Source organism: Olea europaea, chromosome 7 (genome assembly GCF_002742605.1).
Source record: "Olea europaea var. sylvestris chromosome 7, O_europaea_v1, whole genome shotgun sequence".
In the NCBI taxonomy this organism is placed as follows: Eukaryota; Viridiplantae; Streptophyta; class Magnoliopsida; order Lamiales; family Oleaceae; genus Olea; species Olea europaea.
The window spans coordinates 20,705,964-20,778,052 of record NC_036243.1 but is presented as its reverse complement, the minus strand read 5'-3'; the positions used below and the strand labels follow the sequence as shown (position 1 = coordinate 20,778,052).

At 34.6% G+C, this 72,089-nt stretch overlaps 5 protein-coding genes and 2 long non-coding RNA genes across 7 annotated transcripts in view; 6 read left to right on the top strand and 1 right to left on the bottom strand.

Moving 5' to 3' along the window:
- LOC111398053 (protein FAR1-RELATED SEQUENCE 5-like) overlaps nucleotides 1–1,888 on the top strand; it is a 2,701-nt gene extending 813 nt beyond the window's left edge. The window contains exons 2-4 of the mRNA XM_023025008.1: nucleotides 62–1,150; nucleotides 1,226–1,473; nucleotides 1,826–1,888. Of these exons, the coding sequence (XP_022880776.1) occupies nucleotides 62–1,150; nucleotides 1,226–1,473; nucleotides 1,826–1,888 (1,400 nt within the window). The remainder of the gene's footprint in view (nucleotides 1–61; nucleotides 1,151–1,225; nucleotides 1,474–1,825) is intronic.
- Nucleotides 1,889–11,399: 9,511 nt separating this feature from the next.
- LOC111397719 lies at nucleotides 11,400–11,846 on the top strand. The gene is made up of 3 exons (XR_002703316.1): nucleotides 11,400–11,528; nucleotides 11,624–11,696; nucleotides 11,787–11,846. It is a non-coding gene; the product is annotated as an uncharacterized LOC111397719 (long non-coding RNA).
- A 695-nt stretch (nucleotides 11,847–12,541) lies between these two features.
- Nucleotides 12,542–13,486, top strand: LOC111398052. Its single transcript, XM_023025007.1, has 3 exons — nucleotides 12,542–12,955; nucleotides 13,043–13,175; nucleotides 13,260–13,486. The coding sequence occupies exons 1-3, from the start codon at nucleotides 12,542–12,544 to the stop codon at nucleotides 13,484–13,486; spliced, it is 774 nt and encodes a 257-aa protein (XP_022880775.1).
- A 10,936-nt stretch (nucleotides 13,487–24,422) lies between these two features.
- On the top strand, nucleotides 24,423–26,370 carry LOC111397378 (thaumatin-like protein 1b). The gene is made up of 2 exons (XM_023024275.1): nucleotides 24,423–25,333; nucleotides 25,869–26,370. The coding sequence occupies exons 1-2, from the start codon at nucleotides 24,579–24,581 to the stop codon at nucleotides 26,026–26,028; spliced, it is 915 nt and encodes a 304-aa protein (XP_022880043.1). The 5' UTR covers nucleotides 24,423–24,578; the 3' UTR covers nucleotides 26,029–26,370.
- Nucleotides 26,371–32,464: 6,094 nt separating this feature from the next.
- On the top strand, nucleotides 32,465–33,214 carry LOC111397377. Its single transcript, XM_023024274.1, has one exon. It carries the CDS (start codon nucleotides 32,677–32,679, stop codon nucleotides 32,986–32,988), a length of 312 nt encoding a protein of 103 aa, XP_022880042.1. The 5' UTR covers nucleotides 32,465–32,676; the 3' UTR covers nucleotides 32,989–33,214.
- A 1,101-nt stretch (nucleotides 33,215–34,315) lies between these two features.
- Nucleotides 34,316–37,155, bottom strand: LOC111398051. The gene is made up of 2 exons (XM_023025006.1): nucleotides 36,683–37,155; nucleotides 34,316–36,611 (listed from the first exon to the last, which is right to left on the bottom strand). The coding sequence occupies exons 1-2, from the start codon at nucleotides 37,153–37,155 to the stop codon at nucleotides 34,703–34,705; spliced, it is 2,382 nt and encodes a 793-aa protein (XP_022880774.1). The 3' UTR covers nucleotides 34,316–34,702.
- Nucleotides 37,156–50,190: 13,035 nt separating this feature from the next.
- LOC111397376 lies at nucleotides 50,191–53,523 on the top strand. The gene is made up of 2 exons (XR_002703235.1): nucleotides 50,191–50,410; nucleotides 52,856–53,523. It is a non-coding gene; the product is annotated as an uncharacterized LOC111397376 (long non-coding RNA).
- The last annotated feature ends 18,566 nt before the right edge of the window (nucleotides 53,524–72,089 follow it).

Here is a 72,089-nt window from a genome sequence, read left to right as displayed (position 1 = left end):
ACATATATATTTTTGATTATCTCTGTACATATAAATCTCTCATTTTTTTTACTCTATTCAGGAAAAGAAATTATGGAAGATGAGAATCATGATGTGTTGGCTGACTATGACAGCGAGAATATCCAGCATAATTTGAACATATTGGACAATGAAAATGTAGCAGGAGATGTTGCCTCTGAGCCTGAGGTAGGCATGATGTTTAATGATGAGAATGAAATGTTGGCGTTCTACAAAAGATATGCTTACGCTGTAGGCTTTCTAGTTCGAAAAAGGAATTCGAAAAAAGGTGATGATGGAGTTATGAGATACGTGACTTTCACATGTAGTCGCAAAGGGCGAAGGAATTATGCTACAGGCGGTTCATTGAAGCCGCTACCAACAATTCAGACTGATTGCAAAGCAAGAATATCTATGTCCTTAGATAATCTTGGAGTTTGGAGAATTAACAAAGTGTACCTTGATCATAATCATAAGACAAGTCCTTCAAAGTCTAGATTGTACCGATGCAGCCGAATTTTGAGTGCGAGTGTGAAGCGAAAACTCCAAGTGAATGATATGGCAGGAATTCCCTTACACAAGAGCTACAACTCCGCAGTTGGGGAAGCAGGTGGGTATGAGAATACGACTTTTCTGGAGAGAGATTGTCGGAACTATGTTGACCAAGAGAGACGATTACGCCTTGGAGAAGGAGATGCCATTGCATTACAGGCGTACTTTTCAAAGATGCAGGCAAGGTGGTCAGGATTTTTTTTTAGTATGGATTTAGATGGTGAGTCACGACTAAAGAATGTTTCCTGGGCAGATAACAAATGCAGGCAAGCTTACAAAGAATTTGGTGATGTGGTCACTTTCGATACCACGTATATAACAAATAAGTATGCCATACCCTTCGCCCCTTTTGTTGGGGTGAATCATCATGGACAAAGTACACTACTCGGTTGTGGGTTGTTATCAAATGAAGAAACAGGGACTTTTGTGTGGTTATTCAGGACGTGGCTTGAGTGCATGCATGGTGAAGCACCCAGAGGGATCATTACTGATCAAGATCGGGCAATGCAAAATGCCATTGAAATAGTTTTTCTGAAAACGAAGCACAGATGGTGTCTTTGGCACATTATGAAGAAATTGCCAGAAAAGTTTGGCTACCACAGTTAGAAGAGCTCAATTTTTGCTGCTATACATGGGTTGGTGTATGACTCAAATATTGTTGACGAATTCGAAGAAGGTTGGAGATCGATGCTTGATACATATGACTTACATGATAATGATTGGTTATCGAGATTGTATGAGAATAGGAATCGATGGGTTCCATGTTATTTGAAGACTACATTCTTGGCAGGGATGTCAACAACCCAACGATCTGAGAGTATGAATACATTTTTTGATGGGTACGTGCATTTAAAGACTTCGTTGAAGCAGTTCGTGGAACAATATGAAAGAGCACTGAGAAGTAAAGTTGAGAAAGAGTTCCAGGTCGATTTCAGGTCATTTTCCCAAATGGTGCCCTGTGCAACGACATTTGAAATGGAAAAACAATTTCAAACAGTATACACCATTTCGAAGTTCAAGGAAGTTCAACAAGAGTTCATTGGGAAAGTATATTGTGACATCGTATCTGAAAATACCAATGATCATTTTTGGACGACCTACGATGTGCGGTAACATGTTGTATATCAGGAGCATAGGAAGAAGAAAACTTTTCACGTGTCACTTCGGAGGGAGTCATGCGAGTTGATTTGTAGTTGTCATCTATTTGAGTTTCGAGGAATCATTTGCAAGCATGTGATCGCAATATTGATTCGTAATGACATTATGACGATGCCAGATAGGTATATACTCAGGAGGTGGAGAAGAGATGTCAGTAGAGCACACACAAGGGTTGCAGTAAATTACGATGGATTGGTGAGTACCCCCGAACAGTTGAGGTATGGCTTTTTCAGAGGTTGCAGACCTTGCAGCAAATGATGACAGTTGGACCCGTAGTATAATGGATTGGATAAAATCTCAAGCATCAGCTTTGCGGATGTCGATATCGAGTATCCGAAACGCTGGCTGTTTGCAAAATATGACAAACATGGGCTCGACTTGTAACGATTTACTGAATACTAGCACCACCAGCATATTAGACCCTATATCATCAAGCAGAAAGGGTGCGCCTACGAAACGTCGGCGGAAGGGTCCATTGGAAAAGGTAATTTTCGAAATTATTTTTATGGAAATTTGCGTGCACAAAATGATTATTTTTATTGCTAAACATCCAGGTCACTTCATTGTCAAACAAGGGGAAAAAATCGAGAGCTAGGCCTTGTTGTACACAAGAGGCAACACCAACTGTCCAGGCATCTCAACCTTCTCAGAGTTCTAGGCCGTCACCCTTATCATCGTCACAAAACCTATTGGTGAGTAAATTGTTTTAGGTCCGCTACACGGTCAAAGTTGCTTAAAATTGTGTTTTTCCATGTAGGCCTACAATGCTAGTCAGACGTTGCCACCAACAAATGTCATAATCAATGCTCAAGGTAATATATTGCTCGGGTTTCATACGTATTTATGTCTGATAATTTCGTATATTGCGACATTGTAACTATTTATCTTTTCACTTAGGTGATGTCATGCCAAACTACTCTCAACATTTGCCCAGTGAAGGTTCCACAGGCTTCTTTTGACTGGTGGCCGTGGAGGGGAGAAAAAGATTATTGCAACTTTTTGATCGAACGGAATTTTGGTCTCGAGTTTTGATCGAATGAAGAAAAATATTGGCACTAGAATTAATTCATTTTGGTGATCTATAGCTTGGTTTATGTTAAAAGTCACACTACTTTATAGAATTTTGATGTTGCAAGTTTTTGACAGTTCATAAGCCTATTGATAGTTCTTCCAATTACGCTTTGTTTATGTTAAAAGTCACACTAAATTCATTTATTGCTTGTCGGATTCAATGTTCTTTATCTGTTGTGTTGTGTCTTTTACTAGACTTTTGCAATGCTTTTATGCTTCAAGTTTTTTTTGAATTTATGCATTTGTAGGCTTCTAATGGCACAGATTATTTAACACAAATTGTGTTGTTGAACAACTGGTCACTGCCATTTTTTGCATTCTTGCTACCCTAAATTTTTATTTATCTATCACATAATCCAGGCAAGGTCACTGCCATCTTTTTGGACAAATATTGATCCCAGGATTGCTTACTTCAGTGGCTAAATGACAGTAATGCCCACCAATGCGAGGTCTGTTTATTGATGTCCACTTAGTTTTTTTTGGTGTTGTTAGACATCGGTTGTGAATTGGGATAATTTTGTGAAAACTTCTTGTGTGGTTCACCTGTGGCTAACTTAATTTATGGTGTTTTTTGATTAGTTGAAATCCTTTAAAGCCGTTCACTGAATTTTGTGTTGTTAGACACCAGAAAACTTGTTTTTTGATTAATTTTTTGGTGTTGTTAGACATCAGAGTGTTTTTTATATTTCTTTCATATAAGTCATGAATTTTGTGTTAGTGCTTTGTGGAAAGCTTATAGCATTACTCTAAAGGTACGGATTTTTATGGAATTATGACAGCAGTTCTTAATCATTTTTACGTTGCTCACTCTGGTTTTGCCATGTTATAAAAAATATGCAGACACACCCATCATTTGTTGAATACCATGATTTGCTTGAAGAGTTGGAAGGAAAGTTTTCAAGCTTTCTTGTAGCCGGAGCTACTCGAGAATCTTGAAGGATGTTTGAAATCCAAGGTTTAGCTACTCCTCTCATTAATATATTCGTGATTCTGAAAGTTTTGGCTCTCCATCTGGGGCAGACGGGAGATTTTAGAGTTCTATTCGCATCATGAGCTGCATGTGGCATGAGCAACGTGATTATAGTCCTACACAAATTATTGCAAGCATTCTGTGTTTATAAACACCACACCATGTTTGCTGCCTATTTTAATTTTTTCACTTATAGAATGTGTTATTTTCTTTGCTAAATTGAGAGGAAGAGAGATGAACGGTTGTTGTAGGATTTAGTTATAAAGAATTTGTTTGAACAATGCATAGATGGTTAAATTTTGCTGCTGAAATACAATTGTTGAAAATAATATTTTTCTAAATTTGTTCAGATTGTAATCATACCATGAATTATATGCTACAAATTCATGATTCTATTTCTAACGGATATGGCTGTCGATTGTGAATTTAGCATCATCTGTGATATCCTGTCGCCCTTCTTCCTTTGCAGAGCTCCAGTAGTCCCTTCCCACATTTCCTCGCAAGCTCTCTCTGAAAATCTCGAAAGATTAAAAAAATTCATTGGATGAAAAATTAACTCTATTTTATGCATACAAAGCGCGAGGGAGTTGCAGGTGTTTCTGTGATTTGTCTCAGCTATCCTAATATTAATGTATGACTCTTCAGAAGGTTGAATGCTCACACTAGCCTATCATAAAGTTAAACAATTCAACCAACATGTTTGCAAACAAAAACGAGAAGAAGTCTATCATAAAGTTGTAGCAACCATGACATATATTACAACAAACCTAATACGAATCATGTAAAACGATCGAACAATTTTGATAAGATTATCCATACATCTTACAGCCTACAGCAACCAAGTTCAACTACAGCCTGCAGCTTACATATACATCCATAAAGCAACTTCAAATAAACCGTTCAACTTGAACCCTTCCCTTTCCCATCGCACTTTAGTGTGCCTTTTCCCTTGCTAAAACTCAAGTGCATTGATATGTCCAAGGCTCGTTTCTCGCTAATTCGAGCTAGACTGTCAAAGAGTCTTGGCAACTCTTCATCTTCAACATTGGACTCATGATTCACCGCTTCATTAATGGAACTTGACTCCCCGCTTGGAAGATCTTCGTTCACCCAGTCAAAATATCCACAATCGTTACTACAAGTGAAGAACAATCGGCCTTTGTTATGAGTATCCCGTTCGACCTCAAAACACTTTCGATATCCGTGTTTACATGAAGGACATCGGCACTTTGTTTGGCATTCTCCAAAGTAGTGAGTATTGCTTCTACAACTATGACATACTCCTAAATTCTTCCTCTCATTGTAGTCAATCTAGGCTGCAAAAACAAGTAAAGAAAGATGAATTCATCTCAATTACAAAATCCCACATCAACTAATAAACTGTATTCAATCTCAATTGCTAACATTAACACAATATCAATGTAAAAATTAAGCACTATAGGGAGGAGTAACGAGAAAGCTTAGGAAAGATATTCGAAAGGAAAGCATCGAGTTAATATTACCATATTTCCATATTTATCATCCCTCATCAGTCTTCACTCTAGCTATCCAAGAACTCGCTCTTTCTTGTATTCTCCTTTTTCCTTTTTTTACTAGATTCATTTCAACATTTGATGAAACACTTAATGCCGCGTTCCCATTACACATAAATAAACTACCGACAAAATCTCATATGCAAGGCATTACCACAAGATTCACATCAATAATAGAAGGGGGAAAGAAATACAGTTTAGGCATTACCAGCCACATGAGCTTACGAGCATTTTCATAATACGAAACTTTCAGAACCAAAACGAAGGCGTACTAAAAAAATTTATGTCGAAATCCATGTAGCATTTTCATAATTGAAACTTTCAGAACCAAAACGAAGGCGTACTAAAATTTTTTATGTCGAAATCCATGTACAATACCAGAAACAAAACTTCTTAGCGTGGCAATGGCGGGGGGCGACTGCGGCTTAGAAGATTCTCGCTGAATGCGGCGTCGATTTTCCTGTTTGCTGCCAGACTACGCTTCACGTAGCGATAGGAAAAGTGTTCTAGGTGAATAGAGAGGAAATTTCGTGGGTGATTTGGAAGAAATGAGGAAGAAATTTCCTTGGATGATTTGAGGGAAATGGAAGAGACGCCGGATTTGGGGGAAATGGGAAAACGCTTCAAACCATCTGGATAATGTTATTGCGGGTTTTGTTGCTCGGTTTTGTTTTTCTTTTTTCTTTTTTTTTTTCATTTCAAATATTGATGACGTCATTCCATTTTCGAAATTATGTACGCATTCTGTGATAACTTGCCTGTACTTGTATCATTTTTGCTACAACTTACTCTCTCATCAATAGTAAAGCCAGTGATTCTGTATCTGAAAAATCGAAGCCATTAAATCCCCTAATAAAGTGGGTTGGTTGGACTACTTAGTTTTACATTGCCTTCTTCAAAAGCACCAGCTTGAAGTCATGGACGCACCTTGAGTTGGCGAATAGTGTGACTTGTCCGATAAATTGGGTCACATAGATTTCCCGTGCTCTTCTTTTTCGTGGAAGCTGCTCTTCCAGCCTTGTCTATCTTTAAGGTTTGAGATTCCTATTTCATTCTGGAGTTGCTATTTCTAGGCATCAATATACCCATGGACAAGTTCTTATGGAAGTGTTAGTCCATTTTGAATGTTGAATACGGCATCTTGTACCGTGTAGGATGTATAATGAATAAGACTTCGGTTTCAAATCTTTCAAGACAATGTTTATTAGAAACCTAGAATGACTTGAGTCTTCTTTATATGCTGTCAATATTAATGTTATCTGGAAAGTTAGAGCCAGAAATAAAGATCTTCAACTTCTCATCCTTGATGCATGATGATCCCACTTGATGGAAACCATTAGTTTTCCACTAAAAGTCTCCTTTTTAAAGGATAAATTTGTCAAATTTTGGGGATTCAGATCTCAAAAAGAACAATCATTGGAGACTGCACCATATTTGTCAAAGGTTGGAGACAGCAGCCATAATTTCCCTCTTTCCTTAGTCCTTATGTAATCTATTGAGTATGATCCTCTTAAAAGTGGATTCATTTTTTAGCCATGTATGCATATTATTATTATTATTATTATTATTTTTTCAAGCATCAAAGCATATATTCTGCAAAATTTCTCCTTGTAAATGGTTTCTGCTGATTAGTTCTAGTTTCTTCTGCTTTGCAACAACAGGAACTGTGACGATGGTATTGAAAATACTTTCTATACAAGAGTGTCAGTTCAGTTCACCATAAAAAGAAAATTAGATGCTGCAGTGTGTGTGACAGAAAATCTCTAGCTCGATTTCATAGGCGTGTGAAGCCACTTCAAGGTGAACTGCTAGTCAACTCACTTGTTTATCATTATTTTGGCAATTGAGACTCGCTAATAAAATCTACAGAATAGAAAAGTGTTGAAAATTTGTTAGCCCCTGTTGTGTAGACATCCTGGCCCTTTTGTCTTCCATTTCTTTATTTTCTACAATTATTCAGCAAACACAACTGTTTTGTACATGTTCTCAAACCCTAACATTACTGTGTTATTTCAAGAAAATTAATCAGCAGTTTTGAGTCCCAGGAGCGGACCAGACTTTTACAACTGTGGGATCAAAAATTAAAATATAATTTTTTTAAAAAAATAATATTAATGAAAATAAGTTAATATGTATTTTGATACTTTAAAAATGTTGTATAATTATATCTTTATCAATATTATTAAATAGATTTTGCTACTTGCATAGCTTGATTTAGAGGGTGTTTGACACGTATTTTTAAGGAAAAATGAATTTTAGAATAGTAGATTGAAGGATAATGTGTGGATGAAAAGTTTTAAATTTGCGTGTAATATAATTTTAATGAAAAATGTGTGGTTGAAAAGAAAAGAGAGAAAAATACATTTTGAGAAAAATGGGAACCAAACGGGGTTTTGCCAGTTCGTTGATGAATGTTGAGCCGACAGTGAGTAAATCAAATTGAATGTGGAACGTAAATGAATTGAAATAAAATCCAAGTTTAATTAAGAAAGTAAATGAAAAATTTAAAGCAAATGCAATTCGAAAGTAATTTAAATTACATTTAATCCGTAAAGATCCTGAAATTTTTGATATCATATTCCATATAAAATTTTCTAATAAAATGATATAAATTATATTGAAAAATTTATCTTGCAAAAATAACAAACGTTAATGAAATAATTGAATTTTTTAAAAGAAAATAAGAGTTAGACGTCATTTTTGAGATGTACATTTAACGCATATTTAACTATTTTCAATATTCGTTTGGACCATTCAGTATGAAAACGATGAAATTTTTGAAATGAGTTTTTAGATGACATAGACTATTTGTGGATTCGGATAGTATACGATTGTTGAGGAATTTTGAAAGTTAGCATGTTATTGAAATTCTCGAAATACTAATTTCAAATGGTCTATTTTGACGTGTCGTAACTTTTACTATGATTGACCATTTCGAACGCCTTTAGTGAGCGAAAAATCAGGCCATAAACACTTTGAAGTGGTATTAAGAATGCAATATTTTGACATTCTGTGATGAGTGCATCAAGATAGATTGTAAAGGGATCAACTATTTTTTGAAAAAAAAAATAATAAAAAAGAAGGTCAAAGGCCAAAAAATTGTTAGGTCATTTGACCCCATGTGGGTCCGCCCATAGTTTTGACGTAAAACAAGGAGATTTCCTTCTCGGTGTTTCTCCGGATGTTAGAATTTCTGAGTATAATATATCATATAAAGGACATTGACAACACCCTGTCAACCTTAGGTTAGTTCAAGATGGACAAGGGCTTCATTTTGTGTTCTTCAAATCACCCTTTTCTTCGTCTCCTATCTTATCCCACCAGATTTTTGTCCCAGAATAGTTAGGGTGCGTTTGATTGTACACATTTTCCATGGAAAATGAGTTTTTTCCACATAATTTCCTACTTTTGTCTTGTTTGATTGATTATTTATTCCAAGGAAAATATTTTCCTTGTTTTGGTCACGTGACCACATTTTCCTTGAAAACAAGGAAAATATTTTCCTTGGGGGAAAGTGAATTTTATTTTCCATGGAATTTAATCCTTCCAAAAAATCTAGTTGGTAACCAACCACGTAAATATCTCTCTCTCTCATCTCTACCCACCCACACGTACAAATCGCTACCTACCCACCCATACGTACAAATCGCTACCTCTCTCTCTCACATCGATTCTCAGCCAGCAAGCCGTCTCTCGTCCATTCAACCGAGCCAACCAGCGTCTCTCACATTCATTCAACCGAAACACGAAGAAGAAATCGACCGACCAGGAAGGCGTCTCTCAACGATTCAACCGACCGTGTTTGAAGAAATCGACGAGATGGTAACTGCATAGATTCAGGTTACTCTCACAATATTTGATTTCTATATGTGTAATTCTTAATTAAACTGAGTACAAAGCGAACACGGATTTTTTGGAATTTGTTTTTGTTTTTTGATTTTGAGATTCCACATGATTGTATGCGAACTCGGATTCCAGAATTTTTCTCTTCTTTAATGACCCCCAATTCTGTTTCTGTGATGGGCTTTGCAAGGTGGAGGTGGAGGTGGAGGTGGAGCTGGAAAGAAATTGGGTTCGGGTTCTATAAGGTGGAGGTGGAGGTGGAATCTTGCAATTTTGTTGGCATATGTATCATTTAAGATTTCCCAGAGTTATGAAATCTTTGTCTTTATCTATACTTGCATTGGAAGACCTTGAATGAATTATGCTTTCAATGGTTGAGTTTCTTGATTAATTTAAATGTAGTATGAATGATGGGGGCTGTGGAAGTGGAGGCAGTTTGGGAATATCAAAAGAAGACATCCCTGGTATGAAGTTATGAGGAAGGAAATTCACATGATTGTTAACACTAAATAAGCTTTGATGAGGATTTACCTATCAAATAACCAACGCATTGCAAAATGGTAGATCAAATCAAAGGATAGATCCCTATTAACTCATTGATCGCATTGGGTCTGCTGGGTTTGTATGGTAGGTTGCTGCTTACTCATTAAGAAAGTAGCACAATTTAGAAAACTTAGTTTATGCTGATTAAGTTGTTAAACATGTAGGTTTAGGATACGGGAAGCGAAGATGAACCATTATTAAATAGTGATGCAGAAAGTGATGATAGTGAGTTATAAGAATATATAGTTAATTCTATTGGAGATATATCATTTTTGGTGGTTTTTACTATATCATTTTTGCTTTTTTAATATATGATTTTTGCTGGTTTTTACTGTATTACATTCAAAGAGTAATTGGAATCCAGTGGTATTTATATCGATGGTTTTGAGGGTAACATCAATTGAATAGTTCCTCACACATGTTAGTAGAATCTCAGAAATTGGTTGAGTCACTAATTTGTTCTTTAGTCTAGTAATGCTGGAATTTGTTCTTTAGTCTAGTAAAACATGTCTGTTGCACAACGATTAGATAAGATTTACATCAGTAGGACAAAAGTATAAACTAGTTATGGAATTTTATTTATTCCAATCTATCTCTATGAAAAATTTTCCTTTCTATATCGTATCTACAAGTGACATTGTGATTAATTAGTTTCAGAATGTGTTAATCGTTTATTTGAAATACCAGAAAGTTTTTTATTTTTATTTTTGACTGTAATATGTTTAACTGATTTCTGATCTTGCATTAATATGATTGTATTACAAAACCATGTGTTTCTAAATAGTTATAACACTTTGAACAAGGCTCGACATGATTAATTCCGATGGAGATCGACCAAGTAATTGATGTTTAAATGTTGCTATTTAAGTTCTTTATTTTTTGAATAACTTATCATATTTGTATCTTGAGCACTCGTCATTGAGATTGAAATCTCAAATTTCAATGACAGTGGGAATGGTTTGATTTACAATAATTTGGTTTACTGTCCAGGAAGTAAAAACAAATTCAAGAAACTAAACCCAGCTGGCGTTTTGATTGGCTTGGGTGCGTGTATTTATGGATCTATTACCAATATAATGCACAATAAATTAACCGTTGTCCATTGTGCATATTTTCCTGTAGCTACAGTTAACTTTTTATTCTGTAATGATGTTATGTTATTCTTTATAAACAAATTTTTATTGGATTTTTGTTTACGGTGGTAGTTTATAACATGGCTTCAACAACGAATCAACGTCGATGCCGATGACAACATTTATGTTTATTTTGGACAATGGTCATACAAGCGATTGTGATATATAACGAACTTAGGCGTCGTGCACGACATCTTCCAAGAGCTCCTCATAGAAATTGGAATTCTAAAAGAGAAATAACACTTACACGAATGTTTGGCACGAGTGATACAATATGTCGTGATCTCCTTAGGATGAAAATAGGTCCATTTCAAAGATTATGTGCTCGTTTGCGAACTTATGGATTGGTTGACAGTAAATACGTTCGAATTGAGGAACAAGTCGAAATTTTTCTGAATACAGTCAGGCATGACCAACGTAATCGAGCTGGATGTTTTACTTTCTTTCGCTCAGGTCAAACAATGAGTTTTTACTTTCACAGAGTCTTACACGCCTGTCTTGGACTGTATAGAGATGTTGTGATTAATGTCACTCCTCATAACTCACCATACAAAAAAAAATGTGCAGCCATGGTACTCCTTTTTTCAGTTAGTGGTTTGTAGATATTTCATCATATTTTTTAAAACTTCAATATTCACATTTATTTTGAAAAGTATTGTTTTTTAAAGGATGCCGTAGGAGCAATCGATGATACACATATAGCTGCGTATGTGCCTTTAGAGGAGCAAGGTAAATATTGCAATAGAAAGCAAGTGATTTCCCAAAATATTTTAATAGCTTGCACATTTGATATGAAATTTACGTTCGTGCTTGTTGGTTGGGAGGGATCTGCACATGATGGTCGATTGTTACGGAGTGCAATATTACGCCAAGGACATAAGCTAACAATTCCTGTTGGTAAGTTGTGTCACTATTTTGAAAACATTTCTTCCACACATAAGTTATAATAATTACCTAACTACCATCATATGAACAACTCTTTCCTAGGTAAATATTACCTTGTTGACGCTGGCTTCCCATCGGTTTCGGGTTTTCTTGCACCATACCATAGGACTCGTTATCATTGTAGAGATACCGAAGGTCAACGTCCTGAAAATAGTAAGGAGTTGTTCAATTTTCGACATTCATCTCTACGTAATGTTATTGAGCGTACAATTGGGTTGCTAAAAAAAAGATTTGCATATTTGAGATATCAACCCTATCACGACATTGACACACAAGCAAAGATAGTCCTTGCCTGTTCTGCCATCCACAACTTCTTAAGGATTGATGACGTTGAAAATGTTTGTGAGGAGGACGACTTAGATAGTAGTGATGATGAGGTTAACCCTACGCATGTTGATGTACCCGAAGATGAAACTCCAAATGCTCATATATCTTTCACAAATCAGGAAGTGTGGTCTAATAAGAGGAATGCGATTGCTGATTTAATGTGGGCTGATTATCTTCCCAATCAGAATGCGGGAATTGATTTCGATTGAAATCTTGTTTTTTTTTCTATGTAATGGATATAAACTTACTAGACTTTCATATGTAGTAATTGCTTGAATTGAAGACGTATTGGCATTAAGCATATTTTTTGTTTTTTTTCCCATGTCCTGTAATAGTTGACATAAGATTGCTAGAATTTTAAATATTGTAATTGAAATTGTTGTTATTGGAGACATTGTTGACATGCAATTTTCTTAAATGTTCTTATTTATTGGTTGACCGTAAACAATTAATCTTGCACTATACAATTCATGGCAAATACTCGACAAAGCTCTGCGGCACCTTTTCTAGTTCCTAGACCAACCCTTCATTCAGATGTGGAGGAAATAAGCTCAACCCAAGCGGATCCTAATTCTAGGAATCGTCAAATATGTTGGAGTGATGCAATGGACGGTTATATGATAACTGCACTACTACATCAAGTGTTGTCTAGTCACAAAAGAAGTGACAATGGCTTTTCATCATTTCATGTGTCCAAAGCAATCGAGAGAGTGCACAATGGATACAGAGTGATGGTGTCTGATAAGAATGTGAGGGCGCAATTGAAAACTCTGAAAAAAGAATATGTTGAAATTCGTCAGTTGTTAAGCATGAGTGGTTTTGGGTTAGATTCTCACACTGGACGTGTCATAGCCGATGTACTAGCTTGGGAGGAGTTGTTGAAGGTACAGAATTTCATTGACCAATATTACTAATATAATTTATTGTGCCCCCTAACTAGCGTAAAACATATTTCACTCTTTTTCTTGTAGGGCAAACCAGAATTTGGAAAGTGGAGGACCAAACTTTGTTCTCATTATGATGATTTGGAGGCTATTTTTGGAAATGATTCTGCTACAGGAGATCGTGCTGTAACCGGCAATGACATTTTATCCCCCGATCATGGTACGTACTAGATCAGACATAAAAATTTATATAATTCGTATTATATTAGAGATTCTAACAATTTCTTATTTTACTATTTTTTAGATGAAACTGTGCATGAAGTTGATGGTCAAAATGAGGATACAGATCCAAGCCCCATTTGCACTCCTAAGCGTAATGCCGAAGGAGGAACTAACAAAGTTCGCCGTCGACGTACCCAACCTAATGATGAGAGTCTCGTTGCCCTATCAAGCATTGCCGAATCATCCAAAAAAATTGCTATTGCTATGGAGAGTCAAGCAACATTAGATATGCTAAACCACACCAATTGACAGTTGGTTCTAGAAAAATTACAAGGCATGCGTATAGAAAAGCGTGACATAATGCAAGTAATGAAAATATTTCGATCGGATGAGAGTTTGGCTAGAGTATTTATGAGTTTGACTGATGAAGAATTCATGCGTGATTTAGTATTTGAGAATCTGGACCGTGATCCGCCTCCACTATTTTAAGATGACTTGGTTGGATAATTTAACAAACATGCGAAAGTATGACATCTATGTTGATTTTATTTGCTATTTTCTTATGATACAGATTTTTTTGGGTTTTTTCATTTTCGTTTTATGTAATACATTGGACGAAATTTCATCATTATTTATTGAATAGATTATCTGATTATTATTTATGACTGCAAAGACGAATATGTAAGTGGTAGAAATCTTAATTGTTAGGGATAATTATTTCATCTCGACCTTGTTTCTGCATCTTCCGTACTGATTCTTGGCATATTTTTATCCATAAATTAACTTTTAAATTAATTATGATTGATTAAGAATTGGCTGCATTTATGTCTAAAATTTGGATCACTCACATTGACAAATTTTCATGGGAAAAAACTACTATTTTCCATGGAAAAAGTGACAATTTTCATGGAAAATAGTGGTTGTCAAACAGACAAAGTTGGAAAAATGATTATTTTCATGGAAAATAATGGCTATCAAACACCAAAATTTGGAAAATTGCAACATTTTCTAGGTTGAAATTTAAGGCAATCAAACACGTGTAATTAACTTTTTCCATGTAAATAATTTCCAGGCAATTGAATTACCTGGAAAATATTTTCTTTCCATACAATTTTCCTACTTGCAATCAAATGCGCCCTTATAGATTAAACAAATAATTTGTATTATTTAGAACAATTAATAGTGCGAGGTAAGAAAAATGAAAACAAGAACAACATTCGATTCAATGTGATTCACCCTCAATGTGAGAGCTACTGCACTAAGTACTACTACTGAGTTGTATCATATTATATATAACACTTAAATTTTTTGCCTGGGGCTCGCATTCATCAAAGGTCCTACTACCCCTCCAACCCCATCAACCTTTCCACGAAGGTCAAATCGCGAGTGAGGGAAAAAAAATATGTACAGTAGCATCTGTGGTGGCCATGGGTGGATTTGACAGTGGGCTGCACCTACTATTGTCCAAGCCCAAATACACTAAAAATAAAAAAAATAAAAAAATAGCAAAAAAGTCAAAGTTATAGTTTACACCAATTCAAAAATTAGGTGTATAGTTTTAAAATTCAAAATACAAGTATATATATAATTAATTAAAAATATTTATTAAATAAATAGAATAAAATCATAGTTATACAATTAGACCCTGTCTGTCGTTGATTATTGAATGGATTAACAGCCAAAATGCAGTTGTTACATTTGAATATAGATCCCACATGTGAGTTTGCTAGTAAAAAAATAAGGCTGATAACAGGCAAAAAATCAATTTCTTGGCCTAAAAAATCAATCTCAGATATGCCCTTAATGGTCGCAGATCCATAATTATAGGTCATAATTTATTTATTTGTAATATATTATCAAATTAATTAGCCACTGATTATTTCAAGGTCACGAATAAAATTTTTTATAGATCACAATTTATTTCTCGGTCACATATTTTCAAATTTTTTAGTCTCAAATTATCAAATTTTAAGATCATTGTTTAACAGTTAGTCACATAAAACTAAATAGTTGATCACATACACCAAACACTCAACCCCCGATCCCGATCCATCGCCAATACTTGATCACAAATCAACCAAATAGTTGGCCACAAACATTCTTCATCCCAACTCGTTGTCGTCGTCAACTTTGCCAACAATAACACAACATCACCACCTCACCACTATATCACCACCACTCTGACCAGATCTGAATCTACCAACCCACCACGATCGCTACCACCAAACATACCAAAATACCCAACCCACAACCTCACCAACACTACCTCTATCACCATTGCCAACACCTCCGGCAGCTACAGAAAGATAGACAGAAAAATGGCCACCATTCCATCCCTTAATTACAAATAACCATCACTCACAGTTTCGAGCCCTGCTATAACGGCACCACAACCACAACCACCTCCAACAACAACAAAAACGACCAACACCATGCAATTGCCGCCTGCACCACACCACCGTACATAGATCCGTCCCCGGCACCATCACCAACAACAACAAAATGACCACCAACACAAAACCGCTACCTACACAACACCACCATACAACTGCAGCCTACACCACACCACACCACCACACACTGATTCGCTCCTGACACAAACCATAACCACCGCCAACAACAACCCACCACCAGCACCCAATCGCCACCTACAATCCTTCTTCTCTCAACCAACCTTCAATCGCACCTTCCCCATGGCGACTCCAGTTCTGCAGGCTGAGTTTTGAAGATTTATGGGAAACATGGTCAAGATATGCTTAACTGGAGGCTATGGTTTTGACGCACTTGATGTGGCAGCAAAGGCGCCTTTAACATATATGTGTCCACTGGTTAAGCTCCACCTTCCATTTCCCTCGGTCTAATTTGATCGTGTCTCTTTTTGGCTGAGCTCTACTTTCCATTCCTCTGAGTCTTCTTTGGTCATGTCTCTCTTTAGACTAGTTCACAGAGAGAGAGGGGGGAGCCGGCCCCGGGGGGGTAGGGAGAGAAAAGAGTAAATTTAACCAATGCTCACTGAACTTTAGACTTGATTACTACTTGCTCACTCATCTTTTACGGGTTACTGAATACTCACTCATCTTTCCATATAGTTACTCATCCACCACTCGTCTCTTCAAATAATTGGGCAACTTTTGCGGCAACTTTTCAACAACTTTCGACCACCAAAAATGTCAAATTTTGATACTGTTGGAAAGCCCATGACGTCCTCTTCAATTACCGCCCAAAATCTCCCTATAATTCCAAGGGATTCGATTGGAAAATTTTCTTAAAATTGCCTAAAAATTCTGAAAATCAGCCCAGATTTTCAGATTTTTTGGGCAACTTTTAAGATAATTTTTCGGCAACTTCCGACCATCAAAACTGCCTAATTTTGATACCGTTGGAAAACTCACAATGCCCTCTTCAATAACCACCCAAAATTTCTCCATAGCTCCAAAGAATTTGATTGGAATAACCCTACAAAGTCAGCATCCCGAAAAGGCAAAAATGCTGACAGAGTTCAGGATGCTGACTTTGTGGGTTTATTCCGATCGAATCCTTTGGAGCTATGGAGAAATTTTGGATCATAATTGAAGAGAACATTGTGGGCTTTCAAACGGTATCAAAATTTGGCAATTTTGATGGTCGGAAGTTGCCGAAAAACTATCTTAAAAGTCACCCAAAAAATCTGAAAATCTGGGCAGATTTTAAAAATTTTTGGGCGACTTTTAAGGCAATTTTCCAATCGAATCCCTTGGAGTTATAGGGAGATTTTGGGTGGTAATTGAAGAGGATATTGTGGGCTTTCCAACGGTATCAAAATTTAACATTTTTGGTGGTCGGAAGTTGTCGAAAAGTTGCCGTAAAAATCGCCCAATTATTTGAAGAGACGAGTGGTGGATGAGTAACTTTATGGAAAGATGAGTTAGTATTCAGTAACCCGTGAAAGATGAATGAGCAAGTAGTAACCAAGTCTAAAGTTTAGTGAACATTGGTTAAATTTACTCGGAGAGAAAATAATTAGGGTTTTAATTGGATAGATGGGATAGAGTGAGAGTATACATTTGAAATTTATTATTATTATTATTATTATTATTATTATTATTATTATTATTATTATTATTATATAAAATTGTTACCTTATTTTTGCATAAATAAATTTTGAACCTTATTTTTTAAATTCAATTTTTAAACACGATGTAATTTTCTAAAAAATTTAGGTTTTAATTGTAATCTATTAGCCCACCAAAATCTTTGGCCCACTTATTTATTTAATTTTAGGCCCAAATTTTTTTTTACCACAAACTTTTTTAATTTGTATCTATACCCAATTATTCTATCTTTCTTCACTTCATTTGCAAAATCACAATTGAAATAATTTCCAAAATCAATCTTTAAACCCTATCTTTTTCACCCACCCGAGCCATCAACGGTCGACCAACTGCCATCGACCGCATTAAGTATTTTCATGTTTAGATAGTGGAATGCAAGAAAATCAGGGAGGCATATGTGAAGGCAATATAGACCGACTTGGGTAATTTTTCTCCAACAGAAAATTCTTTCAACTTGACGGTTTATTTTTGTTATTCAGAAAATGAGTTCTTAGTTTTTTGAGATTTTTTTCGTTTGTAGGTGAAGCATTTTGATTGACAGTAAAGAAGAAGGTCCATCAATCCAGAGGCTGTTGAGTGTTGAACTAGTTGAGGAGGTTGGTTCTCTGACTTTAGATGAAAAGTCACATTTCATAGCAAATAGTAAATTGGTTTAAAGATTTTAACTTACTATTTACTGTCTTAGCCTACAACCTCTTGTAATTGTGCATTCATGTGTATTATTTTGGTGTTTAAGAAATAATTATATTGTGCAAAACAAACCATGGACCTTAGAAAGTGATACTGCCTACTGGGAAACCGCCAAACCCAAAAAAAAAAAAAAAAAAAAAACATGTTAGCTTTGCCAATTGCTTGCCTTTCCTTCCACAATTTCATTGTGCAATTAATTAATTAAATTCGCCCGACCGCCCTTGTTAGGCTAGTATCTACTCTTGGATTCTTGAAAGTTGGAATTGGAAATTTGGAAAGCTATCTATTATAGATGAATTTTATGTTGTAAAACATCACCGGGTACAACTACAATAGATAACTTATATTATGAATTTTTCTTGTTATATATAAATTTTATTCATACATTAATTTTTTAAAATTATTTGCGCTCCCGTAATATTAATTCTTGACTCCGCCCCTGGTGATGGCATTGCTAAGATCAGAGGCGGACCCAACCTTTTTGGATTGTGGGGTAAAAAATTAATGTGTAATTTTTGAAAACAATATAATATTAATGAAAATAAGTTAATACGCATTTTGACACATTAAAAACGTCTTATAATTATATCATTATCAATATTGTTAAATAAATTTTGCTACACGTATGTTTTGTTTACCATGTCATTTATGGATGTTGGGCTAACGGCGAATAAATTAAATTAGTTGTAGAAGGTAAATGAATTGAAATAAAATTCACATTTAATTTACGAAATAAATGAAATTTAATTATAACGAAAAAATAATTTGAAAGTAATTCAAATTACATTTAATCCATAACGATTTTAGAATTATTGACGTCATTTTTCATATAAATATGTAAATTATATTGAAAAATTTATCGTACAAAAATAACAAACGTTAATGAACTAATTAATTTTTTTTAAAAGAAAAACGAGTTAAATGCTTGATGTATATTTAACTATTTTCAATATATGTTTGGACTATTCGATATGATTACAATGTAATTCTCGAAACGAGCTTCTAGATGATGTAGGCGATTTGAGGATTCAGATAGTATACGATCATTGGAAAATTTTAAAAGTTAGCATATTATCGAAATTTTCGAAATACTAATTTGGACGGCCTATTTTGACACATCGTAACTTTTGCTATGGTCGATCATTTCACACGCCATTAAGAAGCGAAAAACTAGGTCATGAGCGTTTCAAAATGATAGTAAGAATGTAATGTTTCGACTTCATTTGACATGTATTAAAGTAGGTCGTAAAACGGTTAAAACAACTATTTTCTGGGGGAAAATAATTGTGGGATCATTTGACCCCCACATGAACCATGTGGGTCCGCCTCCGGCTAAGATCATAGGTTATGAGCTGATTGATGACGGGAACCAGAATTTACTTGTCTTCACTGAAAAATGCAGAAAATGTAGAAAAATTCAACACCTTATCACAAAAACGACGTTTTCAATTTTGATGGCCGGCTGCTTCATGGAGCACGCAAATGTTGAAGCAAGAATAATGCCACTTCTGATTTTGATAGAAAAATGGCTTATTGCATTTGTTTTTCGCATTTTATTTGGGCAGATGTCTTCTGTTGAGAAAGTCAAAGAAGCTGACATCTCCTCGTGAATTATTGAACCAGGTTGCAAAACTGCATTACGATGGAACAGATGAATATACTTCCGTTTTATTAATGTCGAATATTTCATTTTCACCCACATTAGAACGCAATTATGAATTTTCGTTTGGTGCTTTCAAGTTTCATATTTAGGGCAAAGGACATTGAATCTGGAAAATATCACTTCCCACTTGTCTTCATTTATTGTGCAAAACATGAGGGATTATATCTCACATCTCTTGAGTGAATTGAAAAGTATATTCAAATAAAATTTGAGCCCTAGTCGAAGTTTGTGAACTTTGAATAACCCACCAAAATACAATTGCCATATTTATAGGAAGTTTTTCAAAGATAAAATGATTAGCCATTTATTTGTGAAAACAAGGTTTTGAATAGTGATTTTTTAGAGAATATATGGTTAAGAAGTGGGGAAATGTTTTGATTTTACTTGCAAAATATTTTATTGTGTAAATGTATGGTTGAAAATGAGTATATGAAATTAAAGAGTTTTGGAATAATAGTTATGAAATAGAAATTAAGTTGTTTGAGGATATTTTGTAGAAAAACTTCCAATAATTTGTCTTCATAAAGTTAGAAAATTACTGTCGAGCTCGACTCATACCGCTCTATCGAACTAATTCAATTCACCGTACAAGCTCGCTCTTTGATGGGATGGCCCGATCGACTCTATAATATCTCCCAATTTGGCCACCATTTTGTAGGAATGAAAATTGGTAGAATAGTGTTTTTTTTTTTTTTAAATGAATGATTGAAAAAGAAAAAAAAGTTTTTGATTTAATTTTAATATTATTTTATAAAATATTGTATGATTAAAAATAAAAGAGTTGAAAATGAAATGTAGTGGAATAGAAATTAATCCGGACCAAACGGAGGCTATATATCTATTTTTATCCTCATTCTACGAAAAATCCGCCGCTCATCCCATTAACGCTAATTTTCTATAACGAGTCGAGTCATAGGCATAACATTCAACTGGACAAAACATTGTCTCATAAGAGTTGCCTTTTGAAATTCTCAACCTGTCATCAGAGAATTTGGCCCACGTACGACTCTTTATGCGCAGCTAAAGCCGCCAGCGGCTTCTATCACGGCCTATAGGTCAAGTGGGACGTTCGTACTATAGCGTTGGGTGAAAATATTATTATTTTATTACCCGTGTGATAGATTTGTACACAAACTTTATGTTATTGGCGTTTTACATTTTAAAATATTATAAGCTAAGTCCTGTTTGTTTTTCATTTTTTTTAATTAAAATGAAAAATATAACCGTTATCCATCATATCAAATCATCAAATTTGAATTTCTATCTCTTGTGTGGAGTTCATGACAGCTATATTTTTCATTCTCATTTTAATTGTTGCCAATGGCTAGTTATTATATTTAAAAAAGATTTTGTAATTATACAGTGAAAATTAATTTTTTTTTTTTAAAAATAAGAATGGACAAAACGACCAAATAAAACTAGACCAAATCAGATCAAATCAAATCAAGCTGTTCGATTTGGTTCTACAAAATAAATAAAAAATTAATAGTTCTAGAATCAAGAATCAAACTCAATAATTAAATTTTATTATTTTTATTTATATTTAGTTTTTACAGGTTAGTAAATCACAGTTCGAGCCAAAAATTTCAAAACTCAATTGAAAATTAGAACAAAAATGTCATGTACTTTCAGTTTCTCATTTCTCAATATGGAAACTAAAGACTCAACCCCTAATTCATTTCTCATTTCGTCTCTTTTTTTAATTTATACATTCCTCGCCCTGCAAAAAAAAATCAAAAAGTCGGTCAAATCGGTCAAATCAAATCGAGTTGGATTAGTTTGGGTTGGTTGGAACCAAAAAATTGGTTTGGTTAGGCTAATTTTAACCATTAAAAAGTCGGGTTGTGTTGATTTTGGTTTAAGCAACCAACCCTTTAATTAAGCGACCCAACCCGCAAATACAATTTTTTTATTTTTTTATTTTCATATTTTAAAATTTATCTTTTTAAATGTGAAAAATGAAATAATAAAAACACAAATATAATTTTGTCTCAAATAATTTGTTTACCGTTTATATTTTTTTTACAAAAACTCTAAATATAAAAAGAAAAGAAAGTAAGAAGAAGAAGTGTTTGATATAAATTTCGATTTTAGATTGTACCACCATTGCTTTCATTTTAGTATAATTGGTTGTTGATAAATATCGGATCTATATATATGATGATTTTGGAAAAAGTAATTCTTTACCATTTGCATTATATATATTATTGATATGCATTACGTTACAAAAAATGTATATGAATATAAATTTTTTTAACTCAATATAGGTAGACAATATTTTTTACTTGCACAAATTCCAAATCGATTAACAAAACCAAACTGACCCAAGCTAATTTGATTTGGTTTGGTTCGATTTCAACGACTGGATTGAGTCTATTTGGGTTGGAATTTATCCAAACCGATCAAGTCGATTTTGGTTTCCATTTCCAGTTGGACTCAAAATCAATTCAAACCAAACCATACCCAGTCCTATGCTCAACCATCATCGTCACATGGATTTTTTAAATTGAAGTCTCAACATTCAATTCTTCTTTCTCAATATTCTCTCTTTTTTTTTTCTTATTCAGTGATGAAATTAGGACCGAACCAAACCAAACCAAAATCGAATGGTTCGATTCCGTTTTAGTTTCATATCTTTTTAAAAATAATAATAAAATCATTTGATTTCATTATGAAAAAAAAATCTTTGGTTTATTGTTCGATTCAGCTATCTTGGAACAAGAATACAGAAATCGATAATTCAAATTTATCAACAATTTCAGAAAGGGGAAATAAAAATGAAAGATTGAACTTTTATTCTTCTCGTAAAGTATTATCAGAATACTTGTTTTTCTTTCCACGCGAAGATTTATTCGAAAAGATTCCAAGTTGGGACCAGAGAGATTTTTTCCTGCATAGTCGTGTTCGGAGCGTAATTATCCCTTAGCTGTGATTTACGAAAGTAAAAGCCAAAAGAGAAAAAGCAAGATTGATATGCAAGCAAACAATCAAAATCGTGGATTCAGGAAATGATGCGGGCAATCATAGTAAATTTCATTTCACGTAGATGTCAATAAAAAAGGAATATGGAGAATAAGATTCTCAAGAAGTTTCTTCGGCCTGCTTAGCCATCATACTGAGGAGGTGGCACAGTAAAACATGATGTCAAAGTCAAGCAATCTTAAGAATTTCATTTCCTTTAAAACGATTATGGCCCCGTTTAGTACTCATTTTTTTCAAAATATATTTTTCTCTCTCTTCTTTTTAATCATATATCCTTCATTAAAATAATATTATACGTAAATAAAATTTTTATTTTTATTTTTCAACCACATATTTCTCATTAATTTACTATTTCAAAATGTATTTTTACATAAAAATGACTCCCAAACACTCTCTATGTATATCAAGAATTAAGCTCCTTTGTCAGAAAGAATTTGACATTCTTGTTGACAGATACTTGCATGGATTACATGAAGTGGGACCCATGTGAATAAAAAAGCCCAAAGAATTTTTACTCGGCCCCCTCCCTAGCAGCATAGCGAGGTTGGTCGATTAATGTCTTAGTTTGTAGTCATTGATATTATTCTTAGTTCACAGAATGACAATTATGAAAGTCATTCGAGACCTCTTTGTAAAAAAAGCAAAAAAAATATTTATACTCATTTAACCTCTATTTATGTAAGATAAAAATCAGACTTTTAGTAGACTTCAATAAAAAATAGAATGTGCTGTTGAAAATTTGTAGAGCTCATAAAACGTTTAATTGAAATTAATTGTTAACTTTGCTTAAATTTTAATCAATTTTTTAGTTGACCAAAAGAGGGACTTAAATATTTTACCGAAAATGCTTCTTGTTCATATCTATTACAAAATAATAAGGTGTCAAAATGTAAGTGGTGAATTTTTATATTCTTTTGATGAGATTTTGATCTAATTAAATCTCGTCACATTATCTGTTGATGACTCATTATGTAAATTGTTATGTATACGTAGGACGACTGTTATTTTAAGCTCAATTTAGCATTAATTGAATATGAGTGGCAGCTTGCAACAGTTGCTATCTTTATGAGTTTACACTGGGCTGTAAAAGCCAATTTGCATGAATGAAATTCCATGTAAGAGTAAGGGACATCGTTGATGTAACCATCAATACAATTGAATATCTTATCATGACAACCTTGCCTTTCACTGAAAGAATCTCATTGGCCTAATCATCCCATTAATTTACTAAACCATTAATAATCAAATATAATAAGGAGAAGTAAGCTCTCCTATTCACTAAGATGAATCGCGTTTGAGGGACTTGGCCGAAGGACTTGAATGGAATTCATGTTTTTATCTAAAAAATGAAGAAATCGCTATTGAACGTGAGCGAGTAAAGTTCGATTTTGAGTCTTCATCGAACCGATGGATCCATATGCTTTGAGACGAGGAGACCAAGTGTAGCAGCGTAGCTGTTTTTAATATAGAGGGTTGCATTACATTTTATCTTTATTTTTCAGTTTAAAATGAAAAACGATTATAATTAATTATTGATTTAGATTCTTACAAATTTATTGAAATAAAATTAAGTGATTGTTTGGTATGGATTTTGATAATTGATTTTTTGACTGTTAGAGATAAAGTGGAGAGAAGAATTAAAAAATGACGATTGAAATAGTAAAATAATGGTAAAAAAATTAATTTTAATTGAATTAATAGCTGTACCAAATAAGCTCTAAGACTAATCGAGCTGCAAAAAAAGCCGGCATTTTGACGAACCCATGCCCGGAGGCCCCATAACCTCTATAAATAACTCCGCCACCCCCGCTAACCAGAAACCTCTCTCTCTCTCTCTCTCTCTCTCCTAATTTACAATAAGGCGGCGGCTTGGGCACCTCCCTCCACCGCCTCTCACCACCTCCTCCTTTTGTTTACCCCAGCTCTCTACATATACATACAGTCACATACGTACGTATACTGTATTACACCTTCAATGGCGCAATTCTACTTGCACGTTCTCCTTCTGACGCTCTCAAGTTTCCTTCTATCAAGTAAAATTTATTCAGCGTCAACATTTACAATTGTAAACAAGTGTGAGTTCACAGTTTGGCCAGGCATTTTATCAAACGCCGGAATTGCGCCACTTCCCACCACAGGTTTTGCTCTGCAAAAGGGTGAGACGAGGACAATTGACGCGCCTTCTTCATGGGGCGGCCGATTATGGGGTAGGACTCTATGCAGAGAGGACTCCACCGGAAAATTCTCCTGCGTCACAGGTGATTGTGGCTCAGGAAAAATGGAATGCGCCGGTGGTGGTGCCGCTCCACCTGCAACTCTTGCGGAGTTCACGCTCGACGGTTCAGGCGGAATGGACTTCTACGACGTCAGCCTGGTCGACGGGTACAACGTTCCGATGCTGGTGGTACCACAGGGTGGCTCCGGAGCTAATTGTACTACTACTGGATGCGTGGTGGATTTGAACGGCGCATGTCCGTCAGAGCTCAGAGTTACAAGCAGCGACGGCGACCACGTCGCTTGCAAAAGCGCTTGTGAGGCATTCGGACAAGAGCAATACTGTTGCAGCGGCGCCTACGGCACACCCGACACCTGTAAACCCTCGTCATACTCGCAAGTTTTCAAAAGCGCGTGTCCACGCGCATACAGTTATGCGTATGATGATAAGACAAGTACGTTCACATGTGCCGGGGCCGATTATATCGTAACGTTCTGTCCGGCACCAAACACGAGGTAAATTTACGAAAATCCCCATAATTGCTCACTTTTAGGCAGATTTTATCAAGGGCGCTTTTGTCCATTAGTTACCATTCATAAAAGCCTGTAAATTTGAACGTTAGGCTGGCAATTCCGATGTAAGCAACGGGAGGAAAAAATAAAAATCTCTATTAATTCATGAGGCCATTTTGTTAAGGAAAATGTTAAATGAACACAATGGTTGACACAAAGGATGACACCACACTCACAATCGAGGTGTGGGTTTCATGCAAATAAAATATTGTCGACCTCTCGTGTGAGTGTATTGTGTCAATCATTGTGGTAGTATAGCATGATTGTTTTGATAAGTTACTATTTCATATTTAATTTAAGAAAGCAATAGTATACCGTCTTGAGTATAACTGGATTGTCAACCAAAATTATTATGTTTGGGATCAATTATTGTGTGTTATTATCCAAAGTTGATAACTTATTGTCTTGGACCATGCACATTGTACATGATCATTTTCTCTACTTAAATTTTTTACCAACTACATTTATCTGCGTGCAGTCAAAAGAAATCGGACGGGCAAGCCCCAGGCAACGGCACGATGGTATACGAGGGAGCATTCGATGCAAGCGGTGCCCGATCGACACACACTCAGCCACCGGCCTTGGCTGGAGCCATCGCTATCCTGGCGGCAATGTGGCAGTTGCGTCGGCTCTTATAATTTCTTTCTGTTGACATCGTTTCAATTCTTTTTTCAAGATGGACCCATCAAGCTTGTCGGAATTTGGGCCATGAAGAAAATTTTAGGGCCCATGTGACGAGGAATTGAGTCATTAAGGAAACAATTAGACACGAGTTAGGATTGAAGTTGAGAGAGTTATAGGTAGTGGTGAGATTTATTTTTTTCCTAGTAATATTTTTAGTTTCATTTTATTTTTAAATTAAGATTGGCGGGGGAGATTCGTTTATTAGGTTGGCAAAATCAGTATGAATTCACTGGCGATATATTTGTTATGCAGTTACTTACAGCTTCTTGATAGTAAAATGAGACGACTCCAGCTTCTTTTGTATGTACTGCACAATATATTTTACCAACCAAATTGTTGGATCCGATGGCAAAATGATGAGAACCAAAATCCATGTTTATAAAGGGTTACAATTGTCATTAAACAATATGTCACTGATAAAACACGAAAAAATTGAAATCTTGGATGAAAATAATGTGCATAGATGGTTTGAATTGTCCAAATATGAATTTTTTAACGGTAAACAACCCGTCCTAATATTCACAATCAAGAAATATTTACTCTATTCCTAATAGACCCTGAAAGGAGAAGCAAGAAAGAATGCTAAAAAGCTAGTAGATGACGTCTATTATCTAAATCTATCCAACTCGATAGTACCCTTATTGGTTTCATCCATCATTAATAACTTGATTATTTTAAAGAGTTTTGCTATACATACATTGGGGTACACTCCCTTCACATGAGGGGATTCCATGATTTTTTTTTATTGTCATTGTCCCCCCTCATGTGAAAGGAGTGTACATTGGAGTATCGACCCCGATGTACAAATAGCATTTTTCTATTTTTAAATAATAATAGATAAAAGAATCGTTTGTAAAGAGTCCTATTAAAACCCTTTTCAGGACTTGTCTGACTCATACAATTAGAAACTGCATTATGAACTCATGAATGATGGCTGGTCTCGTTGGGATTAGCATTGTCATTCACAGACAATATTTAATTTACAATAATAATTAATTATATCCTTATTATATATTATTAATTGAATAGAAAATAAAAAGAGTTGATTAAGCAATAAAATAATGCAAGTTTCAAATGATTAGATAATGTAAACAAAGCAATTAGTGTGGACTGAAAGGAAATAAATTGTCGTCAAAACTGCCGACTTGTACCAGGAAAATCAACCTTAAATTGAAATATTGAATGGTCCATTGCACCGGCGTGATTCTTGAAACTTGGCACGTTTTTTGAGCTTTCCACATTCTCAAGATTGTTGAATTTTTGAAAATATACACTCAGCAGACAATTGACCAAAATCGATATAGTAATACTATGTAGCATCATTGGAGTTGCAATCCCAATTTAGGTGACATTAAGTGATAAGTTAAATGAAATGTGAAATTAAATGAGTTATTAATTCTATCTATCAATTAATACCACATTAGCGCCACCTATATTGAGTTGTAACCTCAATAGGATTAATTAGCATTACTCAAATCGATAATACTTTGTCAGCAATGACTATTAATTAAAACTTGAAAGTTCAAGAAAAGCTCAAACTAGAAAATTATTAAAATTTGTGTTCCTAAATGAGTTATCGTCTTGTGGAGCACACGTTCAGAATAAAATTTAACTTCATTTAAATGTAAAGACAACGATCAGTCTATAAATACATTGACTACTCAACAAAATTTGCAAATTGAATACATTGTTTCATCTCAAATGACAAGAAAAGACGTTAAGAACCCGATCGACCAAAAACACGATTGCAATCCTAGCTAGATTTTAAGTATGAATATGATTTGATCAAACATTTCAACTAGGTACAAAATTCAGAATTTTCGAAAGACAGAAAAAGCTTTTGTAAAAAATTCTTTATTGCCTGTGTCATCTTGAAAAGTACATTAGTAGTAATGCAATCTGAATCAGACATGATTGAGATTACCAAATTTAGTGACTAATTTTATTTACAATTTATACTAAACAAAAACTTTTCATCGCTTAAAAAAAATAAAAAATTCATATCACTACAATATTTATCGTCCAACCGTTCTCCTTCTCCACATCAACCACATGCTATCTTTCTTTACATATCGAATTTGTAGCAAGCTCGTAAACTTGACAAGTTGATTCATATCTTTCAATACATAATATTTATTAATATCTTATTCAATCGTGTTCAATTTCATATGCAAACATGTCAAACATAGGTTAAAAACCAAAAGACATTACCAAATTGCAAGTAAACATAAACAACACTATTGTAGCCATTGAATAGAGACCTAAGTGACAAATAAGGATAGGATGATGACACGAAGGAAAATTAGAGAGTACTCTCTTGATCATATATTTTATTTTATTTTTCTTGATAAAAAGGTATTGAATCCAAAAGTATGACTCAATATTTTTTTACTTTTCTTTTTATAAAGGAATAGAAAAGTACAAGATAAAAAAAAAAAAGATAAAAAAAGGAAAAAAAAGAAAGAAAAAAAAGAAAGGAATCCACATACCATTCACGTTCCTGATTGCTGGAAGGACATTCATAGAAAGAGCAAAAATTAATGCTGATTTTGTTTTGGATAAGGTTGCCCATAAATAAATATTATCTTTGTACAAATCAAGGAATTTATTGCAATTTGATCATTCTAAACTCCTAATACATAGTTATAAATATTAAATGAAGGCATTCTTGAATCTTAAACACTTGCAAGCAAGAAAAGCAAGTAATGTAGAATTATCCCAATACGACATATCATCCTCTCAAACCCACTACTTATTTTCGAGTTAGAATTTCATTCTTGTCGCAAGTATTTTTAGTTTGCTGTAATGAAAAAGATACAATTGGATACTGAACAAAATTTTAACTTCTTTTTCAACTTTAATACTGTCTAACACCTTGACAAAAGTGCTTCGAAGGCTGATTAAGATTTCAAAATAAATAAATAAATAAATAAATAAATATATCAACATTTCCCCCACATTTTGTGCTGTGTAAGCAGCCCTACTTTTCAGCTCAACATCCACAGATCAATGTTTGACTGTTATGTATTTTTTTATCATCCATTTTTTTCTCTGTACAGTATATCTGCTTGGCTGCATTTAGCTCTAAAGAGATGCTTTACCTTTTCGTTTAGATATCTACTCTGTATGCTTTTCGTGAAATCTTATCCTAAAAAAAAAAACTGCATGCATACAATTTTGTCAAGAAATTTTATGATTAGAAAACTATCGAAAAAATTATTAACGACAACGAAGAGATGTTTCGATTCTCGGATTTTGTTAATAAAATGTGATAAAAACGACAATATTTTATCATTCCTTCCCCCTGTAAAAATAGTAAAAACTAAAAATGCCATGTCAATTATTTTTGTCACCTCATATATATGTCTAGGTCCGTTTTGAAGTGCATACGGGTCAGGTTTATATGTTAAATCAACACAATATGGAGCATGTTATGGACCAAATCAACCAAGCCCAAACATGTTTGGGCCTGTTAGTCGTGATACTGGGCTTACTCTTCCCATCCCAAGTCCATGGGCCAGAACTGTTATTGGAAGGAATGGTAAGTATTTATAGAAGACTAACTCAGCCCAAGTTGAACTTTAAAATTTAGGTTCTCAAATCTTTATGTGTATTCAAATTTTTTCTTTATAATAGTTTTTCATAATTATTCGCTACACTTCAAATTTTTGAGTGCTGATCTTTATTTGGACTACCCATGTTGCCAGCAAGTTTCCCTGTGCTTGTAAAGAGACTTTGCCTATTGTCGTCAAGCTCAATCTATTAGATTGAAAAAACTAAGGGAAAGCCCCTTGAACAATCCCATGCACGTCCAGGGGGTTTTTCAACAGGCAGCGCCCAAAAATTAAGGATCTGTTTGATTGCAAAGATTGAATTGAATTGAATTAAAAACGAATTTTAGGGAATTGAATTGTTTAGAAATTGTTTTCCTTGAAATTGTAAATTATTGTGTTTGATTGGTATAGTTTTTCACGTGAAAAATGTTGAAATAAAAGTATTTTTTGTTATTCGTTTAGCCTTGTTTTACATAAAAATTATCAATTATAAGGATAAAATTTACTAGTATTGGGGGATGAAATTTGTTTCTATTGCCAAAATAAAAAAAAGCAAAAAATTCAAAAAAAAAATATATATATATAAATCTTTTGGTGTTCATTTAGCTTTGTTTTATATGAAAATTGTCATTTAAAGGAATTTTTTTTAACAATTAACAATATAATTTATTTTCATTGGCGAAAAAAATTTAATTTTTTTTTTTTTAAAAAGTAACCTAGAAAACAAATTCTCACCTAACCTATAGGAATTAGAATTCCTTAAAAAGCTAGAAATCAAGCGCGTGAGGGGAGGGGTGGGAAAATCATTTCCAAGGAAAAACTTTATCATCAAACATTGTTAAAGTTAGAAAGTGGAATTCTATTTCCATTTTCCATTGATTTTCCATGCTATCAAATAGGACCTAAAGGTAATTTGAGACAAATATAAAATAATAGATTGAAAGATTTTGTTTTATTTTTCTCATATAAAAGGAAAAATTACACTATTTGAAGACATAAAAAATAAAAAGTTACACACTAACTACATTTCCATGATTTAACTTAAGTAATTGATTAAAGAAAATATAATCATAATTGAAGTTATGTATTGTATTTCATATTTCGCTCATACATCATCGATTCTTAGTAGTTACGACTAATGATTCACTTCATTCAATTTTGTTTCCTACGTCATGTATGCCAACCAATTATATTTTATCGTCATCTATATCACCATGTTAACTCAGAATCATCATTAATTCTGCTCTTTTTCACTCCTTTTATATAGCTTCTTGAAAAACTGTTGTACTACATCATCATAAATTATAGATTTATTTATCAATAAATGACATAGCGAGTTTCATTAAGTCAACATCTTATCAACCAAATATATATATATATATATGTATGTATATATATTGCACACCTTCTTTTGACACTTCACTAATATGTAAAAACTGAATAATGCTATTCATGGTGAGACTATTGGTAATCGACCAACGTAGCATACGGTGATAGTTTGTTATTTGATACATTAGGTAATAAAAAACTATTACGTTAATGCTTCAAATTGCAAACTATCACATATATACTATTTAGAATGACTATCGAAAATTTTCTCTATTAATAACATTATCCGTAATTTTTTTCTCTATTAATAACATTATCCGTAAAAAAATTATATAAATGGTAAGTACAACAATCATTTTTTCATAAAAAATCAATTGCCAACTGCTTTGCCCAAAAAGGTATTTCATGGTCCCCACATGTTTATTCAAGGAAGTTTGTAAAGAGGTGAAACACATCAAAGTCAGAGAAATGAGCAAAGAAAGAAACTTCAAGCAACCGCAAGGAATTAGAAATTTGAACTCACTCAACTGAATTTATTAGGCCCTTGTTTGGTTCCATTCTTTGGAAAAATTCATTCTTAAACAGTATTTTCACATTATTTCAATTACACTTCAATAGAATAATATTATACGTAAATTTAAAATTTTTTCTTATTTTTTAACTACGCGTTTCCTTTCAATACACTATTCAAAAATGCATTTTGTTCCCCTTAAAATGGAGCTCAAATAGGAGCTAGATCCTAACTGTGGGCCCCAAGCTTCCGCTCCACACTTATATACTCATTGTGATGCCTCTTTGATGACATAAAGATATAATTAAACGCAACTCTAGACATAACCATAAAGACGTGCAATTTTACAACAAGTATATAATAAGAATAATGATATATTGTATCAATAGAGTTAAACATAAATCTAAGTGTTAACATATCATAAGTCTTATTTTTGAATATATAATTTAATAATTTAATGTCATTAGTGTTGTTATCTAAATTGATATTAAATGCTAACAATGATAAATAACATTATTCATATCATAAATACGTATAATAATGCAAAAAAAAAAAAAAAAACGAAACCAACCATAGATCCGATTGATTATCATCATTGTTAGGCATGAAGTCCTTGTCGGGCTGACTCATAATCCCACAATTAGAAGAAATTTCAGGCTTATGCAAATGTCATGATCCAAGCTTGCCACGTGGCATCATATTACTGAACAATAGTGATGATGCTGACCTTTTAGTTCCTCAATAACACCGAAAAAAGAAATAAAAGATAGATGAATAAGGCCATTTGTGCACCATGCTAACTCTCTTACACGAAGACATCATAAATAAAAAATTCACGGACCTCCTAATTCCTATTATGAGATGGGCTGACACCATGCTGGTACATGTAATGTAACTCTAGATGAGCTCAAGACCAGAAAAAATGAATAATTAGACAGTTTGTGTAGCGTGGTGTACAACCTCCTCATATGAGTGGCCATCATGAATAAAATATTTGTGAGGGGACTCGATACCATACGCATCTCTTGGAAATGAAATGCCACCCGTTACGTATCTGTCAATCTATATAATAAGCCCAACACCCCACTTTTCTATTCCCACCTCCAATGTTTCTAGATATTTAGTGCATCCTCACACAATCAGGAATTTTCACACCCCGACAGTACTACTTTCATGATCATAAACTGAGAATTTTACAAGAAAAAATTATGGCGATTTCCGATGCGGTGGTGGGGAACCTGACGACGCTGTACCTGGTGGTTATAGCGGCGATTAAGGCATATGGACTGGCTGTGGGGCGGAGCTTCAGCAGTGGATATGTGCTGATTCTGTCAACAGCTGTAGTTGGCTTAATCTTGATTGCGAGTCTGACTTGGGACGTGTCCCGGAAGGCCAGGTTTGCATTGACACGCGACCATAGCCAAGAAATGTGCCGCGGCGGCATCTGTTGGCACGGCGTCGCCGTTAAATCGCCGGAGTCTCAGGTCCGGTTCCGGCTCCCTCAGCAGCATATTCAATAAACCCCAGAAGCCGTTCCAATGTGTTTGAGATCAACCAGTCCAATACTAGTCACTATATTATGCTACAGATAAAAATAACACTGAATAATCAAAACAGGGTTCAATTTTTTGCTTTTTACTATGCTGTAATTATACTATTCAGGATTGAATTAAAGAGTATATGTGTATATAAACTGATGTTGTGTGTATATATTTGATGTGTGTAGATGAGGAAGATGGATCTGAACAGTCGGAAAAACTTTTAGGTTTGTAAAAATTTCATGAGTTTTTTTTTATCTTCGATAACATTACAATAAGATAGGCTCGCGTAATAACAACACAATGCACATGGTGTTTACATTGTGACGTGGTCATAGTTGGCATAGCCCCGAGGACTCATATGTGCTGGCTCACCACATACGTCGTGGAGTCCTCAAGCATAATGGTATCCTCGTGGTTGTCCCGAGGATTAGTACCACACTTCTACGAGATTTGGGGGCATGGTCCTGAGGGTGTAAGTCCTTGGGTTACCTTTTGCCTCCCAAGGGACGTTGGTCCTCGAGCACTTAATTTCAATGCCCCTTTTGTTTAAGCTTAAAAAGATTCATACACTCTAACGATTCTAATTTGACCTAGACATCTCAACCCAAGATTTCTAAACCTAGGAGGACTCTATTTCCACTATATTAACAAAAGCATGATTGATCTTGCAATCATAGTACAAGTTCAACACCCCACTCAAGTAGGACCAAAGATAAGGATATCCAATTGATTAATCCTACTATGAGTAGTACCTACCCCTACAAATACAAAGCATTGATTCATTATTCGGATATGTTTTTACATAATTTTCAGTTCATAGCCTCATGTACAAATTTTCTCTTTAAGTTAAGTATCGGAGAGGCTTGTTGCCTTTATTTCAAGTACTAAAAGATCTCGCTTGTACTCATGTTCACTCATCAAGCTCAAAAATTAACATGCATGATTTTTTGTAGCATCACATTGCATTCCAACCATCCTATTGACTGGATACAATTAATTGAACGTAAGGATTGGATGCAATCAAGCAAGTCGATGAATATCAAAGAATTTATTACGAAGAGCCAGCCATCCTTGTACACATTTCTCTAAATTCAAGCCGCGAGGAGCCACTCATATAGCATTGTTATTCAAAGGAGGAAAAGCAAGTGAAACGAGACAAGAAGAATGGAAATATTGCAAGAAGAATTTCAACTTTCATGCAGTTAAATATCTATTCTAACTGCAGAGACGCCAAGAAATCTGACACATTTGGTAGAGAAGATTAGATAATACAAAACATTAGATAAATAGATCAAAAAGCTAGCACTGGATGCAGTTCCACAATTTTCTACATTTGTATAAACACAGAACATGGGTCACATATATAAGTATATACAAGAGCATGTCCCCTAAATAAGGAGAAATTACAGGTAAAAGTAACCAGTTTCCTGTGATGGTGAAGTGCCTTCTACAATACAAGGAGGATCAAGAAATTAGAAACATTTGAAAACAGTAAAACCTAGTATCCTGTTCTTCTCTGCATAATTTACCTAAAGAATATAATCGCAACCACAATTCCTATCACTTTTTAGCTTTCTACAAACCTCTCTCCAACTTCAGTCAATTTGACTCTTCTTGGTTAAATATTGCTATAAAACCAATAGCCCGATCAGATTGTTCCTAATACCATCCCAAGAAAGGAGGCCCGTGTAAATTAACTTTGTTTCCATGGTGGTGTGCATTGTTTCAAAGGGTAATATTCCCATCCACCATCTGGTTCTTTTCGTTTCTCGCCAACTGAACTGATGGAAGGTTGGGAATAGTACCTCAACTGCTCGTCAGTTGATATAAATGTACCTGAATTCGACAAGAGTCCCAAGCCTGCAGGGCCCCTACTTCCACCTTCCAACATTAGCCTGGAGTCAAGATCAAAACTACCCTGCGATGGCACGCCCCCATTTGAAGGAGTTGAGGAAGTCATACTTACGAGGAATGGTGGCTGAGAAAATGCAGGTGGTCGGGCTGATGCAGAGCCCACAATTTGAGGAACAACAGGTGCTCCTCTAGAATCCACCATGTAAGGAATGGGGGCAGCAACCCCATACATTGTAGAGAAAGGCATAGCATGACCTGGTGAAATGCCATTGTAGTTGTATAACGTAGAATGGGTATATGGAGGTGCAGATCCCATCCCAAGAAAACTACCAGTTCTGGCCAAGTTAACATCAAATGCAAGCTCTGGAGTTCTGCCATTTGGCAAGTGCACAGCATGAGGAACGGAATCACCACGCTTGACCTCCACTCTTGTGCCCATGATAGATATTACAGAGTCAACTGACTTTAAATCTCCAGAAGCATTTAAATTTTGAGGTAACTTAGTTAAATATGAATGATCTGAATAATCATTGAGAAGAGAAGGCTGGTCATTAAGATCAATATTCCTCAAAGAAGGTTGCTTTAGTGATGATGTAGAAAAAAGAGTTCGACTCTGATGGCCATTTCTCTTGGGAAAAAGCTGTTCGTTGATCTGCCTATCTGACGGGACATCACCATCTTCACTTGCTCTATTAAGATCCAACTCAAGACGTTCTAATCTTGAGTTTGCTTCCACTGAAGATTCCCCAGAAAGAAGGGTGGAATGTACTGGAACATGTTTATTTGGTAGGTCTCCTGTTCTGCCATCTTCACTCTCAGCTATATTCAGATCAATGTCAAGACATCCCTGTCGCTGTTTTGAACTGCTGCTTTCCCCTGTGGAAAGATCCTTATCACCTTCAGGAATCCGGCGAGGTGATGCTGGACGGAAAGCACTGGTTGCAGCTGAACCTTTCCATCCAAACTTCCCCTCAAATTGCAATGGAGCAACAGGTAATCCAGGAGCTGCAGTTGCCCTTGAAGCAGAAACTATAGAGACAGTGGTAGAAATTTGATTCCCAGGGGGATCCATATCTTCTGAATAAACTTCTTGATTCAGATCAAAATTGCACAGGCCTCTCACCGTGTTTGCTTCTTCTTGAGCCACCTCAGTGACCTGAGAGGTTTCCACATCTTGTGTGTCATTTATTGGATCAGCATCAAGGTTTTCACTACCAGTTGCAGAGTTTTCCTGCATTGGCGAAGCTTCAGCAGACAGATCTGGGTCCTGGGACACATGCTCAGGTGAGCCTTCAGTGGCATGGGATCTTTTTCCACTTAAAACGTCTGGGCTACCTGGCTCCTGTAGTTTACCTTCTGGTGCTTTCTCAGAAGAACTGCAACTTTGTTCTCTAAAATCTTTATGTTCTCTCTCCACTTCTATAGCAACTTGCCGAGCAACTTCTAATGGATCTAGAATCCCATAGTCTAATTCAACACCAGATTTCTTGCTGGTTAAACCAGGTTCCCTGTCAGTTCTTTTTTTCCTAAAATCATAATTAATCGCCAGAGCATCATTATTTCCATCACTATAATGTTGGTCAAGCTTGTCAATCCCTCCCTCATCTTCAATCTTCAACAAGAATGTACTTGAATTTTTGGGATTTTCCCAGCTTTGCTCACTGGTGGAGGAGTTTTGTAACATAGTGACAAGTTCATCATTTTCTTCAGTTCTCTGTGCACTTGGGCTTCTGCATTTAAATGAACATCTGAAATTAGAGCACCCCCTACAGAAAATTCCGAGTGTTTACTATCTCTCTCACTATTGGCAGTTATTTGCATGTCATTATTTGTCAAAGGCTCAACTCTATCGATATTCATGGAAGATGCATTGAAGCTTCTATCATTTTCCCAGCTATCCAACAACGCTCGAGCTCTATCCAGGACTTTGGAATTATTATGACCAAGAAGATCCCTTACAGTAGTACATATGTTTGAAGAAACCAATTTCTCATCGTCTACGTGCAGCTTTTCTAGTGCTTGCAGTAAATGAGAAATTGACTCTTCCACAAAGCTCTCACCTGTTTCATTGCTGAACTTCTGGGCATCCTTCAACCATTTATCAATAAACTGGAGCCCATCTAACTGAACAAAAAGATCAAGACAGTCCTTGTTCTCGGTGGCAGCTATTGTTCTTGCAACCACAGACTGCTGCCTTGTTGCATCACCAACATTCAAAATACAATCTCTATCTTTCTGCAGGACAGCCACAAGTTCCCTGACTCGAGAAGGGGCTGTAAGCCCATCATTCATCTCAGTCAGGGTGAAAAAATCGCCAAGTGACATAATTTCTCACAAGTTAGGAGTCCAGTGTGCTATTTCATTTCCCTGCATCTTACTAGAAATCCACTGCAAAACATCATATTAAGTACAAATTACAAACATAAATATTCCAAAATCTTAAGAACCAATTGACGGGAAAAGACGTTGAAATTCAAGCAATATAGTGAAACCTTTTTGGAACTACACGGCTAACAATGTGATTGAATGAAGGAAACATAGAGTTCACACAGCAAGACTAGAAACATTTACTCGTAAATTTCCCATGTTCATTTTTGGATGTTAACGGAGTGGAACCATTAGATAATTTTCGAAATACATGGTAACATGGTAAGGATGTCATTGATATCAAGCATTTTAAGGTGTTTTATCTTGAACTTTCTCAATATTATCCATATTTGAAGTAAATTTAGATAATCTGAACAAACGGTGCTAACAAATCCACATTGAGAAGCACTGAGATCGTGCTCAATCTCAATGTTTTGATTGCATTCACGCGGGAATAAACCCTCAGAATTATTTCCGTCCAAGTTTTCTCGGAAAGACATGCCAAAAACCACATAAATGATAATAAGAATTCCAAAGGTTAACTGTACATGTGTAGGAATAAGACTTTTAGAACGAAGGGTGCTTAAGAAGATACAAAAACAAGATTATGATTTTGCACCACAGGCGGATAGGGAATCTTTTGAAACCAGGGATAAAATATATGATTTAAAATTTACATTTGCTTAAGGTATAACCAACTTAACGAGGTAATATTATCAATTACTTCTTTCCACACCCCAAAAACTTCAAATATCCATTACCTACTCAATTCTGAAACCACAATGCAATCATCTCACATAATTAATCTTCTAACCCCAAAATATCCAAATTCAAGATTGCGGAAAAAAGATTATAACTACATAGCAAAAATTTAACATCAAACATACCAGTAAGGAGGCATAACTAAACTGTTGCAATTTGTAAGTGTTTGAATCACCCAATACAACAGGCATACTGATGTAGCAATGTATATAGAACACAAGAATACAGAAGTTAGGGAAGGGGAATCTTTTACTTTGGCAATGACCCCTTTTCTCAAAAAGGAGAGTAGGAACGAAAAAAACGCAAAACTATATAATTGAGATAAAAACATATCTTTATTCTTTCTGTCCTACACACCTATTTTATTTAGAGAGAGAATTCTTGTCCTGATGCATGAACTGAGTGTCTAATTCTTTTTCATAATGGAAAATGATTGGTTAAAATAGCCATGAGAAATTCCTTCAAAGAAGAGTTTTATTAATTAAAGGATGAGGTTACTAATCTAATGGGTACAAGCAACAGACGAGAGGCCAGGGGGAAGAAGAAAGAAGAACTGGAAGAGAAAATTTCAGTAATATTGTATTTTAAGTTCAATTAGTCTACAAAAATCCAATACATGCTTAGGTGAAAATTGACATCCCTGGTAAAAAAGAAAAGCGCAATACAATAAAGATGAAGATGTGATTAAGACAAGTGTATTTCACTTAGAAACAGTGTAACACAAGAAGTGATGCGTGAAATAATTGCACAAAGTATGAATTGTTGATTACTACAACCATGAGAACCAATTCATGTTAGGAGATACAAACAATCAGATCTTATGCCCAAAAGTGTAAAGAATGCACTTCAACCAAGGATTAAAGCAAATTAATATCTCACCGAAGTGAAAGTTCCCTATGGTTCAAAGTCTACATCCATTCATCCAACTTTAATTTTAAATGCATCTTATATTTCAGCCTCATGCTCTATTACCTCAAAATTCTGTGATCAAAACAAAATAGCATGTTTTATTCAGTAAGAAAAAGAAGTTACGCAAGTGATTAAATTAAGCCACAGCCTTTCAATCCAATTAGCAATTATGATTAAAATTTAACGGTTTAAGACTGTATAATGATCTGCATAAATACATAAAGCCAGAATTATTCAGCAGTATTAAAGTTCGCAAGCATTGATTTGCCTGATTGATCAACGTCCAAGCAAAAGATACCAAACTGTCTGTTCCCAGAAAAATAACGAAATGAGATTCAATGTGAACTCTGAAACCGAAAGGAAATTCAGACGAAAATGTAAATAATTACCTGATTCACATAATAAAACAGTAAAAAAAATTGCCGCCAGATTGAATTACACTTGGCCCAACCAAAGAAAAAAAGCAAATCTAGGGTTTTCCATAACCAGAAAATAAAAAAACTCAATATTTTTACCTGACACAACAGTCAAAATGCTTGAAATCTGAACTTTGAAAGCACACGAAGAGGACAAATATTAAACCGAAACCCTAGATAATTTTCTCCCTCAACATTAGTGTTAGCACGTGTAACGTGTGCATATATGCATCAGAAGATGTATACCGATTATGGTAATTAGTGCAGCAAGTAGGAAAAAAAAGAATTCCAATCATAACACAGCCAGGAATTATTCAAAACGTCCAAAAAAAAAAAATTACAGAAAATTAAAAGGATTTTTACCTCTTTCTAATCCAAGCTCCAGTTCTTATTTTAAACCCAGCAAAAAGCTCCAAAATTTCCCATCTCACAAACCCTTTGCAGCTGAAAAATTTACAAAAATTGAGGGAAAAAAAATAAGATTTTTCTCTCTTTCTCGCTTTACCGGTGACCCTTTTGCTCTGTATTTAGAAAGTCTTAAACGTTTCTTCTTCCCGTCGCTGAATTTTCCATTTTTTACCAATCTAAAATTTTTATTTATTTTTTCTTTGAAGATTTGCTGGTTTGGTCTGTTAGTTCACAAGTAGGTACACGTGCCACGCGTGTGAGTCGCCAGAGACAACCCAGATTATGCGGGCCGGCCCCGCCAAGTTAAAGGCCTGGGTGAATGTGACCTGTCTCAAATACTTGGATCCAAACCCGTAATTTGACTGAAGTCCGGAAACAAATCGGTCTAAATTCTAACAAGCCCCAACCCGATTAAATATAAGGTTATATTTCAAAAATACAAATTTATACATGGCGTCCCCCCTCTCACAATGCATGCGGATTCCGCATAAATTTAAAAATGTCAACATTGTGGCCTCTTCACCCTTGTTGTGAATAGTAGATAAAAGATTCGATACATATAATATTATCATTTTTTGTTAGATTATTTCACATGTATCGAATGGTGTCCCTCTTCTCACAATGTATGCGGGTCTTGCGTGAATTTATAAATGTCAATATTATGATCCCCATCCTTGTTGCCAGTAATAGGTAAAAATTCGATATGTGTAACATTGTCCTTTTTTATTCTTAGATAGAAAAACACTAGGCATGGACTATATGCAATAAGTGGAAGAATCGATTTCACGATCAAAACTAAAAAAATAGTTCTTAACAAACAAGGGAATAGTATTCGGATTCTATTGATTTTGCTTGAAATATTTGGTTGGATCTTTTCGTATTTTTATATATTTTAAAAAATTCATAAAAAATTGTGACTAGTTCACGCGTGTTGAGGTTGAACCGGCCCAATTGAATGATTTACATTTTTGAATCGATGCTTGATTTTTACAGTTGAATAGACGGGCTGAACCCGAATTGACCCGTTGATGGAGATTGCACATACACAGGTGCCGAGGTGGTAGTGATTCGGGTTGACGGGTTTGGATACTTTTGGGACAAAAAGAAAGCAAATAAAAAGGTGTCAAATCAAAGTTAAGAGGGAATTGGGCATTTCGGAAAATGAAATGTGGGAACAGTCTTCTCTGAAAAGGAGAGGACCTTATTGTCCCCACTTCTATCACGTGGGTTCAGAAGTCTCATTATTTTCCCTTTAAAACAAAATAAATATCAAATTTTCATTTTAATTGTTTGTTTGTTGCTTAGCTTCCATCTTTAAGATTTAGGGCCCGTTTGGTAGGAATTTTGAGAATTGATTTTTTCACCGTTAGAAGAAAAGTGGGGTCCACATGTGAAAGAAGAAGTAAAAAATTACGGCTTAAATAGTAAAATAACGGTCAAAAAATCAATTTTTTGGGACAAAAAATCCCTACCAAACGGGGCCTTATTTTTTTAAAATTCATTTTTAATTATAAATCTCTCAACTAAAATAATTTTGCACATAAATTCAAAATTTTTCTATTTTGTAACTACACATTCTCCAAAAAAATTTATTTTACAAAATTTATCTTAAAAAAAGGACTCGAAGAGGAAAAAATTTAAATAGAAGGTATAAATTAAATGGAAGGTTTTATATGTATTGGCAAAGCGGACAAATTTAGATTGAACAATATGAAAGAGAAAAAATGAAAAATTTTATTATTATATTAGCTCGATATATCTAATAATATATAGGGAGCATGCACAATTTGTAGGGAATTGCAGTTGATCGAAAGAAGTAGCAAATTTCATTATAATACGGTCAGTAAAATACGTTCGGAAATGTAGTAGCTTTGAAGCAAATTCTTCAACTATCAACCCAACAAAATTTTGAAGATTTTGTCAGGCTAATATTATTTTTTGTACACAATGGTGTATACATATGTTTGCACTCCCTCACATGGACGGGAGCCCACGTCACACGTAATATAATATTTGTGGGCCCTCTTTATGTGAGGGGGATGTAAAGTTGTATGTACATCAGCATTATCCTTATTTTTTTTCTCGCACTTTTGCATGCAGCAAGTTAATAAGCATTAATTGTAAAGCCATTTTCTTTTGATTAATTATTACAACTTAAAAGTACTCCAAGAAAGTTAGGAATCAGAAAAGTAAAATAGTTATTGAATGTAAAGCGATAAAACTCAAGAATTTGACACCAATAATCTCAAAGGCTTCCAAATTCTTTGCATTAAAAGCTTTTGACTCATGATGACTGCAATACTTAAGTTTCATGGTCAGAAATAATAATTATTTATTTTTAATGGGTCACCCCCACCAACTTCGGTGCACCAAATTTTTTGATTTTTTTTTTTTTTTAACGAGGTGTCCCAGCTTACGCCATACTCTATCCTCGTCCCTGAACTTTCGACCCCTCAGCAGCTCAGGGAGGTAAATCGCGGGATGTGCCCAACTTGACCAGGGTTCGAACAGCCTTTATACTCCTGGCCCCAAGGGAGCCTCTTCCATGGTTATTACATCACCAAGCTACTTCAACCCTTCCTCTGGTTATTACAACACTCAGCTGCTCCAACCAGGAATCGAACTCCCCACGCTGGGGTTGTGAGCCCCGCACTGTCCTTCCTTTGCCAACTTGGATGTGTCCCGGGGGGCCCAAATTTTTTGATTTTGCTATAGATTGGGATATCTTTTAAATAATATCTAAATTTCGTTTTTTAGCATATGGATAACTATATTTTGTAAAGAAAAATAATGCGTTAATTATGTTTCTAAGTTATTTAATTGACTTTCTTAATTACAAATTTACATCGACTCTCTTTGACATTTACTTTAGAACACAATTTTTTTTTTAAAAGGATTTATTTTATTAAAGGGTTTTTCTATGGGTATTGAATATTAGTCATGAATATAGTTTAGAAAAATTCAAAATATTGAATAATTTTGTTCACGAAAACCATATCTTATTTCTTTTAGAATATCCTAGTAAAATTATTTGCATAGTACACAAGGAGAAGTTACCTTTTTTTTTTTAATGCTTAGTGTAAATTATTTTATATATTGTGATCTTTGCACTATTTTAATTAAAAGTATATTCACAATAAGGTGATACTAAAAAAATACAATATATGCTTTATTGTGCTTATATCTTCATAAATCTACTATATACACTTCATTGAAAATTTTGAGTTTGATACTTTAGGATTTGAAGGCTTCACGGTCGATATATACAAAGCTAGCTTGACATTAGTTGCACGAACTTAATTTTTACAAAAGCACTTAGACTATGAATGGCTTAATCCAAGCAATCCGAAGAGTGTTTCAGTGTGCCCTCATATACTAAGTTGGTCTTAACTCTCTTGATGGATTCTTGAAATTCTTTATTGATCAAGCAATTCAGAGCAATCTTGAATTTTTACGGTTGATTTTGGTATTTGTGTTGGGATTGGCTTATGGTAAGGGTGCTACTTGGATATCACGAAGCAATAGACTAGACAAAATTTATAAGAAAGGCAAAGTGGTGATAATAAAAAAAGGTTGAATCCCAATCTTGAGAGCCCCCATCGTCCCACCTCTAGAGTTTTGTGAGGGAGGTAAATCGCGAGATGTGCTCCAACAGGCCGAGGAACAAGAGCTGTTTGTACACTGCGCTTATAAGGAGTCCAATTCCATATCTCAGGAATTGAACTCCCACACTACGACTGCCAGCAAAGCGTGAGATAATCTCACTCCTGTCCTTTGCATATAGACATGTGTCGTGGTCTAAGTCCGTGGTCGTGAAGCAATGTTACAGTTAGATGGTTAATAGTATCATGTCGTTTCATTTCGGACGAGCGGTCAAAATATAAATTGGTGAGTTTTTGGTTCTCATAATTTCTTTAGTGTTTGGTATAAACTTTTAGCATGGAATAGAGATTCTATAAAGCTAAAGCATTAAAGATTGGTTCTTGTGCTTGTTTCCCAAGTTGTGGTTTTACCATCTTAAATATGATTATTACGAAACGGGGCGGTTATATGTCACAATATAAAGTATTGATTGTACAAGAAAAAGACAATTAAAGCAAGAATAGATATTGACAGAGCAACCGAGTAATTTTATTAATTGACAACCAATGGAAAGAAAAATACAATTATAGCAATCTTCATAAACTGAATGAAGAGTCTACTATTTATAGTGGACATGCCAAAACCCTATAAGTAACCTAAAAGATGAAAACTGGGTCAAAATACGCGCATAAAGCGAAAAATCCGGATGGCAGCGACTCTTCTTCACGGTCCATAATTTTGATCTCTCTATGACAATTTCAACTAGAACTCCAATATCTACTAGAATTTAAGTCACATGACGAATAATGTTCTTCTACTTTATCTAATTTACATTCTTGCGTGATTTATTTGGCCATCTAAAGCGTTCTTCATATGACTTAATATTCATTGATAAAATTTTAAACAAATTAATACGTCTTCAAACTTCAGCTTCGCCTGGAAATTGGTAGGTTTCCTTGACAATCTGGAAAGTGTACACATAAATAGATTTGAGTCTAACAAACAAATTGATGTCAAATAGATTTGTCTAACAGACAAGTTGATGTTCTTCGGAGTGTCTGAATATTCCGAAATGTTGAAAATTAGCCCCTGTTTGATTCTCGTTACGTAGAAAAATTAATGGGAGAAATAGTGTTTTTTTGGGAAAATGAGTGGTTGAAAAAGAATGAAAAATTTTCAATTTTCGTATAATATTATTTTATGAAAAATTGTGTGATTTAAAATAGTAGAGAGAAAAATGAAATATAATAGAATTTAAAGTAATGGTGCTCAAACAGGGGCTTAAAGTGTCCAGACAATCAATCATAGAAAAGTCTGATAATTTTCAAATTCCACCCCCTTCTTTCTAGGTTGATTTATACTAGATTTATAACTTACAATATCCACGATAATTTTTTCATGAACTACATTTTAATTGTATAAATTCCTCTACATTTTCTCATTTTTATGTTCATATCCTTAACTTTTTCATTGCATTTTTGTTCTCATTCATCTATTAATCAACACAACTTATCTTTGATGACAATTTTCGTCCCAAAATATCTGTTAAGACGGAGAAAAAATTATCCTTATATTTGCAAAAAAGCAAAATAAAAATAAAAATTAAGCCCCCGTTTGTCCTCCATTATCTGGATTTATAATGGGGGGAATATTATTTTTTTTTTTGAAAATGAATAATTGTAAAAGAAAGAAATTTTTTTCGATTTGCGTGAAATATTATTTTATTGAAAATTGTGTGGTTGAAGATAGGAGAGAAAAAAATTTGAATTAAATTAATGAATTTTAAAAAGGGCCAAACGAGGGCTAAATTAACTCCACCAATTGTTTATCCGTTATTTCAAATTACACTAATATAATATATGGACATATTGCTACATCAGAGACAAATTTAGACACAAGTGAGAAAATGCACAAAGATGCCCTCGGGGTATAATCCAGCGGTGCAAAGGACAGGTGTAAGGTTATCTCACGTCTTGCTGACAGTCGCAGTGTAGGGGTTCGATTTCTGAGACATAGAATTGGACTCCTTGTAGGCGTAGTTTCCATGCAACTCTTGTTCCCTAACCTGTTGGGGGCACATCTCGCGATTTACCTCCCTCACAAAATTCTAAGGACGGGACGGTGAGAGCCCTCAAAATTGGGGTTCAACCTTCGAGAAAATACACGAAGATTGGATATTTTTGTTGTGATTAAAATATGGAACATGCTGGCTGTCACAGGGCCTGTACAGGCCAGACACATTACAAGGGGAGTTGATAATTTTTTTTTTTTTTTTAAATAATCCCCCACGCCCACCCCCCTCACATGCTATGTGAGGGGGCTTGTACAGGCCTGTACATTAGGCTTTTTCATGTGAGGGGGCTTGTACAGGCCTGTACATTAGGCTTTTTCCTTAAAATATAGTGTAGTTGAGAAAAACTATGATTTAAGTACAATCACCCCTTTCCACAAAATTTCTTATAACAAAGATAAGAAAAGTGCACGTATCTACAAACTTCACAAGAATATGATTGTGTAAAAATTATCTTACACTAACTATATTTCAGTGAGATATCATCCGTCTTTAACAAATGGTTAATAGAAATTTTTTTTATAGAATCGGGGGAGAAAAGGCAAACAACAATTTGCACCACTCACGAGATAATGAAAAAAAATCATTAACGGGGAAGATTTACATAACATATTTTTAGAGTGAGTGTTAATTTAAGACGAATATCAGTTTGTAATAAGATTATCACATATTTTCAGAATTTTTTTTGTTTGATGAATATTTTGAAACATCATTTATATTAGTTTACGAGTATTTACATTAGCAATACATTGTAATTAATTCAAAAACAACTTAGTTTGCAGAAAGAACATAGATAGATAAATGACCTCGTCTGGTTGCAAACGCAGATATATCAATGAAGATTTACCACCACTCTTAACTTTTTAATTATTTTAATCAATAATCTCTATCATTTCATTACGTAAAATCGTGGCAAATAGTTAGTTCAACTAACAAAAGAATACATCAAGTCAATTGAGTTGAACTGCAAAGAACAAAGATATAAGAAGCTAGCTCGCCAAATTAAAACATACAATACACCAACAAATCTACTAATATCGAAACCGATCAAACAAAGAACCACAAAAAATTCATCTGCAGAGATTGGCTAAGAAACCTACACCACGGGGAATTGTTTCACGATGTGTTTGTTAGCGTGTGTGAGAAAGAGTGTGCCTTCTGATGCTTGAGATAAGAAGGTTTATTTTTGTCATCATTGGACGACGAAGATGATCCTTTGTTATTCGACAGAAGAGATCCACCTCGTCTCATCTCTTCCATTAATAGAAAGGGATCATCCTCGCCGTCTGACAATAACAACGAATCCTTCTTCTCCCAAGCGTCAGAATGCACACAGTTTTGATAAAATGTTCGTCCAACCATCTTTGTAAATTATAATTGTGTGTGCAAAATAAACTGAATGGGAAGAACAAGAGAAAAATGTAATTGAAAGGGAGTGATGTAATTGAAAGGGAGTGAAATTATAATTGCCTTCGGTGAGTCATATATTAAAATACATGAATTTGAGAAATAAATGCAGTGGTTGGAATGTTTGCGAAGTCGTTTGTTTTATTTTGTGCATTGCTTGCACTTGTAAAGGAGGAAGAGTTAGAAGAGATGCGTAGTATAGAGCGTTTGCATTTGCTACAAATGGCAAAAAGCTAAAATATGGGGCTCATGATTTTATTCTATTTTTTATTTATCGTCCCATCACATTGCCTTAAGTTGTTTTGAAGCTCGATGCAATTTAAATTCTTAATTATTTACTCTTTCGGGAGATAAATAAATATTCTTAACTTGATTAAGATTCTTTCGATAGAGAGAGAGAATAGTGACTCTTATTCATCCAAAAGTGAGTAAATTAGCCTTGAGGCTTAACAAAAAGCACTGTCACACCCTCCTTTCCATTAAGAGTGACAACTTCGGGCAGCCAAAAAATGTTGTCGATTGTCTATCCATCGACATACAAAGAGACGTATAGACTTTGTTAAATGAGAGAACAATCTTCCTTGTCATGGTCCACCCTTGGAGGCAGTTGCCTCAACTAGATTTTGAAAGTGGAAATTACATCCCATGTCATTTTTTTAGTTGTCATTTACAAAAATATCATCTTTTAAAACTCTTTACAAAAGTATCATATTTGTTCATTTTTACCCTTCAAAAGAACTTGAATACCTTGCATATCCCTTTTTGATAATTGTGTAAGTGTCATATCAAATCTTGGAAAAGAAAAAAAAAGCCGTCAATTGTGAAAAGGAAAGAAAGAGAGAACGAACCCCGACAGATGGCTACAATATTTCTCGACAGTTGGGTGAATCCCAACAGATGAATTGTCGTTCCCGACAGTTAGCTGCAGGTATTCTCGACAGATGACACTGTCCTGCCAAACGAGTGCAGTCATCTGTCAATACAGGTTTCGGCGACAGTGTCTCGACACATAACTCTGGGCACTGATGACATTACATGTGCGTTTAGAAATAACATCGAGGTTTACTGGCAAATTTTCTGTATCCGTAATATGCATATGAATTATAATCATTTCTCAACTACAAATGTGTTTGGTAACATTAATAGTTATAATCATTTCTCAACTGTCGAGAAGTTTCAAATGTGTTTGGTAGTATTAATGGTTATAATCATTTCTCAACTTCAACAACTACAACATCACAACCTATTTCCAAAAATAAATGACTGAATGCTTCATAAAATATGAAATACTTCACATTTCCCTAAATATTTTTGGTATGTTTTTCCTTCAAAAATATTAAAAAAAAAAAGAACATGATGATTAATAGTAGTGGTTATCATGTTGTGTTTAACATTTTAAAAAGAGTAAACTATTATATAAAAATATAAACAATTTGTAATAATTGACCTTTCAAAATAGATAAAGAAGATGGATGAAATAATATCTTCTTGATCAAGAAGAAAATAGATGAAGAAGATGAATGAAATGAGGGTTTATTTAACAAGAATTCTTTTTTTTTTTTTATGTTAACTAGGGTTTTTAAGGATTTTATATTCATTTTTTATTAACTAAATTTGTATTTTACAATATAATATTTATATATTCAATGATTATAATATACAAATTAAACAATCAAATCACAACATTAATTATTTTGAAAAAAATCATGAAATAGCATTAAATGCTCCAAAAAAGGTCAAATTAAGGGTAATTTAAACATTTCACAACAAGAAAGTGACATTTTTGTACAAATTATGTGCACATCAAAGTTTTTTGTACATTTTCAAAAAAAGTGACATTTTTGTAAATTCCCCATTTTGAAATTCCCTTTTCTAATAAACACTTGTTATTTAAAAAGAAAACATGCCTATTAATTATAAAAAAATACGTTAAAATATTCCCTCTCAGTTTAAACGGGGGAACTTTGGATTTGAAACTAACGTAAGAGAATTTGTGTTCATTGTGGAAGGGTCAAAATTGTTGGTTAAATTTATTTCCTGATTGTTTTTTCATATTTTAAATCGGTAAATATCAATTCAATCCATTACTCGATGCAACAATAAACTCTACACGTGATTGACAACGATACAAATATTGAACACATTTTCAATACCACAAATCTTTCGCTTAATGAAGCTAAAATATACTTTGGAAAGTGATATAGAGAATACCCAAAGATTCTTTATACAAAGTCACAATTCTCTCTTTTCTCAATCCATTTTGAGTTAATGTCATCACTTATTTGATTGTTTTATTGAAAAGAACCAAATTCCATATATCAACAACATTTTTGTTAGATGATAAAAATTTAAATCAAACATTTTTTAGATGATGAAATACTCATAAAGAGGAATATATTCAACCTACCATTCACATGGCCGAACTAATGTTAAATTCATCATAACGTGGTCCAGAAGTGAGGCAGCAAAAATAGTCAGCAATAAAAAAAAGTTAACCTTACTTTTAATAAATTTGATGCTGACCACATCAATTTCCTTTTTCTTTTAAAATCCTTTTTTCTTAATCCATTAGGTCCGTTATATAGACCCAATGAAATGTTGAAACTAATCAAATTATCCAGTAATTAATAAATAGGGAACGTACACAATTTGTAGAGAATTGAAATTACACACAATTTGTAGAGAAATGAAATTAAAGTTTAAAAATTAACATATCGAGTGGAGTAGCTAGTTAAATTTCAGTACGAGACAATCATCCACTTCGTCGGGCTGATATTACTTTTTTTTTTTTTTTTTTTCACATTTTTCTAATGGCATGCAATGCAACAAGTGTAATAAGTAATTGTAAATACAATTTCCGTTTTGACTATTACAACTTATAACTATACTTCGAGAAAGTTAGGAATCAGAAAAGTAAAAAAGTTGTTGAACATTAAGACTTTAACCCCACTAATCTCAAAGGCTTCCAAATTCTTTGTATTGAAGACTTTTGACTCATGGTAACTCCAAATAATTAAGTTTCATGGTCAGAAATAATTATTATTTATTTTTGATAGGTCAAGAACTTAGGGGTAGGGTTGTAAGCAAAAACCGTCAAACCGAAAAATCGAATCGAAACTGCATTTTAAAAACCATCGATTTGGTGCTATGCGGAACCGGTCAACGAAATGGTTTTGAACCAAAATGATTTGATTTAGGTTTGAGAATTTTAATTTCGATTTAAAACAAATCGGACCAGCGAAAAAAAAATTTTAAAAATTGAATTTTTTTTTTGAAATTTTAAGTCTTTAAGTGGGCTGTAAGCCCGTAAATAACACATAAACCCAACCCGACCCGACCCGACCGCTTTTAAAAAATAAAAAAGAAAAAAAAAACCCAAAACAAATCGGCAACTGGTCATGAGACACAACCCTAAAGGCCTAAACCAGTAAACGTAATTCCAATTTCCAAGTCTCTCTAACTCTTTCTCTCTGTCGCCAACGCCATCTCTCAAGCCTCAAGTGTCGTCGTCTCTCATATAATTGTCGACACCCAGCACCCATACGCATTTCCTCCCATTTGAAATCAGATTGCAACCCTTGTTCCCGGCTCTTGGAGATTGGAGTTGCCCTCGCCAATCGCCTAGGTAATGGCTTTTTTCCTATTCATTCTTTGTTGTTGGTGAAGAAATGCTTAGGTCAGTTGGGTTGATTAGAACTAAATGAGATTTTATTATTGGTATCATGGTATGTTTCCATTTGATGGTCATCCCTTATGTTTATTTATTCTCTCCCGTATGGACTATGGAGTGTTTACCTCTTTATATTTTCTTTAACATCACTTCCTAAAGAATTAAATGTACTAGATTGGATGATTGTTGTGGAATTAAATTGCAATTTTTGTGAATTGGATGATTGCAATTTACTTCTTCTTTTTCTCTTTCTTTTTTTTTTTTTTTTTGTGATCGAGTGCTAGATTTACATGTTAATGCTATCTATAATTTAATATGCTATTGTTAGAATTACAAATATGGATCATGTTGACCTTTTTGAAGAAGAAAATTATCTTGAGCCAAATGCAGCCGTTAATAGTGTAGAAGTTGATCAACATGCAGATTCCACTAAGGGAAAAAAGGGAGGTGAAAGATCTAATGTTTGAGATCATTTTAAACTGCATGATGAAAAGGCAGAGTGTAATTACTATGGGCAACTTTACAAGTATGGCAACAAAAATGCAGGGACTAGTACATTGTGAAACCATATTGAGTGCTTATGTAAGAAATATCCATATAGGGTTCCAGATAAAAAGCAAAAAACTATGAGTTGTTACACTAAATCTAAAAATGATGTTTTAAAAGACATTACTAGTTTTGGATAAGTTGTTAAGTTCACTAAAAAAGGGACTAGAAAAATGATTGATAAGTACATCTTGTTGGCAGAGTTATCATTTAGTCATGTGCAAGATGAAGGTTTTCAATTATATACAAGTATTTTTTTTCCAACATTTGAATTTCCTTCAAGAGTTACAGTAGCAAAAGATATATATCAATTGTTCCTTGATGAAAAGAAGAAACTGAAAAAAGAATTGAGTCGTCATAGGGTTTGTTTAACTACTGATTGTTGGACATCGATCCAAAATATTAGTTACATGTGTTTGACTGCTCATTGAGTTGATGATGATTGGATCTTTCAAAAACGTATTATAAGCTTCATTCAAGTTCCCAGTCATAAGGGTAATATGGTTGCTAAGGAGTTGATTTCTTGTCTTCATGATTGAGGAATTAAAAAGACTTTTTGTGTGACTATCGATAATGCATCATCTAATGACGTTCAATATAGAAATTGAAAGAGAGTTTTCAGGAGAATAAACATGGTCTAATTCTTGATGGAGAAATGCTTCATATGAGATGTTGTGCCCATATTCTCAATCTCATTATTAGTGATGGTCTAAAAGAAATTAGTAGTTCTATTTCGTCAATTCGCAATGATGTGAGGTTTACTAGGTCTTTCCCAGCACGATTGAAAAGTTTTAGGGAGAGTTTATAAGGAGGTTAACATCGAGTCTCGAGCTTTGTTGTGTTTGGATGTGACTACTACATGGATTTCTACATACTTGATGTTTGCAATGATTTAGAAAAGCATTTGGTGCTTTAAAAAGTGATGCAAATTACATAAAGTACTTTGATGAAGAGAGAAGAGGCGATGAAAGAAGTGGTTCACCCACTCCATTCGATTGGGATCAAGCACAAAATTTTGTAAAGTTTCTTAAAACATTCTATGATATGACATTGAAAGTTAGTGGCCTTTTATATGTAACATCTAACACTTTTTTTCAAAAGCTTGGTGAAATTCATGAGGAGTCAAATGAATTAGCTAAGGATTCCAATAGTTTGATACGAAAAATGGCTATTAGCATGCGAAGAAAACATGATAAGTATTGGGGCAATCATGAAAAGTTTAATGATTTGTTATTCATAACAACAGTTCTTGACCGAAGATGCAAGTTGGAATTGCTCAAAATTGGCTTTTAAATAATGTATAATGAAGAAATTGCTAAGAAGATGTTAGCAAAAGTAGAAAATTCACTTCACAGGTTATATAACTGCTACAAGGAAATGATGCCTCCACCATTAAATGAGATGCCTCAAACTAGTAGTCCAAGTCAACAACCTGCTTTGGGTATTTAGATAACTTCCCAATGGGCATGCCAAGCTTTTTATGTCAATAAAAGAAGTGAACAAGTTCGTGGAAAGATGAGACTTGTAATTGACTATAAGCCTCTGAATCATTTCCTTGCTGAGGATAAATTTCCTCTTCCAAGCAAAAGGAGCTTATTTGCTAGTTTATCTGAAGTAAAGATATTTTCGAAATTTGATCTAAAAGCAGGATTTTGGCAACTGGGACCAAGGAAGAAGAAAGATACAAGACGAAATGTTGTATCCCAAACCATCACTACCAGTGGACAATAATGTCACTTGGTCTTAAAACGACCCCTTCATTGTTTCAAAAGGCCATAACAAGAATTTATCATCCGATATTGGACCCAGCATTAATTTATATTGATGATATTATCTTATTTTCAAACAATGCAGATGCTCACCATCAGTTGTTGTCACAGTTTGCTGATGTGACAAAACAATTTGGAGTTATGCTTTTCTAGAAGAAAATGGACATTGGAGTATCTGAAATTGATTTCTTGAAAATGCATATTAAAGATGGTCAGTATTCTTTACAACCACATGTTGGTCAGGAATCATTAAAGTTTCCAAACACAGACCTCTCTAAAAAGGAAGTTCAACAATTTCTTGGAATCGAGAACTACATGGCAAATTTTGTCGATCGTCTATCTCCTGTTATTAAGCCACTGCAAAACATGCTGAAGAAGAATGCAACACCACGGTCTTCAAAACAAACGGAAGCAGTTCGAAAAATTAAGAACATGTACAAGGATTACCAGCTTTGTCCATTCCTACTGTTCAGAAGATATTTTTGCAAACTGATGCAAGTGATCTATACTGGGCAGTAGTTCTCTTAGAAGAAAAAGATGGAAAAAGGAGTATATGTGAATACAAAAGTGGATCGTTTACAGAAGCAGAAGAGCATTAATGCATTATCATTCCACATTCAAAGAAATTTTGACAGTCAAATGTGGGATATCTTTTCAGTAAAATCTAAATTCCAGATTTTTGCATGTGTGTGTGTGTGTGAAGAAAAATAATGCATTAATTATTTTTTAAAATCATTTTATTCACTCTCTAAAGTATGAGACTTTATATGACCTTTATACCTTAGAGCTGACTGATTTTTAAAGCATTTGTTTATTAAAAGTCGACTTGAAAACATGTGTCATGGAAATAGTTAGGAAAACTTCACGATACGAAATATTTTGTTCTTGAAATTTATATATTGATTCTTTCAAAATAATTTAGAAAATATTGTTTGCTGGGTACACAAAAAATTACCTTGTTGATGCTTGCTTAAAATTATGTTTTCATATCTTATACATAGCAATCTTTGTACCATGGAAAGTTTTAATTAATGATAAGTTCACAATAAGATGATACTTCAAAAAACAATCTTTACGTTATTGTGTTGATATCTTTATATATCTATCATATATACACTTCTATAAAATTTGAGTTTGATACCATTGGATTCCAAAGACCTAACAGTCTAATATATATACATAGCTCGACATTCGTTGGGGGAACCTAATTTTTACAGAAGCACTTAGTTTATATATGGCTTAATCCAGAAAACCGAAAGAGTGTTTCTATTTAGGGTTGAAATCCCTAATCACTCACATGTTGAATATTTCAAGGTAAAGTTTCTTGCTTGTCCTAAGCAATTTGAATTTACAAATACTTGAGAGCAATCCCGACTTTTCGTGATCTGGCCAATTTTAGTGCTCGAGTTGGAATTGACCTGTGATAAGGGTGCTACCTGAAGATAACAAACCAGTGGATCTACCAGAATATATCAGCAAGACGGGGTGGTGATAAGAATAAATGCGTGTCATTGTCCAAGTCTGTGGTCGTGAAGCGATGTTTTAGTTGGGATGATTTCAATTCGAAGTAATAGTAGGGTCGTTCCATTTCAAGCAAGCTGTTAAGATATAAATAATGAGTTTTTGGTTCTCATAATTTCATTTGTGTTTGTTATAAATTTTTGGGTATTGAATTGAGATTTTGTAGAGCCAAAACATTAAAGATTTTAACTATTGTTTCTTTGTACATTCTTTTTGGTTAGTTCTACTACCTTAAATATGATGTTCTTATGCTTTATCTAATTTATGGTCTTGCATAATTTATTTCGCATTCTAAAGCGTAATTAATCTGACTTATTGATAAATTTTGTAACTAATTAATACCTTTACAAACTTTAGCTTTGCCTGGTAGTCATAAAACAACCCATGGTACCTTGACAATCTAGAAAATGTTTGCAGAAAAATAGATTAAGGGGGGTGTATTCAATTGGGATTTTTAAAAACTTTTGGAGACTTTTTTAAGTTGGTGACTTTTGTGGACTTTGTGAAATTTTAAGTAACTTCTATGGATTTGGTAGGAATTAGTAAAAGTTTTTCCTGGATTTGTGGAGACTTTTACTAAAGACTTTTAAAGACTTTTGAGGAATTTTTTTTTATTAAGGAAATATGCTTTTCACAGTGTTAAATGTGAGATATCGAGGAATATTTATGAGAATTCACAACATTCACTTAAAAACGAATCTTTGAAATTAGAGGGAGAGATAGAGATCAACTAATGAAAATTTACCATAACCTGATTTGAAGAAAACTCATAGCAAAGATTCAAAGAAATACCTAATTGGAAGAGATAGAGGAAAAACCTAGAGGGAAAGAATAGCATACTCTTTTTAGAAATCTCTCTATGGATGAGAGATTTTGGGAGAAAAATCCTATTTATATTTTCTATTAAAAAGTCTCTAAAAGTCCAAGAAATTTTAAATTCTCTAAAAGTCCCTCTAAATTGAATACCCCAAAACTTGTAGAGACTTCTAAAAAGTTTCAATTGAATACCCCGTAACTTATGGAGATTTTTTAAAAGTCTATAAAAGTCTTTATTGAATACACCCAAACTTTTAGAGAGTCTCTAAAAGTTTCAATTAAATATACCCAAACTTTTTAAATCTCTAAAAGTCTTTAAAAGTTTCGATTAAATACACCTCTCTAAGTTTCTTATCAGTATAGAGAAGCAAATAGAGCAGCAGACCTTCTAGCCCGACAAGGGGCGGATGGTTTCATGATGAGGTACATACATCTACATCAAATATCAAATTGTTAAAAGGTATTGTTCGTATGGATAAACTTGGTTTTCCCAACATTGGGCAAAAGTAGTGAGGTTGATGTGTCAATTTTATTTGCTTGGTTAGTGCCTTTGTGGCTATTTGGTTCTTATGATTGTTTTGTTGGTTTTGTTTCCGTGGTATTCCTCCACCATGGGTGGGGGTGATTGAAAGAAGAAAAAAAAAGAAAAAGAAAAGAAAGAAAGATAGTCTAACAAACAAATTGATATTCTTCTAAGTGTCCTAGCTCCAGTTTGGTTTTCGATAAAAATTAAATTTTTAATAAATTTTGATAAAGTTAAAGAAATATGTGATTGAAAAGTTGATAAAAATTGTGAATTTCATGGAATCTATGCTTGAAGGTGAATTTAAAGAAAAACAAGTTTTTGAAAATGGGGGCCAAATAGTGACTTAATATTCTGAAGGGCGAAAAAGGAAATTGTACACAGGATGAGAATCATAGAAAATTTTGATAATTTTCGAGCATCATGTTTAACCCCCTACTTTCTAGGTTGATTTAGACAATATCTAGAACTTAAGAGAGCTCACACTAACTTTTTTGGCACTACATTTTAATTGTAATGAAATTTCCCTACATTTAATCATTTTTCTGTTTATATCCTTACTTTTTTTTTTTTCAACCATCTATTAATTAACACCATCTTATATTTGATGATAATTTTCATCCAAACAAATTTATATCAACTAAACGTTTGTTCATCATTTCAAAGCACGCTAATATAACATACGGAGAGAAAGCATTATCATAAACAAATGTGGTAACTAATTGAAGGCTAAGGATAACAATTTAAAAAAAAAAAAGAAGAAGTTATAAATGTTCGTGCGAAACCTGCAAGCGTACAAAATCATTAACAAGTAATAGATTTAATAAATTGGGAGTATCATCCCACGAGGAATAAAATTCAATTGAGTGTACTAATCTTTAATTAGATTTAAAGTGAGTAGACAAAAGTGATTTGTGATTTTTAATTAATCTAACTTAATCTACGGAAGCTTGTAAAATACGAATTTAATATGTGTATGAGATGATTGTATTGAACTACGAATCCACATATTATTATTTGTTCTATTTCTCAATTATGTAGCTAGTCTCGTTCTTACGTTCATGACAATGAATAATTCTATTATAATTAATTTTCTTTTCTAAGACAAATTAAATCTACTCTAGTCACGACCCAAATTTATTCCTAATCCAAATTCGAATGAATAGAACGCATTCAATTTCACAATTATCTCAAAGATTACACACATGATAAATATTATTCCTAAAATTTATTGCTCGCATGTTAATAACAGTGTTCTAAATCTATTGTGAGCATCTCAACACTACAACAAACAATCATATATTTAATTGATGATCAAGTAATCAAATAATAAATTTTAGCATGCAAAATTAATTAAGAATTGCAAAAATTTAACTAAGCTACTTGTTTTAAATTAAAAATAACTAATAAAATGTTTCATCTTTATCCAATACATGAAAAGAATTAGCCTAGCATAATGTTGGAATAAAACAAATAGAAGTGGAAAGACATCACCAAAATTTGACGGAACGCAAATAATATCCAAGTTCCTTGCACAAATCTTTGATGAATTACCGCACAAAGAAATTTGAAATTATTTCTTCAGTTGCTATCCAACGTCTTCTCTGCACATGGGACATGCCACACCATTTAATTGGTGAATCATTAAATATATGAGACCTACCATTAACTTATTCATCAATAAGTTAATCATTGATGAATTACCGCACAAAGAAACATGAAATTATTTCTTTAGTTGTTGTCCAATGTCTTCTTTGCACGTGAGACATGACACAGCGTTTAATTGGTGAATCATTAAATGCATAGGACCCATCATTAACTTATTCATGAATTAAATGACATATATATATATATATATATATATATATATATATAAATGATCTTCTAAGTACTGATACTTAACTTATGTTAAACACTAGTGACATGACACGCCATTAACTTATTGGTGAGTGAATGACATGTTACCGATGCTTAACATAAGCTATATATATACACACAGGAATGTTTTTGTAATTCCAACTAAAACTCCCCCCAACCGAAACTTTGTGCGTGTAATGTCTCTCTATATAATTCAGCCACCACTTCTCTTTTATTTCCACTGCAGGTCTGCCCTTTTATCTATAATTATGAGGCCCAATTATATTTGGTGAAATCAATTGGACCAGCACACTTTCTTGTGTATTAATAGGATTCCAATTGCTTCCAACTATGAAGTCCAAATAATTATTGAATTAGATACCAAATGCAAGTCCAATTTGTGTTTATCTTTGTGTTTCTCCACGTCATCCAATCTTTCAAATTAATGCAATTCAATCCTCCAATTTTTATAGCGAGACTTTGATCCCCAAAATTGTCGATTTCATTCAATTTCATCGCTCTTTCTTTTCCAATTGCTTCGAACGAGTCAATCACTAAAAACAAAAAGAAAATTATCCCAAATTTGATAGAAATTAATAATTTGACGACTTAAAATTTTAATAATATGGCCTAAATAAGTGCACAAATTGCACTTATCAAAAAACAAAAGTGTGAAAATAAACAAAGATTAGAGACTGTCATTGCAATTAAAATGTTGTGTAGGTAACGAAAATTATATTAAATACAATTACCTCTTTCCATATTTGTTCAACACTCCAGATAAAAAAGAAAAATTTCGAACGTGGAAGATTAGATAACATATACGTTTAGAGCGAGTTCTAAATTAGGAGGAACGTTGATTTAAAAGAAGATTTCTCATGTATTTTCAGGGTTTTTTTCCCCCCCTACAATTTGATGAATATTTTTAAATATTTTTTAACATTAATTTACTCGGGTTCTTAGTTTGTACTTTGCTAAAAGAATAGATAAATAAACGACCTCGTTTGGTTGCAAACACAAATCTATCGGTGAAGTTGACTAACCATCACTCTTAACTTTTTAATCATTATGTAAAATCGTGGCAAATAATCAGTGCAATGAACAAAAGATTCATGAAGTAAATTGAGTTGAACTACGAAGAACGAAGACATAAAAAGCTAGCTCGCCATATTAAAACATACAATACACCAACAATTCCACTAACATAGACCCAATCAAATAAAGAACCACAAAGAATTTACCTGCTAGGATTGCGTAAGCAGCCTACACCATCGGTAGTCATTTCCCGATATGTGTATTAGCGTGTGCGAGAAAGAATACGCCATCTGATGCTTGAGATAAAAAGGTTTACTTTTGTCATCATTGGACGATAAAGATGATCTTTTGCTATTCGGCGGAGAGATCCACTCTGTCTCCTCTTTTCCATTAATAGCAAGGGATCATCCTCAGGGACGGAGCCCGCACTGAACTTTTGGGTTCCAGTAGGCCCAATTTTATTTATTTATTTATTTTTTGAAGCCTGGTTCAATCTCCAACCCAGATGGAAGCACAATTGTCCACAGCCCATGATCCTTTTACTGACCTAGACCCGGAATGTTGATTCAATTAATCCGTTTTCATTGAAATCAAAACCAAACCCTTGCTCTCTTCGTCTCTCGACTCTCGCTCTGCTTCTCTCGCCACTCCGACTCACAGTCACCGGCTTCCAGTTCCAGTCCACCGACAGCCAACATCTCCTAGATTAGGGGCTCTAATCTCTGACCTAGTAAGTGTATCCCCGAAGTCCAAACCCCAATCCTTCCCCACCGCAACTTTAACATCGAACCACCGTCTCCCGCTAGTTGCTGCCTACCAACCCAACGAAAGAAGAAGAATTGAAGAAGCCGTAGCCCAGAAGAAGGTGATTTTGATTTCAATTTCAACCTCCAATTTCAATTTTTTCAGCGTAGTGATTTTGATTTTTTTTCGAGCTAATGGTTTTGTCCAGCTGAGGGATACTGGATATTTCAAACTAGCATGAATCTATAATTTGAGAAGTAGTAACTTAGCAGAAATAGTTGGGATTGAGTGGAATAATACTTGCTAACTTCCATTGCGTTTGATAGGTGCAGCACTCGCTTTTGGTTTTGGAGCCGTCACCGGTACCTATTTTGGATTGGAAATTGCAAACCACTGTGTGAAATTGTAAGTTCAAGTTGCTTAAGATTTAGAAATAGTATAAATTGCATTGTAAAATTGCGAATAGGAAGGTGAATTGATATTTTGAAATTGCATTGATAATGTGAAATTGTGAGTTGGATTGTGAAATAGTATAAATTGCATTGTGAAATTACGAATTGGAAGGTGAATTGATGCTGTGAAATTGGATTGATAATGTGAAATTGTGAATTACACTGCGAATTGAGATTGTGAAATTGTGAATTTATGATCCTTTTGTTATTATGAATTATTCTCACTCACTCCCAGTAATAATTGGATATCAAATGTTTAAATCTAGATATCAAATGAATAGATACTTTTAACGAAAAATGAATGTAGATAATGTTGATGAGGGGGTATCGAATAATGTGGAATTTGATATCACAAGACTTGCAACTGATCCTAGTCTAAGGATACCCATTTTGGATTACAATGCTAACATCCAAGATGAAGTTCGAAGAGCATATATGTTAAAGGGTCCTTGTCAGCCCCAATATCATGACTTTCCAAAACGACAATTTGAAGTAACAATTAGACGATTCAATCCTTCGCGGTTTAAAGAGTGTTTGATTTTTTGATACCCAATAATCCGAGCGATGATTTAAAACAGTTGTCAAATTATTTGTCGACACCATGAACTTGGCTCGGCTCGGAGACGAACTACGCTTTTGGATGGCTCGGGTTTGGGTTGGATGATTATTTGGTTAGTTAGACCATTTAGTAATTAATATAGAGTTGGAAATTGGCCCATTAGTTTAGGTTATATGACAGCCCACTTAGAGATCTTTTGGCCCATATTTGGTGACCTAAACTAAACTATATATATGTATTTATCTCCTAGCCGTGTTTTGTGTGTGTGTGTTATAGCAATGGAGATGAGAGTTGAGAGAAGAGAGACAGCCGAGAGAGAGGGAAGCCATGTGAGGTTGTGAGTGAGATTCAACCATTGTGATATCTTCTTCTTCCTCTTCATACCTTTGTAGATTGCTAACACCATCACCCTTCTCCTTTGTGGAGTTAGAGAGAAAGAGAACAGTCCAAAGTGAAGGCGAAAGTCTTGGGTCGAGCCAAGGTAAATCGATGTTCGTTTGATTATTTTTTGAGCCCGGAATCAAGATTTATCGAGGGATTTTCGCTACAAATGGTATCAGAGCTTGTGTTGTTAATAAATTTGTGATTTTTGGGGCTAAAGTCGAGCTAGAAGTGGTCGAAAACGGATTTGAAAATCAGAGGCAGAAACTGTCCAGTTTTTTCAAATATCTGCCGGATATGTTTTGACATTTTCTGGTGAAATCAAAAGGAGTTTTGCGAAACGGACACCACTGGTGGACTGTGCAGGTGGAGAAGAAGCTAGAAGGATGATAGGTCTTTGGCGCGTGGATCGTCGGCGCCGGCACGTGGGATTTTTGACAAGGTGCGTGAGGGCTCGTGGGGCTAAATCAAGGGATGGTGTCTTCAGGCAGAATGTTGTTAGTGACGATACGGACCCTGCGGTGTTGTCGAATTTCAGTTTTGAGCAATGCAGTGAAAGTTGGACGATTTTGCCCTTGCACGTTTGGGTGCCAGGTGCTGTTTTCGTGTTGCTATGGTTGCTGTTGACTTTAGGATATAGTCCTGAAGTGGTGAATTCGCGTCTCTCGATATTTACAGACCTTCCGACATGGTCTGCTCGGTATCGTATTCTTTGCTTTTTATTATTGAAGTTGAAATAAATGTGTAGGTTAATTATTTATTTTTCGCGTTAGAAGTTATCGTGTGGGGTGACGTTAGGTTTGGGGTAACCATTGCTTGTTGCTAGACCTAGGAATTACATGTGAATTAATTGCCTTAAATTCTATATGAATTTGTCACCAATTTTTCTACACCGATAGAACCGCATGTGACCTTAGGAAAATTTACTTGACTATGTTGTGTGAATTATGTGTTAGTACTTTACTTGTGGTCATTATTTGGTATTGTTGGCATGTTTAGGTCTAAGACAAGAGTGAAAAATAACGTATGTTTTTTAACTGTGGTAAAATTTGGGTATAGTTGAAAAGAAATTGTCCTAGGATGATAATAAAAGGAAAGATGAGGATAGAGACAATGTGAATGTAACTTTAGCGTCGAGTAGTGATCCTAGTGAGGTTTATTGAGAGAATAAACCTGGTTCTTGCATTGCATCCGTGTGTAATTCTTTCTGCATGTATGTGGTCACTCAATTCTATTGCAATGTTGATGTTACACTTTCAATATGTTTGATGTGTGTAATTACATGAACTTTGTGTAATATGTTTACATGCATAGTGAGTTAAGTTTTGTGGTATACTCTATTTGCTCTGTGAGTGGTGTGAGAGTGTGGTAATGAGAAAAAAGTTGGGCAGCCGTTTCTCTCCTTTATCTTTGTGAGCCAATGTGGTTTGTGAGATTATGTGAGACAGCTATGTTAGGGTTATATTCCTCCTCTTTGTGAGCCTCCTTTGTGAGTGTTGTGAAGTAACCGACTTTTTCTTCGATTTTTCTTTGTGAGTGCCACCTTCGTCATTTTTTGTGTGGATTTTTTGGAGCTTTGGTGATTAGAGTAACCTTTGTGGTCACCGAAAGGTGTTGATTTGCCATAGTGAGTTTGAAATGCATTAGCAGTGAGTTGGATGTCTTTTAGCAAAGTGGAGTATAGATGCCTAGAGGTGCATTGGTGATATGCATGAGGGATGTAGAGTGTGACATTTGGATCACGAGTGGAGATGTGATCAAATGTGTAGAATCCTTTATCTGTGAAAAAGACCCTGTACAGGTGAAGTGCGAGAGAGACACTTCTATCACTTCTGTAAGGTGGAGTCTCATTATCCACGTAGGTTGGGAGACGTGATGTGGTGATAGAGGATTATCTCGTGAATTTAGGATCTATTGTGACTTACTAGTTAGACATGAGTTGAGTGATTAGTTTAGTGAACATGGTGGGCGATGAGAAGAGATATGTGTTTTCGAGGTGAGAGTAACACGGAACGGGATAGGATAAGTGTGGTGAAATTTTTCATAGGGTCATTTATGCATTTGTTGCATATGTGCATGACCGTGTGTTGATTAACTAGGTGTTAATCTGTGGTTCTATGTGAATGTGGTTTTGAAAAGATCTGTGTATGATATCCTATATATATATCTTCATCGCATGATTGTTTGTTCACTGTGAATACTTATTTCTACTTGAGTGTTCTTGACCTTAGCCCTGGTGAGTACATGAAGCAAGCATGGTATGTGTTTTGGTTTGAAATACGAAGTAAGGTCTGTGATTCCAATTTTATTGGATTACCTTGATTGAACAAGTATAAATTGTGTGTTTTGGTTGCTTACAGATTATTGGGCATCAAGGTGGAGATTGTTGGGTTTTTTGATACCCAATAATCCAGGCGATGATTTAAAACAATTGTCAAATTATTTGTCGACACCATAGACTTGGCTTGGCTTGGAGACGAACTACGCTTTTGGATGGCTCGGGTTTGGGTTGGATGATTATTTGGTTAGTTAGAGCATTTAGTAATTAATATAGAGTTGGAAATTGGCCCATTAGTTTAGGTTATATGACAGCCCACTTAAAGATCTTTTGACCCATATTTGGTAACCTAAACTAACCTATATATATGTATTTATCTTCTAGTCGTGTTTTGTGTGCGTGTGTGTGTTATAGCAATGGAGAGGAGAGTTGAGAGAAGAGAGGCAGCCAAGAGAGAGGGAAGCCATGCGAGGTTTTGAGTGAGATTCAACCATTGTGATATCTTCTTTTTCCTCTTCATACCTTTGTGGATTGCTAACACCACCATCCTTCTCCTTTGTGGAGTTAGAGAGAAAAAGAACAGTCCAAAGTGAAGGCGAAAGTTTCGAGTTGAGCCAAGATAAATCGATATTCGTTTGATTGTTTTTTGAGCCTGGAATCAAGATTTATCGAGGGATTTCTGCTACAAAGAGTTCGGTAGTTAATTGGAGTACAGTGTAGAGAAGGATGCTGCTTATTGTTTGTATTGTTATCTTTTTAGAACAAGTTTTGAAAAACAAGGTGGATGTGAGTCTTTTGTTGGTTAAGGTTTTACATATTGGAAAAAAAAAAAAAAAAAAAAAAAAAAGACTTCATACTCATGATAGACTTCATGATAGTGCACATAATCAAACTCGCATTAAGTGTGAAGTGTTGATGAATCAAGAGCAATAGATTCAATCAGTTTTCTATAAAAAGTCAAAACAAGCAAGAAGTGCATATGTTACACGTCTTAATGCATCCATTGATTGTGTTCGAGTTCTTTTGCGACAAGGGCACCCATTTCGAGGTCATGATGAATCTGAGGATTCTCTCAATCCAGATAACTTCTTAGTGCAATTGTAATTTTTGGTTGCTCAAAATGAAGTTATTAATGCCGTCACATTGGAAAATGCTTCTAACAATTGCAAATTGACATCACCTAATGTTAAAAATGATATAGTAAATGCTTGTGCTATTGAAACGATCAATGTTATTATCAAAGATGTTGGCGATTCACTATTTTCTATTCTAGTTGATGAATCTCGTGATGTGTTAATGAAGGAGCGAATGTCTATTGTTTTGCGTTATGTAGACAATAGTGGGCATGTCAATGAATGCTTCATAGGGATTGAACATGTTATAAGTATCACGACTCTATCACTTAAGGCTGTAATTGATAAGGTATTTTCTAGATATAGCTTGAGCATGTCTAGATTGAGAGGACAATGTTATGATGGAGCAATTAATATATAAGGTAAGTTTAATGGTCTGAAAACACTCATTTTGAAGGAGAATCCATGTGCATTTTACATTCACTGTTTTACTCATCAACTCCAACTTGCGCTTGTGGCTATGGCAAAGAAGAACATCCCTATTACTAACTTCTTTCGTGTGGTTGGGGACATGATAAATACCGTTGGAGCATCTTCCAAACGTTGTGATCTTCTTCGAGAAAAATAATTAGACTTTATTGTTGAGACATTGGAAAAATGTGAGATTTTAAGTGGACAGTGACTTATCAAGAGACGACCCTCCAGCACTCTAATGATATACGATAGAGTTCACATTATAATTCTTTGGTCAGCTTGCTTGCCATGTTCTCTTCTGTTTTAGATGTATTTGTAATGATTATTGAAGATGAATCTTGTTCTTGTGATCAAAGATCTGATGCAAAAAATTTATTGGAATTGATACAAAAATTTGATTTTGCATTTAATCTACAGTTGATGAGAAGTGTCTTGGGGATGTCAAATGAACTATCAAAGGCATTGCAAAGGAAAGATCAAGATATTGTGAATGCAATGCAATTGGTGGGATTGTGCAAACGACGACTCCAAATAATGAGAGACGAAGGGTGGGACTCCTTTTTGGAAGAAGTATGTTCTTTTTGTCAACAACATTACATTCATCTACCCAACATGGATGATATGTTTGTACGTCTTACACTTCGTGGTCGCCCTCAGCGTAATTCTCCATAAATTACAAATTTACATCATTACCAAGTAGATTTGTTTTATTCTGTCATCGATTTACAACTTTAAGAATTGAATGATCGTTTCTCAGAGGTAAATACAGAGTTACTCCTTTGTGTAGCTTGTTTATGTCCACAAGATTCATTTTCTTCTTTTGACAAGAAAAACTTGACTAGACTTGCTGAGTTTTATCCATTAGATTTCTCTGTAGTAGATGTCATTACACTTAACAATCAACTTGAGACTTATATTTTTGACATACGTTCTAACAAAGAGTTTGAAGGGTTGGATGACCTTGGTGATCTTGCGGAGAACTTAGTTTTGACAAAGAAAGATAAGATACATCCATTGGTTTATAGACTTTTGACTTTGATATTGATTTTATCGGTTGCTACGGCTATTGTGGAGAGAGTCTTTTCTGCAATGAGCATCGTAAATGATAGATTGCGCAATCGGATGGGTGATTAGTGGATGAATGATAGCACAATTATTTATGTAGAGAAAGATATATTTTTGAAGTTCGATAATGAAGTTATTGTACGACGATATCAAAATATGAAAACCTGCAAAGAACAAGTTTAATATATAAATTATGTCATTTTTAGTTTTTTTGTAATATTGTTTTATTTTTTTTATCATCATTAAATCTATGATCAAAACCTCGAAGTTCGGAGTCAAAAAATGATGTCTACACTGAACACAAATCTTGGCTCCGCCCCTGATCATCCTCGTCGTCTAACGATAACAACGAGAATCCATCTCCCAAGCATCAAAATGCACACACTTTCTCTCACACAATTTTGATAAATTGTTCATCCGATCCTTTGTAGATTGTAAATATGAATGTAAAACAAACTGAAAGGGAAGAACAAGAGAAAAAATTAATTTTAAGGGCCATAATAACATTCGATGAGTGATAAATGAAAATACATCGAATTCAAGAATAATGGTGGTAGGGATGTTTACGATGTCATATATTTTCTTCTATGAAAAGCTTGCACGTGTCAAGGGAGAAGAGTTAAAGAGGCACGTAGCATACATTGCATTTGTTACAAAATGGTAAAGAGCTAAAAAATGTGGCTTACAATTTTTTATTTTTATTTTTTTTTTACATTTATTGTCTCATCATATTGTGTTAAGAAGTTGTTTTGAAGCTTTATATTCTTAATCATTTACTCTTTTGGGAGACGAATAAATCTTCTTATCTAGATCAAGAACCTTTCGATAGAGAAGGAGAAGAACAATTCTTATTCATCCGAAAGTGAGTAAATTAGCCTTGAGACTTAACAAAAAGCATTGTCACAACCTTCTTCCATTAACAATGACAATTTCGGCTAGCTACACAATATTGTCGATTGCTAATCCATCAACATACAAAGAGACATAGATCTCAAAATTTATTTTTTTATAAACACTCGGTATAATTAAAAAATACAACAAGCCCACCAATGATAATATTGTACATTGATGCTAAAAGACATAAAAACAGTACTCACAAGATGGAAACTCTTGTGTTTTTATTGAGAGGAATTGTACATATATATAGTAGTTGTGTCCTAGAGTAATTATAGGAATTGGCACGATTAAAGGAGAGACTAACATCTTTGTTGTAATTACAATTTTCACATAAATGGAACAATTACAATCAGTGGAAACAATTTCTCAAATCACAGAATGGATTCAGATTTGCTGTCATTTGTTGGCTTGATCTTGCTGTCATATGTTCTGGAAGGTATTTCCTTAATACACCCCAGTAAGTTCAACGGGGAAGGCTGCACGTTGAGCTTGGATCGAAGACGGGAAAATCTTGTAGAGACTAATGCTTTTGTGAGGCCATCGACTAATTGGTCCTTGCTTGATATAAAACGAACTTCTAATGATTTTTGCTGGACTCTTTCACGAACGAAGTTGTAGTCGATTTCCACATGTTTTGTACGTGCATGAAACACTGGGTTTGCTGTGAGATAGGTCGCCCCTACGTTGTCACCCAGAGAATGGGGCGCTGGGAAAAGAAAATACCAAGCTCACATAGTAAAGATTGGAGCCAGATAGAATCAGCTGTGGCATGGGCAATGGCTCGGTACTCAGCTTCGATGCTTGATCGAGTCACAGTCGGTTGCTTTTTAGAGCTCCATGAGACTAAATTGTCACCGAAAAATATGTAAAACCCAAAGGTTGATTTTCAATCATCAGGACAGCCGGCCCAGTTGGTATCAGAATAAATTGAGAGATGTGTAGACGTTAAAGGCCGAATGAATAATCCAAAGTTAATAGAAAACTTGAGGTAACGCAATATCCGTTTCACTGTTGTCGAATGTTCATCACTGGGTTTGTGCATGAATTGGCACACTTTATTTACAAGGAAGGAGATATCAGGCCATGTGAAAGATAAGTACTGCAAGGCACCAACTATGTTTCAGTAGGTAGAAAGATCAAAGTGTGGAGCACCTGAGAACAGTGATAGCTTCTGGGAAGAAGACATGGGTGAAGAAACAGGCTTGGCATTGAGCATGTTCGTGCGGCTGAGTAGATTATATATGTACTGACTTTGAGATAAAAATAGCCCTTCTTTCACGTGATGAGCTGCAATGCCCAAAAAGAAACTTAAAATACCTAGGTCTTTGACAGCAAATTCACTGGCGAGAGTAGAGATCAATAAAGATATAGCTTGCGAGGTGGATCCAGTGATGATTATACCATCAACATACACCAGCACAAAGAGAAGAACCGAAGCTTGTCTGAAGGTGAAGAGTGAAGTATCAAAGCTTGAGTTGACAAAATCGAGTGATTGCAGGTGCTCATGCAGATGATGGTACCAAGCACGTGGGGCTTGTTTTAAGTCTTAGAGTGCTTTGTGTAGTCGACATACATGATTCAGAAAATTGGGGAGAGCATATCCAAGAGATTGATACATATATACCTCCTCCGATAGATTTCCATGAAGAAATGCATTTTTTATGTTAATTTGATGGATTGGCCACCGATTGGAGACTGCAATGCTTAGAACAAGCCGGATGGTCGTTAGCTTGATCACTGGACTGAATGTGTCATCGAAGTCGATTTCGGGTTGTTGGTGGTAGCCCTTGGCAACTAGCTGTTCTTTATGGCGTTCAAGAGTGTCGTTGGCTTTGTATTTGGATTTGAAAATCAACTTGGAGCCGATGATGTTCATGTTCAATTTTGATGGCACTAGAGACTAGGTACCATTCTCTATAAGAGCTGCAAATTCCTCATCCATTGCATTGCGTCACTCACTGTATTTGCTTGCTTTTGTATAGTTCATGGAGGAGTTAGGGACATTGCCTATGACAAAGAAAGACTGTGGAAGTGGGTAGCGGACTGTTCCGTCAGTGAAGGTCAGCTTCACGATGTGGTTCTGAGACCGTGTGGTCATTTGGTAGGAACGGAGCTCCGGAGGATTTGCAGCGACGGTAAGTTCTATTGGCGGTTGAGTGGTGGACATGTGTAAGGATGGAGCAGGTGAAGGTGATGACAAACCAGATACAGGGGAGTCATTTGAGGTGGGAGACGAAATGTGATTGGAAAAATTGGAGTCAGACAACGTCATTTCAGTAAGGGGTGGGGCAGTGGAGAGCATGTCATCGATAGAAGGGGATGACGCAGGGGTGGAGCTAGGATTTGTGTTCAATGTGGGCATCATTTTTCGACGCTGAACTTCGAAGTTTTGGTCATAGATTTAATGATGATAAAAAAATAAAATAATATTACAATAATACTAAAAACAACATAATTTATATATTAAACTTGTTCCTTGCGAGTTTTCATATTTTGATATCGTCGTACAATAACTTCATTATCGAGCTTCAAAAATATATATTTCTCTACATAAACAATTTTGCTATCATTCATCCACCGATTACCCATCCGATTGTGCAATCTATCCTTTACGATGCTCATTGCAGAAAAGACTCTCTCCACAGTAGCGGTAGCAACCGGTAAAATCAATGCCAAAGTTAAAAGTGTGTAAACCAATGGATATACCTTATCTTTCTTTGTCAAAACTAACTTCTTCGCAAGATCACCAAGGTCATCCAATCCTTCAAACTCTTTGTTAGAACGCATGTCAAAAATATAAGTCTCAAATTGATCGTTAAGTACTATGACATCTACTACAGAGAAATCTAATGAATAAAGCTCGGCAAGTCTAATCAAGATTTTCCTGTCAAAAGAAGAAAATGAATCTTATGGACATAAACATGCTACACAAAGGAGTAACTTTGTATTTACCTCCGAGAAACAATCATTCAATTCTTGAAGTTGTAAATCGACGACAGAATAGAACAAATCTACTCAGTAATGATGTAAATTTGTAATTTCTGGAGAATTACGTTGAGGGCGACCACGAAGTGAAAGGCGTACATACATATTATCCATGTTGGGTACATGAATGTAATGTTGTTGACAAAAAAAAACATACTTCTTCCAAAAATGAGTCACACCCTTCGTCTCTCATTATTTGGAGTCGTCATTTGTACAATCTCACCAATTGCATTGCATTCACAATATCTCGATCTTTCCTTTGCAATGCTTATGACAGTTCATTTGACATCCCCAAGACACTTCTCATCAACCGTAGATTAAATGCAAAATCAAATTTTTGTATCGACTCCAATAAATTTGTTGCATCAGATCTTTGATCATAAGAACAAAATTCATCTTTGACAATGATTGCAAGTACATCTAAAATAGAAGAGAACATGGCAAACAAGCTGACCAAAGAATTATAATGTGAACTCCATCGTGTATCACCATAGCGCTGAAGGGTCGTTTCTTGATTTAAGTTCCCGTCCACTTAAAATCTCATCTTTTTCAAATGCCTTAGCATAAAGTCTAATTATTTTTCTCATAGAAGATCATAACGTTTTGAAGATGCTCCAATAGTATTTATCACATCCCCAACCACACGAAAGAAGTTAGTAATAGGGATGTTCTTCTTTGCTACAGCCACAAGCGCAAGTTTGGAGTTGATGAACAAAACAGTGAATGTAAAAGGCACATGGACTCTCCTTCAAAATGAGTGTTTTCAGACTATTAAACTTACCTTGCATATTACTTGCTCCATCATAACCTTGTCCTCTCAATCTAGACATGCTCAAGTTATATCTAGAAAATACCTTATCAATTGCAGTCTTAAGTGATAGAGTCGTGGTACTTGTAACATGTTCAATCCCTATGAAACATTCATTGACATGCCCACTATTGTCTACATAACGTAAAACAATAGACATTTGCTCCTCCATTGACACATCATGAGATTTATCAACTAGAATAGAAAATAGTGAGTCGCCAACATCTTTGATAATAACATTGATCGTTTCAATAGCACAAGCATTTCCTATATCCTTTTGAACATCAAGTAATGTCAATTTGTAATTGTGAGGAACATTTCCCAATGTGATGGCATTAATAACTTCATTATGAGCAGCAAAAAATTACAATTGCACTAAGAAGTTACTTGGATTGAGAGAATCCTCAGATTCATCATGACCTCGAAATGAGTGCCCTTGTTGCGAAAGAACTCGAACACAATCAATGGATGCATTAAGACGTGTAACATATGCACTTCTTGCTTGTTCTGACTGTTTGTAGAAAATCGATTGAATGTGTTGCTCTTGATTCATCAACACTTCACACTTAATGCAAACTTGATTATGTGCACTATCATGAAATCCAACATGAGTATGAAGCCTTTTTTTATCTTTCCAATATGTAAAACCTTCACCAACAAAAGACTCACCTCCACCTTGCTTTCCAAAACTTGTTCTGAAAAGATAACAATACAAACAATAAGCAGCATCTTTCTCTACACTGTACTCCAACCAACTACCGAACTCTTTAAACCACAAAGGATTGACTAGTCTAATTGTTACTTCAAATTGTCGTTTTGGAAAGTCATGATCTTGGGGCTAACAAGGACCCTTTAACATATATGCTCTTCAAACTTCATCTCGAATGTTAGCATTATAATCCAAAATGGGTATCCTTAGATCAAGATCAGTTGCAAGTCTTGTGACATCAAATTCCACATTATTCGATATCCTCTCATCAACATTATCTACATTCCTTTTTCGTTGAAACTATCTATTCATTTGATATCTGGATTTAGACATTTGATATCCAATTATTACTGGGAGTGAGTAAGAATAATTCATAATGACAAAAGGATCATAAATTTACAATTTCACAATCTCAATTCATAGTGCAATTCACATTTCACAATCCAATTCACAATTTCACAATATTAATTCACCTTCCAATTCTCAATTTCACAATGCAATTTATACTATTTCTAAATCTTAAGCAACTTGAACTTACAATTTCACACAGTGGTTCACAATTTCCAATCCAAAGCAGGTACCGAAGGCAGCTTCAAATTCGAAAGTGAGTGCTGCACCTATCGAACGCAATGGAAGTTAGCAAGTATTATTCCACTCAATCCCAACTATTTCTGCTAAGTTACTTCTTCTCAAACTACAGATTCATGCCAGTTTGAAATATTCAGTATCCCTTAGCTGGACAAAACCATTAGGTCGAAAAAAATCAAAATCACTATGCTGAAAAAATTGAAACTAGAGGCTGAAATTGAAATCAAAATCACCTTCTTCGTTCTTTTGGGCAACGACTTCTTCAGTTCTTCTTCTTTCATTGGGCTGGCAGGCGACAGCTGGCGGGAGGCTTGGACTTTGGGGATACACTTACTAGCTAATCTAAGAGATGCCAGCCGTCGGTGGACTGGAACTATAAGCCAGCGATTGCGAGTCGGAGTGGCAAGAGAAGAGGGCGAGAGTCGAGAGACGGAGAGAGATGTGATTCAAGCAAGGGTTTGGTTTTGATTTCAATGAAAACGAGTTAATTGAATCAACATTTCGGGTCTGGGTTAGTAAACGGGTCATGGGCTGTAGGCAATTAGGCTTCTATC

What these genes read in the sequence shown, in the direction of transcription:
- LOC111397378 (XM_023024275.1), top strand. Translation starts at nt 24,579, where the DNA reads ATGGCGCAATTCTACTTGCACGTTCTCCTTCTGACGCTCTCAAGTTTC. An exon ending in TGTCCGGCACCAAACACGAG is followed by an intron (nt 25,334 to 25,868) that starts GTAAATTTACGA and finishes ATCTGCGTGCAG; the next exon opens with TCAAAAGAAATCGGACGGGC.
- LOC111397377 (XM_023024274.1), top strand. Translation starts at nt 32,677, where the DNA reads ATGGCGATTTCCGATGCGGTGGTGGGGAACCTGACGACGCTGTACCTG.
- LOC111398051 (XM_023025006.1), bottom strand. Translation starts at nt 37,155, where the DNA reads ATGAATGATGGGCTTACAGCCCCTTCTCGAGTCAGGGAACTTGTGGCT. An exon ending in CCTTTGACAAATAATGACAT is followed by an intron (nt 36,612 to 36,682) that starts GCAAATAACTGC and finishes CTCTAATTTCAG; the next exon opens with ATGTTCATTTAAATGCAGAA.
- LOC111398052 (XM_023025007.1), top strand. Translation starts at nt 12,542, where the DNA reads ATGGCAAATACTCGACAAAGCTCTGCGGCACCTTTTCTAGTTCCTAGA. An exon ending in CTTGGGAGGAGTTGTTGAAG is followed by an intron (nt 12,956 to 13,042) that starts GTACAGAATTTC and finishes TTTTTCTTGTAG; the next exon opens with GGCAAACCAGAATTTGGAAA. An exon ending in CATTTTATCCCCCGATCATG is followed by an intron (nt 13,176 to 13,259) that starts GTACGTACTAGA and finishes ACTATTTTTTAG; the next exon opens with ATGAAACTGTGCATGAAGTT.